This window comes from Myxine glutinosa, chromosome 5 (assembly GCF_964187855.1).
Source record: "Myxine glutinosa chromosome 5, kmMyxGlut1.1, whole genome shotgun sequence".
In the NCBI taxonomy this organism is placed as follows: Eukaryota; Metazoa; Chordata; class Myxini; order Myxiniformes; family Myxinidae; genus Myxine; species Myxine glutinosa.
Window position 1 is genome coordinate 76,750,228 of NC_136265.1, and position 72,089 is coordinate 76,822,316.

The 72,089-nt window shown below is 44.2% G+C and overlaps 1 long non-coding RNA gene across 1 annotated transcript; it reads left to right on the plus strand.

Moving 5' to 3' along the window:
* Window positions 1–5,085: 5,085 nt before the first annotated feature.
* Window positions 5,086–23,815, plus strand: LOC144892035 (uncharacterized). The gene is made up of 3 exons (XR_013623351.1): window positions 5,086–5,279; window positions 23,484–23,597; window positions 23,763–23,815. It is a non-coding gene; the product is annotated as an uncharacterized LOC144892035 (long non-coding RNA).
* The last annotated feature ends 48,274 nt before the right edge of the window (window positions 23,816–72,089 follow it).

The following is a 72,089-nucleotide window of genomic DNA, read 5'->3' on the forward strand; positions in this document are numbered from 1 at the left end:
TTTTGTCCAGGACTGAAGAGAGTGAGGAGGTTGCAAACTGCCGATCTGAGGGATGAGGTTTGGAGCGGCAGAGAGTGGAGTCATCAGCAAAGAGATATAAAGGATATTCCACAGAGTCGGAGAGATCATTGATGAAGACCAGAAAAAGCACAGGACCCAGAACACTGCCTTGGGGAACTCCAGCCTGAACAGGCAGGGGAAATGAAAGAAATCCATTCAGGGCCACACGTTGACTACGACCAGAGAGGAAGTCCGCAAGCCATGTGTGGAGATTTCCATGGATACCACAGGAGGAGAGTTTGGTGAGCAGAGCAGGGTGCCAGACCGTATCGAAGGCACGTGATTTGTCAAGGGAGACAGCTCTAATTTCCTGTTCGATAATTGAGGACCTCCATCCGTTGTTGAGACAGCAGAATCAGCATGTCCAGAGTAGAGTGACCTGGTCTGAATACAACTTGATGATCAGAGATCAAGCCATTGGAGAAGAGGAAGGATTTGATATCCGAAGCAATGATTGATTTCATGACTTTGCTCATAATTGGGAGCAGGCTGATTGGTCTGCAGTTGCAAGGGTCTGTTTTTGCACCTTTTTGTGTAAAGCGGTAATGTTGGCAGATTTCCAAGCTGATGGCAGATTAACTTGAGCAAAAGAGAGGATGAAGAGAACAGAGAGAGGGTGTGAAGGAGCGGCAGAGCAGGATTTTAGGACCCGTGGGCTGATGCCGTTTGGTCCAGTTGCAGAATCAGAGTCGAGGATTGACAGAAACTCTCCACCTTGTCAGGAGAGAAGGACACAGAGTCCAGGAGCAGCTGGGTACGACTGGGTACGGTGGGTACAGAGAGAGGCCGGTTTGGGATCCAAGATTCTGAGGCAAACACAGAGTTGAGGCATTCAGCTTTTTCACGTGCAGTGTCAGCTGTGTCGCCGTTTGAGGTAGAGTGGATGGAGGGGGGAACAAACACCAGAAACAGATTTGACAAGACACCACCAGGATTTGGAAGAGGGAGACAGGTTTGAGAGTTCACTCTTGAGAGTGGAGAGATATTGTTTCCTAGCACTCCTGAGGGTAGACACAAAATTTTTCCGAGCTTTGTGAAAGGAAATGAGATTGCCTTCCGTTGGATTTGCCTTCCAGGAGGCGAAGGCAAGTTGTTTCAGGGCAACTGCCTCACCACAAGATTCTGTGTACCATGGACGGAAAGAAGGGTTTGACAACTGAAGACGAGATGGGATAAATATGTTCATGAGAGAGAGCAATTTACTTTGGAAGAATTCCCAGGATGAGTTGATGTCAGAGGCAGTATAGATGGGAGACCAGTCCAGATGATTGATGGCTGCTTGAAGACCATGCCAGTTGGCTTGAGTGAAATGCCAGACTCGTCGGCACTGAGGAGGCTCTCTGAGAATGGCCAGAGAGATGTCCACTTTCACAAGCATATGGTCAGATGAACCGATTGGAGCAGAAGAAGAGCAGCAGAGACTTGCAGGGAAGTTTGTCATCACCAAGTCCAGAAGAGAAGATGCTCTATTGACTGATATCCGGGTCGGGAAATTGACAGATTGTGTCAGTCCCAGTGAGTCACAGAGGTCCTTTACTGAGGTGCCACGGCTGGTGAGAGAGGTACCCACACCCAGCCAGCTGGCATGCTGACAGTTTAAATCACCACATATGAGGAAGAGACAGCTGGGATAAGTCGATAGAAGTTGGTCCATGTTATCAGACAACGAGATGTAGATGGAGACATCACTGTTTGGTGGATGGTACAACACACATTTGAACAAAAGGTGGGAGCGAAGGGGATGCCGTAGCCAGATGTACTCCTGGGGGTGAGCTGGAGAGAGGGCAGTGCAGGGAGAGTGACAGTGCTCCAGCCCACCCCCAGGAGTACATCTGGCTACGGCATCCCCTTCGCTCCCACCTTTTCTTCAAATGTGTGTTGTACCATCCACCAAACAGTGATGTCTCCATCTACATCTCATTGTCTGATAACATGGACCAACTTCTATCTACTTATCCCAGCTGTCTCTTCCTCATATGTGGTGATTTAGACTGTCAGCATGCCAGCTGGAAGAGAGTTTTTGATAAAGATAGCAACCCCACCTCCAGGACGAGGTTCAGGTCTATCATACCGGAGGAGGGAGTAAGCAGGGAGAGATATTAAGGAATCAGAGACATTTTGAAGGAGGAAAGTTTCTGTCAAGCAGCTCAAGTCTGGTTTGTCAGAAGCAACCTGTATGGAGAGATCAAACAGGTTTGAGTGAAGGCCCCGGATGTTTTAGGTCCATACCGTTAAGGAAGAGGAAGGGGGAGCATCGGATACAGGACAGGGGAGGGGTAGGGTAAGATGAGGAAGAGAAGAAGGAGGTAGGGAGAGCTGTTGATAGTGTGTCAGAGATTTCAGAAGAGCTCGGAGAAAGGGAAGGATGAGGAGGACAATAGGTTTGATGGTGATTGTATGAGGCACAGTGAGGTGTTGTTTGAGGGGGGGGCAGAGTGAGGAAGACGATTGGAGGAGATGGAGGTAAGAGTTGGAAGGGAGAGGACGCGGGGAGGACGCTTTGTGGAGTAGGGGTGAGAGGGGTGAATTGGAGAAAAAAGGAGGGTGGGGAGATTTGAAGGGGAGCGAGAAAGGGGGAGTTTTGAAATGGATGGGTTAAGAGGGAGTTTGGGAGGAGTTTAGGAGGGGAGGTGCAAGGGGGTAGATTTCAAAGGGATGGGTGAGGGGGAGTTTAGGAGGGGAAGGATGGGTTTGGATTTTCGAAAGTGTTGGACGATTAATGGAAAACGAACATTTATTGCAAAATGAGTTTCTTGTGATTTTCAAGTCAGAGATCCGTTTGAAAACGTTGGATGAGCAGTGGAATGCAGGTGAGTTTTGTGAATGTCAGAAGGAAGAACTGTAATAGATTGAATTTTTATTTGAAATGAAGAGATTTGGTGAGCAAATCGAAAACAACCTTTTAAAGAAGAAGAAGAAAAGTGTGATATAAAATACAACAGAATATACCACTTCAGGGGAAAGTTTAAACATTTTAAAACTAAACAGTGAAAATTTTCGGGGAAATTCCCTAAATGAGGGCATGAAGGATTCCTCAGGGGGATGAAGGAAATCCAGCACAGGTTCAGAAGCAGGAACAGTAAAATAGAAGATTGACAGCCAGGAGAGCAGAGAGCGAAGGAACAGGCAGGTGTATAAGCAAATGTGTTAGTACGGGAGGAGAGGTCTACTTTTAAAATTCTTCGTTAATATGTTTTTTTGAAGGTTAGGTGAAAGTGGATCAGAGGAAGAAGGATAAAGTTGAAGAAGTATGGTGAGAACTGGAATTGGAAAGGTGTCGGCAGGAGAGGATTGAGTTATGAAGGAAGGAGAGAAAAAAAAAGTGTGGGGCGAAACACGTGGTCGAAGAATGAACGAACACTGAAGAAGGAAATTTGATTATTATTATTATTATTATTATTTAAATTAATACTTTAAACAAAGGGTAAGATGTATGGGATGAAAAAAAGATTGGAAAAAACAGTGAGGGAACGAAACTAAATGGACCACAAACGACCGCCGAGAGGAGACAACAAAGCCTCGAGGCCTGTAAAACCAGGCCTGAAAAATGCGGCGGGAACCAACCGACGATTATACACAGGTTTGCACGATTTACACCGATATCCAACAAGAAACACACAGTCGGCACTCACACCATAAAAGAAAAATACAGTTTTGACAAAAATACAAATGGCAAAAATTCTTAACTTTGGTAGCGTGGAGAACTTGGAAAAACATACGACCTCGCCGGCAAAACCGGAGGCGGAGGTCCCGATAGTTATATTAATGTAGTTATAGTTATAAGTTACAAGTAGTTATAAGTAGTTATAAGTTATATTAATATAACTATTGACATAATTTAAAGCAAATTGCACAAAAAGGGCAAATAAAATAGCACAACATTTTTCGCAGACGTGGCACTGCCCGCAGCTCCCAATGCATGCAGGTGGGAGGGCAGGCCTTCGTTCGTCAATTGATGTACTTTTTAAAGGAAGGAAACAAATAAAATATACTCAGGAGGAGGGCGCAGAGGGTGTTCCATCCCTAATAAAAAAGGCATTTGTAATTTTAATTTAAAAAAACACATCCGCTGTGATAAAAAGACAATTACACCACTTCTGACTGTATTGCCATAGTTTCCAAACATCGTGCTTGCTTTTCCGGCATTATTTCGCGAGTGTCTATATACGCCACACAGCCAGACATAACAGTGGTGAACAAATGAGCCTTTATGTGATATGTAATACCATATCGATTTCCCGCTCTCTTTTTTAAATACCAGAACCTTGAGAATGTACTTTAATTCGTCCATGAGAGGCAATTGTGGAAACTCGCATCATATAAAGCATCAAATCATTTGAAGCTCCTAATTTGAAAATGACAGCAGCTACAATAGTGATGTAAACAACGATTTGTAGGTATGAAGACCAGACATTCAATGATGTGTGAGGAGAGTGAAAACATAAATTTTGAGTGCTTAATTGTGCAGAAACTGTTGCGGCCTGTTCCAAGGAAAGGCGTTTTTAAGCATGCTGAAAAAGCACGAGACCCCTGCGAGGGATAGGGGACTGACCAAGGATAAAGTCTGTTTTTGTTTCAATAAAATAAGGTCGGTAATTGTCTTCAAAAATGGTGTTTTAACACACGCAAACATCCAGTTTTCATTCATGCACACCCTTGGAGTTCACGAAATGTGCATGCAGAGAATGGGGCTGTTAGGTTTCATGGTTTTGGAGTTATGGAGGAGAGAGAGAGACACACACACACACACACACACACACACGCACACACACACACAGAGACACACCACACTGCCTTTTATTATTATTATTATTATAGATAAACTCCTGATATTTATAGAGGATGTTTTTTTTTTCTCTCTTCCTGGAATTTTATTTTCCTGCGTGCCCTTCTCATTAAACTTTGAATTTTTATTTTAACATGTTTTATCATCAAAGGTTTCACCTTTTAAAAATATATATTGATTTCTGTTTATTCTCCAGCTTGACAACGTGCTTTGTGATAATCAGTGGTTGGTGAAGGTCATTGACTTTGGCTTGGCCAGAATTTGCAAGCCACATGAAAAGCTTAATACACACTGCGGCACATTTGCTTACATGGCACCCGAGATATTCAACAAGGAGATATATGAAGGTCCCCCAGCCGACGTGTGGGCACTCGGCATTCTGTCCACACAATTATTTGTTGGACGCATATCTGATGGACGTGATCTTTTTCAAGTGAGTATTGTTCATAATGGTGTGAAGATCATTGTCATATTGACATGTGACAATCATTATTACATGCAAAGTTACCTTTTGAACATAACTGCTCTAATTGTTGGTTTGAAAACATTTTTTGTTGTTGAAAGTGTTAGAGAACCTATTGGTTGAAAGAATGGAGGAAGTGCTGTGGTTAGCTTGAAATAACTTGGCAGGAGGTAACAGAATGTGAATATTGTAGTGTCGACCCTGCAGGGAAGACCTCAAGACGACGGATGACCAAACAAGCCTTAACTCCGAGGCGTATACCCAAAAATATGGCGGTGCTATCTCTTTGGCACGTGCGGGGGAGAGATAACGAGGTCCCCACCTGAACAGACGGATGTGACGGGGGTTTATCTGAAACCATGAACACAGAACATGACATACAACTGGAAATGCAACACAGATGAATTTAATGAAATAACACAAAGAATAAAAATGAACAGTGAGGTAAATTGAATATTTCCTAATGTGAGGCGTCTCCACTCAGACACGAAAACAGACAGGGGATGAATAGATAAAATAAAATAATATCCCCCCTTTTGGCTGTCACTCAGCTCTGGTCTCGAAGAGCACTTTGGTGGGGTCAGTTGACGAGAGGACTGCAAGTGGAAGTGCTCGAACAATGGCGCCGGTCAATCACGCGAGCACACCGAGCTGTGCAGCAGGCAGCTAAACGTCTCAGCGCTCAATCCTGGGCCAGCCAGCACAACATGGTCCCCAGCTCCCCCGAAGAGCACCAAGTCAAACAACCTCCCCTCCTCCAATGTGGCAAAGGCTCCCCAAAGCTCCGAAAATGTTCTCTTCACAAAAAGCGCACACGAGCCAGCCGCAGCCGAAAGCCAGAGACAACAGCGTCCACCTGCCATGATACTCCGGACGAGAGAGAGAGAACAATGGCGATCCTTTCGCTTTTCTTCCTCCTTTCTTGATCGTTCCCTCTGACGTCACACTCACTCCAATCACCAAGCGCGATTCAATCACCCCATCGTTCCTCAACCAGTCCTCATTCGGGGCCTGACCTCACGACCATTCTTGACTGCCCATCGAGAATGTTTGGGGGCAGGGCTCCCTGGCTGATCGGCCAATGTACTGGGTTTATGTCGGGCTTGTCGGTGTAGTTGTGGCAATGTGCCGAATGCATGGCTGGCCGAGTGAATTTTATAAGAAAAAAGGGAAAAATCACAGCGACAATTACACACTGGGGATTATTCTTAAGCCCTACCTAATAAGCATAGCTCCACCCCTCGTATGGAGACATATACGATCTTACCCGGACATTCGGCCTACTTAGCTACATGAAGGTTCTTCTTCTTCGTGACATTCAGGCATGCTAATCTATACAGTTCCATCTCGGCTAAGGTATTTTGTTACCTACCCCCACACATGTAAAAACATATACAGTCACGTGAAAAAGTAAGTACACCCCACGTAAAGTTTTGACGTTTTCAAGATATTTCAACATGCAGCTATTTGATCTTCATTTCAACAATATTGAGAGATAAAGGTGATATAATATAACAAATATCATGAAACATTTACATTTTGTAGTCCATTGTATAATTTAAATAAACATAAATGCAAATTTCGAATGTGGAAAAGTAAGTACACCCCTACATGTATCACTACTTCAAATACCTAAAATTAGAATCAGGTGCACCAGCTCAGGTGCAAATGATTAGAACATCATGAGAGAGGATCTTGGAGGAACCTGTCTTATTTAAACCTCAGACATTTAGTTTGGTTTGCTCTTTGTTGTTGAAATGTGCGGCATCACCATGCCTAGATCAAAAGAGCTTTCTGAGGCCTTCAGAAAGAAAGTTATAGATGCCTATGAGTCTGGGAAGGGATTAAAAAAGATCTCCAAACAATTTGAAATCAATCTTTCGACTGTCCGGAAGATCATCGACAAATGGAGAAGATTCCAAACAACTGCCAACTTGTTCAGACCAGGCCGCTCCAGCAAGTTCAGCCCCATAGCAGACCGCAAGAAGCTGAAAGAAGTCTCTAAGAACCCCAGAATGTCATCACCGGACCTACGGGTAGCTCTTGCCACTGTCGATGTCAAAGTGCACGAGTCTACCATTAGAAAGAGGCTGAACAAATTTGATCTGCATGGGAGGTGTGCCAGGATGAAACCTTTGCTGTCCAGAAAGAACATCAGGGCAAGACTAAAGTTTGCCAATGAACACCTCGGCAAAGACCAGCACTTCTGGAACAATGTGCTCTGGATAGATGAGTCAAAGGTAGAGGTATTTGGCCACAGTACCAGAAGACATGTTTGGCGAAAACCAAAGACAGAATTTGACCACAAGAACCTGATACCAACTGTAAAGCATGGTGGTGGAAATATTATGGTTTGGGGCAGCTTTGCTGCATCAGGGCCTGGGCAGCACACCATCGTAAAATCCACAATGAATTCTTCATTGTACCAGAGGGTGCTTGAGGATAATGTGAGGCCATCTGTCAGAAAGTTGAAGCTCATCCAAAGGTGGACCTTGCAACATGACAATCACCCTAATCATACCACTAAATCCACCAAGGAATGGCTGAAAAGAAAGAAAAGGAGGGTTCTGGAATGGCCAAGTCAAAGCCCGGATCTAAATCCCATCGAGATTTTGTGGGGGGATTTGAAACGAGCTGTGCATGCAAGAAACCCCTCAAACATCGCACAGCTGAAAGAATTCTGCATGGAGGAGAGGGCAAAAAGTTCTCCTAGTCGATGTCAGAGACTGGTAGACAGTTATAAGAAATGCCTAATTGAGGTTGTTTCTGCCAAAGGGGGCAATACCACCTATTGGAGCCAAGGGTGTACTTACTTTTTCCACATGCGAAATTTGCATTTATGTTCATTTAAATTACTAGGGCATGCCCGTACTATATATATGCCCGTACTATATATCTATCTAAAATTATATCCCCCCCCTCTATTTACATGAAATGGTTTGGTCCATTCGCAACGCCAAAGCGAACGGCGAACGGCTTGCGAGTACAGTGACAATCCCCCCCCTCTATTTACATGAATGGTTTGGTCCATTCGCAACGACCACAGAACCCCCCCCTCTATTTACATGAAATGGTTCGGTCCAAAGCGAACGGCTTCCGGAGTTTGGTAAAGAAATCGCCATCGCGTACACAAACGCGCAGGAAAGCGAATGAATCGCAAATTCGTTTTTATTAGTTGTAAAACATAATGCCCAATTATTCAATTAGCGCCAACGTATTTTGGCTGTTTGCAATTTAATCGCAAGGAAAAGTAGAAAGAGAAGAGGGGAAAAAAGAAAAGCCTTCCCTTGCTGCAAACAGCTGCTGCAAACAACAACAACATGGAAGGCTGCACTGTCCGGAAGTTGGCATATCGCAGTTACGATTATTTTAGTGTTAATGGCCAATTATTCAATTAGCGCCAACGTATTTTGGCTGTTTGCAATTTAATCGCAAGGAAAAGTAGAAAGAGAAGAGGGAAAAAAACGAAAAGCCTTGCATTAACGCATTAACGCTTGCATTGCATTAACGGTTCGGCACACGTGATAGCTCGCTGCTCTCTGATTGGTTGAAGCGTTTTTTGGACATATCTCGGTAAGTAATTGTCCGATTAATATGAAACCTTGAAAAGGCACATCCTCGGGTCCCCAGCAATATACCTGGCAAGTTTCAAGTATATCGGACCCGTGGTTGTCGAGAAACAGCGGTCACAGACAAACACACAGACAGACACACACACACACACACAGAGATTACTGGAATTATAGATAGATACAATGGACTACAAAATGTAAATGTTTCATGATATTTGTTATATTATTTCACCTTTGTCTATCAATATTGTTGAAATGAAGATCAAATAGCTGTATGTTGAAATATGTTGAAAAAGTCAAAACTTTACATGGGGTGTACTTACTTTTTCACGTGACTGTATGTATGGGCATGTAACCACATATATATATATATATATATCCAGATGGAATTAAAGGAAGATGGAAAAGATATATGGAAATGCTGTTGAATACAGAGAATGAATGGGATGGCAACATAGAGATTAACCCAGTTTTAGGACCGGCAGAGAAGATAACTGAGAAGGAAGTTGAGGAAGCGATAAAAGCAATGAAGAGTAGAAAAGCGGGAGGGCCGACGGGAGTTGTGAGAGATATGTTGAAGGCAGCAGGAAGTTGGGGTGTGAAGAGAATGACAGAGATCTGTAATCTGGTGGTGAAAGAAGGCTGCATTCCAGTGGCTTGGGAACTGAGTACCCTCGTCCCTCTATACAAGGGGAAAGGTGACCCTCTGGAGTGTGGCTCGTACCGAGCGATAAAGTTATTGGAAAGGGTGTTGGAAAGGAGCATAAGGAAGAAGGTGAAGATCGACGAAATGCAGTTTGGATTTATGCCAGGAAGTGGAACGACAGACGCGCTCTTTATTGTGAGGCAGTTGCAGGAGAAGTACATGGAGAAGAGGAAGAAGTTGTTTCTTGGGTTTGTTGATCTGGAGAAAGCATTCGATAGGGTTCCACCCGAAGTATTGACATGGGCATTGAGGAAGTTAGGAGTGGAGGAATGGTTGATCAGAGTAGTGAGGGCAATGTAAAAAGAGCGCGCACATCTGTAAGGACGAAGGACCGGAACAGTGGTGAGTTTGAGGTGAAGGTGGGAGTGCATCAGGGGTCGGTACTAAGTCCACTACTATTTGTAGCTGTGATGGAGGTGCTGCCTCAGAACGTAAAGGAGGGTTTACTGTGGGAGTTGTTGTATGCAGATGATCTGGTGTTGATTGCAGAAAGTATGGATGGACTGAAGGAAAAGACGAACAAGTGGAAGGAATGTATGGAGACAAAATGTCTGAAGGTGAATATAGGAAAGACGAAGGTGATGGCAAGTGGTAAAGCATGTGGTGAGGTGGAAAGAACTGGGAAGTGGCCATGTGCTGTGTGCAGGAAGGGTGTCGGAGTGAACTCCATTCATTGTACAATGTGCGCTGAGTGGGTTCATCAAAAATGTAGTGGTCTGAGAGGGTCGTTAACCAATGTGGAAGCTACACGAACTACGTGACCGATTGCATCATCATTAACATATTTTATTCCCCATGGAGAGTTCTTTACAATGAGCCATGTCTCAATTTTTTCTATTCAGCACTTTCGGAGATATAGTGGTGCAAATCTTTTCGGTTTTCCCAAGATGGCGGCCGAACCACGTTACTGATGACGTCATCATTAACATATTTTATTCCCCATGGAGAGTTCTTTACCATGAGCCATGTCTCAATTTTTTCTATTCAGAACTTTTGGAGATATAGAGCTGCAAAATTTTTCCAAGATGGCGGCCGAACCACGTGACCGATGACGTCATCAATGGGCACAGTCTCTTCCAGGGCAAGACAAATATGTGTGCAAAGTTTGGTGATTCTATGTGCAACGGTGTGGACGTAGTGCTGCAAACAGACAGACAAACAGACAAACAGATGAAAAATCGGTCAGAGACCGAGGACTTGCGAAATTTACTTTTTTATCGGCCTTTTAGAACAAATATGGCGGCCAAACCACGTGACCGATGATGTCATCATTAACATATTTTATTCCCCATGGAGAGGTCTTTACAATGAGCCACGTCTCAAAATTTTATATTCAGCACTTTCTGAGATATGGAGGTGCTAAGTTTTTCGGTTTTTCCAAGATGGCGGCCGAACCACGTGACCGATGACGACATCATTAACATATGTTATTCCCCATGGAGAGTTCTTTACAATGAGCCATGTCTCAATTTTTTCTATTCGGCACTTTCGGAGAGATGGAGGTGCAAAGTGTTTCGTTTTTCCAAGATGGCGGCCGAACCACGTGATCGATGACGTCATCATTAACATATTTTTTTCCCCATGGAGAGTTCTTTACAATGAGCCATGTCTCAATTTTTTCTATTCAGCACTTTCGGAGATATGGAGATGCAAAGTTTTTCGGTTTTTCCAAGATGGCCGCCGAACCACGTGCCTGATGACGTCATCATCAATAAAAGAAATGTTTTCTATTCACAATGCGCACCGATAGCGGCACCAATTAGGCGCGATAGCCGAGGGTTGAGTGTGTATATATATATATACAGTATATATATATATATATATATATATATATATATATATATATATATATATATATATATATACAGTCACGTGAAAAAGTAAGTACACCCCATGTAAAGTTTTGAGTTTTTCAACATATTTCAACATACAGCTATTTGATCTTCATTTCAACAATATTGGGAGATAAAGGTGATATAATATAACAAATATCATGAAACATTTACATTTTGTAGTCCATTGTATAATTTAAATAAACATAAATGCTAATTTCACATGTGGAAAAAGTAAGTACACCCCTACATTTATCTATTGTCAAATACCTAAAATTAGAATCAGGTGCACAAGCTCAGGTGCAAATGATTAGAACATCGTCAGAGAAGATCTTGGAGGAACCTGTCTTATTTAAACCTCAGACATTTAGTTTGGTTTGCTCTTTGTTGTTGAAGTGTGCGGCTTCACCATGCCTAGATCAAAAGAGCTCTCTGAGGCCTTCAGAAAGAAGGTTATAGATGCCTACTAGTCTGGGAAGGGATTTTAAAAGATCTCCAAACAATTTGAAATCAATCATTCGACTGTCCGGAAGATCATCTACAAGTGGAGAACATTCCAAACAACTGCCATCTTGTTCAGGCCAGGCCGACCCAGCAAGTTCAGCCCGAGAGCAGACCGCAAGATGCTGAAAGTAGTCTCTAAGAACCCCAGAATGTCATCACGGGACCTACAGGTAGCTCTTGCCACTGTTGATGTCAAAGTACACAAGTCGACCATTAGAAAGATTTGATCTACATCGGAGGTGTGCCAGGAGGAAACCTTTGCTGTCCAGAAAGAACATCAGGGCAAGACTAAAATTTGCCAATGAACACCTGGCAACGACCAGCACTTCTGGAACAATGTGCTCTGGACAGATGAGTCAAAGGTAGAGCTATTTGGCCACAGTACCAGAAGACATGTTTGGCGAAAACCAAAGACAGCATTTGACCACAAGAACCAGATACCAACTGCAAAGCATGGTGGTGGAAATAATATGGTTTGGGGCAGCTTTGCTGCATCAGGGCCTGGGCAGCTCACCGTCATGGAATCCACTATGAATTCTTCATTGTACCAGAGGGTGCTTGAGGATAATGTGAAGCCATATGTCGGAAAGTTGAAGCTCAACCGAAGGTCGACCTTGCAACATGACAATGACCCTAAACCAGTGGTGTAGTCTACATGATACGCAGGTATATGCCATATACCCACTAGGAAAGGTCCAGGATTTCCGTATACCCATTTAAAAATGCGCGAGGATACGTAACAACATAGTTTCGTGACAGAACTTTCACACTTTCATTCATAAAATGCGCTATATAAATAATTTTCATTCATAAAATGCACTATATGAATAAAATTTGATTTGATTTGATAAAATTCACCCCGTTTGTGTTAAGAAGCACTGACTAATGGCATTGGGGCTTCCGTGACCTGTGACCCGGATCTGACGTCACCTGTGTGGTGGTGCTTATGGGGTGTCGCTTCAGGACGGGTGTCGCTCCGGGGCGCGTCGCTCTGGGACGGGTGACTATTAGGCTGGAAGGGAAAATCACAGTATACCCACTACAAAAAACTAGACTACACCACTGCCCTAAACATACCAGTAAATCCACCAAGGAATGGCTGAAAAGAAAGAAATGGAGGGTTCTGGAATGGCCAAGTCAAACCCCGGATCTAAATCCCATCGAGATGTTGTGGGGGGATTTGAAACGAACTGTGCATGCAAGAAACCCCAAACATCGCACAGCTGAAAGAATTCTGCATGTAGGAGTGGGCAAAAATTTCTCCCAGTCGATGTCAGAGACTGGTAGACAGTTATAAGAAACTCCGACTTAAGGTTGTTTCTGCCAAAGGGGGCAATACCACCTATTAGAGCCAAGGGTGTACTTACTTTTCCACATGCGAAATTTGCATTTATGTTTATTTAAATTATACAATGGACTACAAAATCTAAATGTTTTATGATATTCCATTGTATAATTTAAATAAACATAAATGCAAATTTTGCATCTGGAAAAAGTAAGTACACCCCTACATTTATCACGAATTCAAATACCTAAAATTAGAATCAGGTGCACCAGCTCAGGTGCAAATGATAAGAACGTCATCAGAGAGGATCTTGGAGGAGCCTGTCGTATTTAAACCTCAGACATTTAGTTTGGTTTGCTCTTTGTTGTTGAAGTGTGCGGCGTCACCATGCCGAGATCAAAAGAGCTCTCTGAGGCCTTCAGAAAGAAGGTTATAGATGCCTACGAGTCTGGAAGGAATTTAAAAAGATCTCCAAACAATTTGAAATCAATCATTCAACTGTCCGGAAGATCATCGACAAATGGAGAAGATTCCAAACAACTGCCAACTTGTTCAGGCCAGGCCGACCCAGCAAGTTCAGCCCGAGAGCAGACCGCAAGATGCTGAAAGTAGTCTCTAAGAACCCCAGAATGTCATCACGGGACCTACAGGTAGCTCTTGCCACTGTTGATGTCAAAGTACACAAGTCGACCATTAGAAAGATTTGATCTACATCGGAGGTGTGCCAGGAGGAAACCTTTGCTGTCCAGAAAGAACATCAGGGCAAGACTAAAATTTGCCAATGAACACCTGGCAACGACCAGCACTTCTGGAACAATGTGCTCTGGACAGATGAGTCAAAGGTAGAGCTATTTGGCCACAGTACCAGAAGACATGTTTGGCGAAAACCAAAGACAGCATTTGACCACAAGAACCAGATACCAACTGCAAAGCATGGTGGTGGAAATATTATGGTTTGGGGCAGCTTTGCTGCATCAGGGCCTGGGCAGCTCACCGTCATGGAATCCACTATGAATTCTTCATTGTACCAGAGGGTGCTTGAGGATAATGTGAAGCCATATGTCGGAAAGTTGAAGCTCAACCGAAGGTCGACCTTGCAACATGACAATGACCCTAAACCAGTGGTGTAGTCTACATGATACGCAGGTATATGCCATATACCCACTAGGAAAGGTCCAGGATTTCCGTATACCCATTTAAAAATGCGCGAGGATACGTAACAACATAGTTTCGTGACAGAACTTTCACACTTTCATTCATAAAATGCGCTATATAAATAATTTTCATTCATAAAATGCACTATATGAATAAAATTTGATTTGATTTGATAAAATTCACCCCGTTTGTGTTAAGAAGCACTGACTAATGGCATTGGGGCTTCCGTGACCTGTGACCCGGATCTGACGTCACCTGTGTGGTGGTGCTTATGGGGTGTCGCTTCAGGACGGGTGTCGCTCCGGGGCGCGTCGCTCTGGGACGGGTGACTATTAGGCTGGAAGGGAAAATCACAGTATACCCACTACAAAAAACTAGACTACACCACTGCCCTAAACATACCAGTAAATCCACCAAGGAATGGCTGAAAAGAAAGAAATGGAGGGTTCTGGAATGGCCAAGTCAAACCCCGGATCTAAATCCCATCGAGATGTTGTGGGGGGATTTGAAACGAACTGTGCATGCAAGAAACCCCAAACATCGCACAGCTGAAAGAATTCTGCATGTAGGAGTGGGCAAAAATTTCTCCCAGTCGATGTCAGAGACTGGTAGACAGTTATAAGAAACTCCGACTTAAGGTTGTTTCTGCCAAAGGGGGCAATACCACCTATTAGAGCCAAGGGTGTACTTACTTTTCCACATGCGAAATTTGCATTTATGTTTATTTAAATTATACAATGGACTACAAAATCTAAATGTTTTATGATATTCCATTGTATAATTTAAATAAACATAAATGCAAATTTTGCATCTGGAAAAAGTAAGTACACCCCGACATTTATCACGAATTCAAATACCTAAAATTAGAATCAGGTGCACCAGCTCAGGTGCAAATGATAAGAACGTCATCAGAGAGGATCTTGGAGGAGCCTGTCGTATTTAAACCTCAGACATTTAGTTTGGTTTGCTCTTTGTTGTTGAAGTGTGCGGCGTCACCATGCCGAGATCAAAAGAGCTCTCTGAGGCCTTCAGAAAGAAGGTTATAGATGCCTACGAGTCTGGAAGGAATTTAAAAAGATCTCCAAACAATTTGAAATCAATCATTCAACTGTCCGGAAGATCATCGACAAATGGAGAAGATTCCAAACAACTGCCAACTTGTTCAGGCCAGGCCGACCCAGCAAGTTCAGCCCGAGAGCAGACCGCAAGATGCTGAAAGTAGTCTCTAAGAACCCCAGAATGTCATCACGGGACCTACAGGTAGCTCTTGCCACTGTTGATGTCAAAGTACACAAGTCGACCATTAGAAAGATTTGATCTACATCGGAGGTGTGCCAGGAGGAAACCTTTGCTGTCCAGAAAGAACATCAGGGCAAGACTAAAATTTGCCAATGAACACCTGGCAACGACCAGCACTTCTGGAACAATGTGCTCTGGACAGATGAGTCAAAGGTAGAGCTATTTGGCCACAGTACCAGAAGACATGTTTGGCGAAAACCAAAGACAGCATTTGACCACAAGAACCAGATACCAACTGCAAAGCATGGTGGTGGAAATATTATGGTTTGGGGCAGCTTTGCTGCATCAGGGCCTGGGCAGCTCACCGTCATGGAATCCACTATGAATTCTTCATTGTACCAGAGGGTGCTTGAGGATAATGTGAAGCCATATGTCGGAAAGTTGAAGCTCAACCGAAGGTCGACCTTGCAACATGACAATGACCCTAAACCAGTGGTGTAGTCTACATGATACGCAGGTATATGCCATATACCCACTAGGAAAGGTCCAGGATTTCCGTATACCCATTTAAAAATGCGCGAGGATACGTAACAACATAGTTTCGTGACAGAACTTTCACACTTTCATTCATAAAATGCGCTATATAAATAATTTTCATTCATAAAATGCACTATATGAATAAAATTTGATTTGATTTGATAAAATTCACCCCGTTTGTGTTAAGAAGCACTGACTAATGGCATTGGGGCTTCCGTGACCTGTGACCCGGATCTGACGTCACCTGTGTGGTGGTGCTTATGGGGTGTCGCTTCAGGACGGGTGTCGCTCCGGGGCGCGTCGCTCTGGGACGGGTGACTATTAGGCTGGAAGGGAAAATCACAGTATACCCACTACAAAAAACTAGACTACACCACTGCCCTAAACATACCAGTAAATCCACCAAGGAATGGCTGAAAAGAAAGAAATGGAGGGTTCTGGAATGGCCAAGTCAAACCCCGGATCTAAATCCCATCGAGATGTTGTGGGGGGATTTGAAACGAACTGTGCATGCAAGAAACCCCAAACATCGCACAGCTGAAAGAATTCTGCATGTAGGAGTGGGCAAAAATTTCTCCCAGTCGATGTCAGAGACTGGTAGACAGTTATAAGAAACTCCGACTTAAGGTTGTTTCTGCCAAAGGGGGCAATACCACCTATTAGAGCCAAGGGTGTACTTACTTTTCCACATGCGAAATTTGCATTTATGTTTATTTAAATTATACAATGGACTACAAAATCTAAATGTTTTATGATATTCCATTGTATAATTTAAATAAACATAAATGCAAATTTTGCATCTGGAAAAAGTAAGTACACCCCGACATTTATCACGAATTCAAATACCTAAAATTAGAATCAGGTGCACCAGCTCAGGTGCAAATGATAAGAACGTCATCAGAGAGGATCTTGGAGGAGCCTGTCGTATTTAAACCTCAGACATTTAGTTTGGTTTGCTCTTTGTTGTTGAAGTGTGCGGCGTCACCATGCCGAGATCAAAAGAGCTCTCTGAGGCCTTCAGAAAGAAGGTTATAGATGCCTACGAGTCTGGAAGGAATTTAAAAAGATCTCCAAACAATTTGAAATCAATCATTCAACTGTCCGGAAGATCATCGACAAATGGAGAAGATTCCAAACAACTGCCAACTTGTTCAGGCCAGGCCGCCCCAGCAAGTTCAGCCCGAGAGCAGACCGCAAGATGCTGAAAGAAGTCTCTAAGAACCCCAGAATGTCATCACGGGACCTCCAGGTAGCTCTTGCCACTGTTGATGTCAAAGTGCATGAGTCTACCATTAGAAAGAGGCTGCACAAATTTGATCTACATGCGAGGTTTGCCCGGAGGAATTTATTTTTATTTTTTTTGGATACTGAATCGAGGCTCGTGAAAAAGCTAACATTTACTTCACAAACAAATCAACCAGACAAACAAAATATATAAAAACAGGGAGCGGGAGACAAGATGGGGAGAGAAGGGGAAGCACACAAACACAACATTTGAGAGCAGGGGGGTGTGTGGAAGGGAGAGGGCTTGGGGGGAGGACGCGTGGGAAGGGGGGGTGGGGGGGGAGGGAGAAGTATAAAACACAAGGACACCAAGGACTTCCAGGACAGAAGTTGGTATTTCAAAAAAGTGGAATTGGGGTGAAATTAGCGGGGGTAGAAAAGATCAAGGTTTTGGATGGGGGAAGATAAGAGATGGTGGTGAACAGCTGTTTTAAAGACCTGGAGGGTGGAGTGGGATTGAAGAGAGTGAGGGAGTTTGTTCCAGAGGCGGGAGAAAAGAGGAATGAAGGAGTGAAGGTGAGCAGAGAGTCTTGATTTTGGCAGTTTAACCATAAGAGGGTTGCAGGCAGATCTTGTGCGACCTGAAAGAATATTTGCGGGACAGAGCCCAGAGAGAGCTGGGGGGGCAAGGCCAGAGAGGAGTCGGTAGAAGACGGAAAGACCACCAACCTGCCTGCAGTGAGTGAGAGGCCCTTGGAGATAGTTTCATCGCGGGAGATTCCAATGATTCTGAATGCTTTGGTTTCAACAGCGTGAAGACGAGCTAGGTGTGAGGAAGGAGCACCAGCCCAGAGGGGAGAGCAGTATTCCATTGAGCTGCGGATGAAAGCCTTGTATGTGGTGAGGAGCTCAGGTGTGCCAAGGAAGGACTTCACACGACGGAGGATGCCCAGTCGGCGACTGGCTTTGGAGGCCAGATTTGAAATGTGGTTTTCCCAGGAAAGATCATGGCAGATAGTGAGACCCAAAAGCTTCAGTGACAGAACTTCTTGGAGAGGCTTTGCTGTCCAGAAAGAACATCAGGGCAAGACTAAAGTTTCCAATGAACACCTCGGCAAAGACCAGCACTTCTGGAACAATGTGCTCTGGGCAGATGAGTCAAAGGTAGAGCTATTTGGCCACAGTACCAGAAGACATGTTTGGCGAAAACAAAGACAGCATTTGACCACAAGAACCTGATACCAACTGTAATGCATGGTGGTGGAAATATTATGGTTTGAGGCAGCTTTGCTGCATCAGGGCCTGGGAAGCGCACCATCATACAATCCACTATGAATTCTTCATTGTACCAGAGGGTGCTTAAGGATAATGTGAGGCCATCTGTCGGAAAATTGAAGCTCAACCGAAGGTGGACCTTGCAACATGACAATGACTCTAAACATACCAGTAAATCCACCAAGGAATGGCTGAAAATAAAGAAATGGAGGGTTCTGGAATGGCCAAGTCAAATCCCGGATGTAAATCCCATCGAGATGTTGTGGGGGGTTTTGAAACGGGTTGTGCATGCAAGAAACCCTCAAACATCGCACAGCTGAAAGAATTCTGCATGGAGGAGTGGGCAAAAATTTCACCCAGTCGATGTCAGAGACTGGTAGACAGTTATAAGAAACGCCGACTTGAGGTTGTTTCTGCCAAAGGGGGCAATACCACCTATTAGAGCCAAGGGTGTACTTACTTTTTCCACAGAAGGAAATGGCATCTCTGTTAATTTTTTGTTGAATAAATTATTGCAATGTCAATTTTTGCAATGTTTTTTGTTCAATTAGATCACCTTTATCTATAGATACTGTTTAAATGAAGATCAAATATTGATACGTCCACATATGTTTAAAAGATTTTTTTTTTTAAATTTCATTGGGTGAACTTACTTTTTCATGTGACTGTAGGTATTGAAACCATCTAGGCAGAACTCATAACATGTTTTTCCCAAATTTAGTGAGCCTCCAAGGTAGGCTCCACATTTAGAACCACAGAGGCAGAACTCATAATATGTTTTTCCCAAATTTAGTGAGCCTCCAAGGTAGGCTCCACATTTAGAACCACATAGGCAGAACTCATAATATGTTTTTCCCAAATTTAGTGAGCCTCCAAGGTAAGCTCCACATTTAGAACCACATAGGCAGAACTCATAACATGTTTTTCCCAAATTTAGTGAGCCTCCAAGGTAGGCTCCACATTTAGAACCACATAGGCAGAACTCATAATATGTTTTTCCCAAATTTAGTGAGCCTCCAAGGTAAGCTCCACATTTAGAACCACATAGGCAGAACTCATAACATGTTTTTCCCAAATTTAGTGAGCCTCCAAGGTAAGCTCCACATTTAGAACCACATAGGCAGAACTCATAATATGTTTTTTTCATCGACGCAGTTTGACTTACCTGTTTTTTGGGGGCAAGGGGTTAATGTTAATAATGGGTAGCTAGGTCTGACTTCGAAAATTAGTGTTTGTTCGTGTGGTTACAGTGTACGTGAAATCACAAATACAGTTTACGTTCATTAATTATCGTTACTCACGTTTAAATACGAGGTTTTTATCTTAATTGTAAACTACTGAAAAAATTAAGGTGGGGGCATTGCTCATTGCTTTTACCCCAAGTTGTGGTAAAAGCAGTATTTTCATTTTGTATCTCAGATACAATTTCCTGTGAGAGAAAATAACAATGTATTAATTTAATACAATATTATTATATGTATAAATCAAACTCTGTAAATATTATAAGAAACTCTTACCTCCATTGATAAGAGGTTTGAATCCAGTTCATCAATTTTAAGGTTTAGTTCCACACATGTAGTAGGAGTCCAAGTAACTCCAAAGTCATCCCACTCAAGCTCAGCACAGTTGTCCATTGCAATAAAAGAAAAAAATGTTTAAATTTAGCCTGTACTTCAATATAAGAATGGTGAGTGTGGTTTCCTTTGGAACTTTCCGGGCAAGCCTGGGCAAGCCTGAACTACAAATGATGTAATAGTGGGTGGGGTTTATAAAAGTGGGTGGGGCTTTGAAGAAGTGGGAGGGGCTTCTGAAAAGTGGGCGTTGCTTTGAAAAAATTTGATATGTGGCTCAGGAGGGACTCAGACGAGATCATTAAGAGAGGTTTATCATTTCATCTCTGCTCAACAAAGATACTTGTACCAAGAACCAAGTTCGAACATCTTGTTTGCCAATATTCTATATGGTGATGGGTGCGATAAGAAAATTAAGCCATTCCCCAAAATAAAACAGATATTCGTTGGTTCTCTATATGAGTATAATGTAGTTATTGTTCAGATGGGGGAGGGAGGAAAGGGGGAGAAAAGGGGCTCAATTTGTTGAGAGAGGGGGTGTGAGCCAAATAGTTTTTCCTTTTTTCCCATTGACTTCAATGTTAAATTTAAGGTGAGCGAGAATCTGCTTTTTCCTTCGACTGATCTGATGTCGAAAAAAATGCTGTGCATCTGTAAGTCATCATTCATTATCCGTGTGCCAAGGTTGAACAACATCGGTAAATGCATCTCCGAGAGAAGGTTGAGGACGTGTTCAACATCGGGATTTTTTACAACTAAAATGGCTGCCAGTCGGCCATCTCTGATTGCATCTCGAAACAAAATGATGTGCACATGTATTCCGTCAGGTATTGTCATTCTGCCAAGTATGAACAAAATCGGTCCATACATCTCCGACATATGGTTGCAGATTGACGGATGAGACGCAATCCCAAAGCCTCCCGTTTCAGACCAAGTCCAATGGGGGCTAGAAAAACGCTTCTGCACACTGGCCTTGAGGCTCGGTTTGCAAGCCACCATTTACAATTCCAATGGAGGAGACATAATTACTCTTTTATGGAAAATGTTTTTCGAGTTTGTTTTTATCCTCAAAAATAGACCTGAGTGAACACAACAAAAAATGAATGTATGAACGTTTTAAGGCCATTTTTCCCAGCTCGAGCAGGGTCCAGCCTTGCGGGCCCCATGACAATCATAGTTCCCTGTGTGAGGCAATGTTTTGATGGCCGGATGCCCTTCCTGACGCCAAACCTTAATCACCTCTTACAATGCAAAGGGATACGGTGTACCTCTTCGAAATCGGGGTACACACCAGGATCATTCATCTCAGCAAGCTGGTACTCAATTTGCCGACCTCAGAAGGATGACAGGCTGAGTCAACCCCCCTGGTGTTAATTCAGAGATCGACCAGGATTCAAACTCAGGATTCAAGGATCCCCAAGCCTGCACCCTAACCGCTAAGCCAACACCAGTGAACACACATTAGTGTTAAAGGATTGGCCTTTGAAACGTAACCTCATAAAGGCTTTCATCCGTAGCTCAATGGAATACTGCTCTCCTCTCTGGGCTGGTGCTCCTGCCTCACACCTAGCTCGGCTTCACGCTGTTGAAACCAAAGCGTTTAGAATCATTGGAATCTCCCGCGATGACGCTATCTCCGAGGGCCTTTCACTTACTCACCGCAGGCAGGTCGGTGGTCTTTCCGTCTTCTACCGACTCCTCTCCGGCCTTGCTCCCCCAGCTCTCTCTGGGCTCTGTCCCCCAAATATTCCTGCAGGTCGCACAAGATCTGCCTGCAACCCTCTTATGGTTAAACTACCAAAATCAAGACTCTCTGCTCACCTTCACTCCTTCATTCCTCTTTTCTCCTGCCTCTGGAACAAACTCCCTCACTCTCTTCAATCCCACCCCTCCCTCCAGGTCTTTAAAACGGCTGTTCACCACCATCTCTTATCTTCCCCAATCCAAAACCTTGATCTTTTCTACCCCCGCTAATTTCACCCCAAATCCACTTTTTTGAGGTGACTTTTGTCTTCTTTCCTGGAAGTCCTTGGTGTCCTTGCGTTTTATACCTATCCTGCCTCCCCCCAGGCACTCTGCCTCCCACACATCTCCCGATGTCCCTGCCCTCAAATGTTGTGTTTGTGTGCTTCCTCCCCTTCTCTCCCCATCTTGTCGACCGCTCCCCTTTTTATATACTTTGTTTGCTTGTTTGTTTGATTTGTTTGTTTGATAAATGTTAGCTCTTTCACGAGCCTCGACTCTGTATACAAAAAAAAAAAAAAGGACAGATAGCTGGACAAGGAAACACACAAACTTTGGTATGACCCGAACTGGTCCAAACCGGATGGGTGTTTTTTCGAATACACCATCACCTTATTGGATGGCCGTTGGCTCCTTAAAAGTGCTCATCTACCCTTTGTCAGGTGTTGTTTTTGGTCCTGCCAGGGCGTCACAGTTACCCTCCACACTAACAAAGCCAGTGAGGGGTGTCGGTTTCGTCGCCGACAACCTGACCATGCGGCAGGTGGCACTGAGTTACATGTTGCCTGCAGCAGTCCCAAAAGACTGACTTGATTTGAATTTGTAGATAACAGTGGATTAAGTTTGTGGAGAGAAACTGCACAGGAGATTGACAGTGCCGAGATTGCTAGGGTGTGCTAAGGGTGTGGTAAGTGAGGGAGGGGGGTCTGCCTGTGTGGTGTGAAGGTGCGGTGAGTGAAGAGAGTGCTGAGGGATATATTTTGTTTAAGTATTTCTGATGGTTTGGTGTGGGATGGTGTTGCTTGACTTGTTCAGCATATGCCATTTTGGACACATTACTCTTGGCGATGCTTTTGATGTAAAGATCTGTTCGTTTGATGAGTTGAGGTTCTGCTGTATATTCTGGTTTGGACACGTGATCTATTTCCTTCTCCACTGTGGAACGAAACAAGCGATTGTTTCATCATTCACGTGAACTCTCTTTTGTAATTACTGTTCATTACGTTTCATTTTGACTGCCAAATATTTGAGTTTTCACAAATTTATTAAATAAACCAATCGACTTCATATTCATTGTTGAGTGAAGAGGGTTTGTTTTTCGGTTAACAAAGAAAACTTTTGTATTTTTATGGCATATTTTATTTCATGAATCAAAATGTATTTTATTCATTCAGAATGAAGTCTTGGTTATTGCATCAGAGCTTGATTGTTTGGAAGATGCTTATGCTTATTATGTAAATGCGAGTACAGTATTTGAGTGTGATGATGCTTTGGATTCTGTCACGAATACATTTGTTTTGCTGCTTCACAGGTAGATGTCAGCAATAACTTTGTGTACAGGCCGCCACTACGTGCAGATAAACGATTGACTGCCCTTCTCACCGGGATGCTTCGTGAGAATCCCCAAAAAAGACTCACGATGAAGGTGAGGGTTTCATACCGTTTTAGACAATTTGATTTGCCTGAACAAGTATGTTCACACATGCTGGGGTTGCTGACCTCCTGTTGCTGTGGAGCACAATACTGTTGTTCACTTGTGAAGGTGTTTCCTGGTCGTATTTATATTTGATTCCAACACATTGTTTTGCAGAAGATTTCAAAGCACCCGTGGTTGAAACAAAAAATCCCTCTTCACGACTTGTAAGGTAAGCAGCCGCCCTTTTGCACTCTTTTATTATTTTCTGTTCGTATTGTTTCTCCGCAAGATGGAAGAGCAAATGATGTATAATGGAAGAGCATGTAAGAGCAAATGATAGAGAGCATGAACTGACAATAGGGCAGCAGGGCAAGTAATGGACAAAATAAACATAAACTTCCAGTTCTGGGTCTGAGTGCGCTAGACTTTGATCCTCTTTCCAGTTTTTCAAAGATAAGTTTTCAAACCAGATCCATTGTGCCCTCGACAGCGCCTTCACAAAGTATTCATACCCCTTTACTTTTTTCACATTTCGTTGCATTATAGCCTGAAGTTGAGATTTTTTTCTCATTGATCCACACATAATACCCCATAATGTCAAACTGGAATTTCTTTTTCGAAATTTTTACATATTAATTTAAAATGAAAAGCTGAAATGTCTTGAGTAAATAAGTATTCAACCCCTTTAAGTATTCACCGATGCTCTCATCCAACTTGAAAGACCTTGAGCAAATCTGCAAGGAAGAATGGGAGTAACTCCCAAAATCCAGATGTGAAAAGCTGTTACAGACATACCCAAGAAGACTCGCGGTTGGATCCCGACATTCGCGGTTGATAAAATGCGACCCGCTTCTACATTTGCGGCCCTGTGTCCCGCATATTCGCGGTTTTTGGCGGATGCAGAAATTTTTTCCGCCCACCCATGGACTGACTTGGTACTAAGTTGATTATCCCTTTTCACCAACGGGTAGGAATCCCAAGTTAATATTATAAGTATTTTCTGTTTCAGGAAAAGCCTGGTTCACAGAGATGATTGCAAATTCTCTGCATGGGTAGGAGTGGGAGGAGGGAAGAAGGTTAAAAATGCGATATGACGTGGAGAGTAGGGTTGCTTGGTTTGTTACATAATTATTTTGTTATTTATTTTTGATCGGGAACCGTGAGTGATTATTTAATTGCCTATCTATTGTTTCGTTTGAAGTGTCCTGATTCCTTTAGTCCGCACAACATTAATGTGTAATATATGGGGTGTAGGTCTTGCGCCGATCAGCGAGACTGGTTCATAAAACATAAGTGAAAATGAACTTTTATTTTGAATCTAAAATAAAATGAAATTCTAACACAAGGCTGTGATACCGGTACATTTGAAATGATGCAATTTAAACTCAACATTTATCTTCGTAAGTTAATACAGAATACCGTATCATCCTTCAAGCTTGTACAGTTAAAACGGCAACTATTGCCGGGGTCATGACGGGCTTTGGGAATCAAGCAAGCTCGAAGCACAAACTGTTCGTTTTCGATAAAGTAACATGACACTCGCAGCAAAAGAGGAAGCTAAACTTTTGGAATTGTATTTGTAAGAATTTAATGAAAACTATAATCATGTGCATTCGTGTTTGTAAAAACGTTGACATTTTCTCTGATGAAAAACATTTCCCACCAGCTGCGCGCACATCACTTCTGAAATCAACTTCCACGTGCCACGCGTAAAACAACGTCCAGCCACTCTTAAACCATTTCCCACCAGCTGTGCATGTCGAGGCTCTACCCTTTTGCCCCATTTCCCCCCGGGTCGGAATGAGCCCTTTCTTGAGTCGGACCAAGATATACAAGACATTTATTCAGATACAAGACTATATACATGGCACCATGGTTCGCATTGGTTTCAGCTCCATACAGCCGAACACCAATGACGACCCTGAATTTTAATTTGCATTCACTTTTATACAATTTCAGAGAACAGGGAGACCTTTATAATATTCATGGAATCAAAAACATCCTTTGTTTACTGCTTTGTAGGCGGAGAGACTGAGCAAGGTCGAATAAGCTTGGTCAACAATTGAGCAAATTCCGACATTTAGACGCGAGTTAAATGGGACACAGTTGTCTTGTGATTCCGGTGAACTCTTCCACCTGCACATAACGGTTCTAAAAGCATCTTCCACTTGTCACGCATGAAACAGTTGTATGTGCGCATAAACCATCCCCCACCATGCCAATCGACATTTGCGTTTTTTCACGAAACAAGTTTTCAATTCCATTCGCGGTTTGCTTCGACATTCCTGGCTTTTGAGGGCATATTCGAGATTTTTTATTTTCCCCGATGAATCACGAACAGTCGGGAACCTGTCCCCCTTTTTCCAACAATTTTAAATTCAGGCTGTAATGCAACAAAAAGTGAAAAAGTCAAGGGGTGAATACTTTCTGAAGGCACTGTATCTTTTCATCTCGGTTGTGTTTTTATCTAATTTTTACTGTTTTTAACCTTAAGTTATTGTGGTATTTGGTCCCTGGTGTTTGACTAGCTAACTCACCTTGGATGGCCTGAGATGATGCTGAGCAGCCACCCTCCAGAGGTGTGAAAAGACCAGGAGGACCTAAAAGACCCCAGGGACACAGAAGACCCCGAGGACCCAGAAGACTGTAAAGACTCTGTTCGGGAATAGTTATGTGCCTCAGGAGGATACAAAATAACTAAACAGGGCTTTTACAAAGCAACGCTTTATTTGCTAATAATTCACTTGTTTCTTTATAATAAAGAACTACAATACTATAACGAATTCAGTAATTCAAGTCATTGGTTCTTCTTCGTTCGGTCTTCTGCGCTGTTCTCGTTCCGTACTCGATCGTTCCATTTGGGCAGAGGTTCTCGTGGCAAGTGCTGCTGACTCAAAGTTTGCCCTGGTTTATATGGGCAAATTGGAGTTAATCCTCCGTGCGCTGAATGTTAACCCTCCGTGCGCTGAAGCTCCTTGGTCATCCACAACCGCCTCCCTGCTGGGGAGTTTCTTCACCCTCTTTGCATCCCGATGCCCAGAACAAATAGTGCCGGCTTGGGAGGGAATGTGTGTTAGCCCGGGGTCATAATGCAGGTGGACAAAAGGACTCCCAGCTTCGACAGAGCGAGATACATTCTTGACATTCTTACGACCACCTGCTAGTCCCTGCTTCCAACTAATGATTTATACTGAGTTACACTTCCACAATTCCCTCATCTTTTTGTTTTTGTTTATATTAACCATTAATCTAAACATCAATATAAGTAAACAATCAATCACTACAAGTAAGCATCAATACTACAAGTAAACAATCAATCACTACAAGTAAACATCAACACAAGTATAAGTAAACAATCAATCACTACAAGTAAACATCAATACAAGTATAACTAAACAATCAATCACTACAAGTAAACATCAATACAAGTATAAGTAAACAATCAATCACTACAAGTAAACATCAATACAAGTATTCAAACCATAACTTTGGTTAATCCAATTCCCTTAGGCATACCCAGTCATCCTGCAAGAATCACAAAACATTTCGTTGGTCATTGACTCCTTCCATATTGTTCAATCTATTGCATTTGCATCACAAGTATCTTTTCAAAACAACACTTCACCCTCACCAAGATACAACAATTTCACTTCACCATTTTCACGTTTTTTAAGGCATCTGAAACATCTGGCAAAAACTTTTGCCTCCAAACAAATGTTGATTCTTTGTTTGAAAGGAAGGGCTGATCACTTGTGTTTGAATTCAGGTATGACACATTTTCTCCTAATGTCTTCATAGCACCTGCACTACTTCGTGTAGGGTCTTGCTGTTGTAATAACTGCATGGAGTCAGAGACTGACCCTGCTCTCCATGTTACATTCTTGCCACTCTTGCTGTAAACCATAGTAATTCCTGAACAAGGCCTTCGCCCAGTTGTAGTCGACTTGCCTCCTCCCTCATTATGAGTGGGCAGCAAGTATTGGTGTGACGTTGATTGGCCAGCAAGATGTGGAACAGAGATGCCGGATGCATCCACAATGATGTTGGGACCATGGTGTTCAGGTCATCCATGGTCCATACCAGGAGTGGCCCGCAGAATCGTGCACAGCTGTTGTGAAAAGGCACAGCCATTGGTTTGCAGCTCCATGCTGGCTCCCCGGAAGTTGGTGAAGTAATAACATATGTCCCTGCATTTCGCAGAGGTTGCAGGTAAAATGTCGTTGTCCTGCAACTTCTGATGTGATGAATGTTCGAAGCCTTCAAACAAGAGTAAGTGATCACCTTTCCTTCATATGTTGCAGTGTGATCCAGGCAAATGGTCACATAAATTTCCTTGGTGAAGGTAAGCATCCATCTCCAAGTTATACAGGAGAATGTCTTCATCATTCTTTCAGAAAGAGGGTGTATGCCACGATTAACTTCCTTTTTAGCCACAAATTTTCTTTCTCGAACTTCTTCCCAATTCCGTTAGCACCCCCTTCAAATGTGATCTCGTCTTATCCTTATGCTCAGTCACATCTGAATCTGCTTTCCACACACACTGAATCAGATAGGGTACATCTTACCATGAAATCAGCATAATCATGTAGGTCTTCCGACAGTTTCACATTCAACAATTTGTTGTTTTTCCTTAAAACATTCCAAAGTTATATTCATTTATATGCATCACACAAATAATATTCAATCAGGTATGTATTTTCTACTAAACTAAGAATAGCATCCACAATTGCTTTCAGGTTAATATAGTTCAAAAATTAACTCGTGCAGGTATTTTAGCACTACTCAAAGAAAATAAATTGTATATGATTACAATCACAAACAGGAATATCTAATTCCCAACAAAAATTTTCCCAAACCAACAAATTAAGCATAATGTATTCTTATCATAATTTCTCCCCACTTCTTTTTTTTTTTTTTTTTTTTTTTACTAACAGTGTGTCACTCGTGGTGATATGAGTTCACTGATCTTGTAATTGACACAACTCATAACATTGTCGTTATGTCATTATCTTAATTCTACTGTATTCATTTGCAACCTCACTTGATTTAATCTTTTAATCTCAGTATTTATGTCGCCATAAAAGTCTTCCTCTTGTGGTTCCACATTTCTTTCCTCTGGTGTTACTTCATGCATTATCATAGTGTTGTTGGTTACCTTATTCAAACACACCGTCACTAAGGCTTTCAAGCAAGCCACCACTAAAACAATTGCCAATATAACTACTAAACCCACAAACAAGTCTGCTACTCCTTGTATATGTTCATACCTATGACATAATTATATGTCGATGACATTCAACTTTATATACCAAACTAACAAGCTTCCTAAAAGGTAAATAAAGAAAATCCCTTAATATGTAACATAAATCAGATTATTTGTCTTACCCTGATACCCCTGTCTCCCGGGGTTGAACTAAATCCCCTGATCATGAGTGTAGTTGTGATACATTATCACTCATGTTGTATTAATATCAGTAGGTAATTGTATGTCATGTAGACAAATAAATGTCACTATCCCAAGTAGGAATATCACATGTTGAAAATGTAATGTTTATCAATGCAAGGGGTGTTAAAATGTAATTCAAATGACTGTAAATCACGACTATCATTTATCTGCCACTGAATGTTCTGCTGGGCTGCTAAGTACAGCCTCATTTTCTGTGGGACCGTCCTCCCTTGCCCCCTGTGCTCGTTTGCAATGAGAGGCATGAATCCACCTTTCTACTTTGGGTCCATTTTTTTTTTGTTTCATTCTTATCAATCTCCTATGGTTTATCAGTTCGTTCCAAAATACCGCAACCAAAGGTTTTAACCAAAGGTTTCTACCAAACTATTTCCAATGTGAACTCAAAATGCCAGTGTAACAATGATTCGAAGAGTTAACTTCAAGGGGTCAATAAATTTTTTCTCTATAACCAGATCTAATTTTCCCATCCAATAGTTTGCCTTGCCGAGTGTCATATTTTAGCACTTTAATAAAACTTCGAAAAATGTCTCCTCTCATCTCAATAAATTCCCTTTTTCTTCCCAAATACTCATCTGTAAATTACATATTCAATTACAGTTTCTCCCAATTTGTTCGGTCCAAATGGCCGCAAAAGTGGCTGCCAGCATGCAGTACCGTTTTTTATCTACCAAGTAAGTGCTCGTCCACACAAGACCTCTACCAAAATGTTGTTTGTAAAAACAAATCTGGGATTTCTGATTACATGGATGCACTCTCAGGACATTTTCAGGCTGCTGTTAACAATCCACTATGATAAATTAATTCCTTTACCCACAATCAAATAATTAGTACAAATTGAGGATATTATCCCTATCATATTCATTTCTAGATTCATTATGTTGGATCTAATTTATTTATTTTTTCCCAATAATTTTCCACTGCTGTAAGGAAGAACAATCGCTCTCATAAGTCTGAGTAATATCGTACTTAATTTACCCAGCATCAAAGAATTTATTTACTATCCTTTCTCATCTGTTAACCAGTGACTTTGTTTGAACTCCAGAACTCAAAACTCACAATAGTTCAAACCAGCAAAATTTTCTTTATTATTTTCCCATATCATCTATGCCTAATACACATCCATACATACAGCCCAATTTATATTCTGATAAAATTCAAGTTTATATATATATGTATAAAATCCATGAGCAGAGTACTCTGGGAAGTCAGTGTAAGACCTCTCCAAAATTTGGCTAATTTTGTACTCCCACATTTTTTTTATGAAGCTCATATCCATAAATAGCTTTGATTCTCATATAAATTCTATCAAAATGGAATCCCAAGATTACTCCCAATTTTACTATCAATGAATGGCTGCTCATAACTCAGCAAATCAAATCTTTATTCTCCATCTCCCTTGACAAAAGTGATAATTTTCATAATCAAATTATATTTCTATTTTTATTTTATTTTACGAATTCTCTCGATATGCGATCCCATCCACATGGAACTATCTATTTTCAGACAAGGCACACTGTCGGTGTCAACAATCTTGTAAGATTGATACACAAAACAACAACAACAACAAACACAAACATTGATACACAAAACACACACACGCATGCATTATGCATATTTGTTTGCTTTGGAACCATTATTTACAGATCAGGCTGGGTGTCAGTTTTTTATTTCAATTTTCATAAAATTTGTCCTTCAATTTTATAAATGCTAATACACAAATGGAACAAAAAGTTTATTCTTAGAAAACCCCTATGATGTCACATTGAAATTACCCTTTCAGTTCCCACAATAATAAGCGTTCAGAATCATAGGAATCTCCCGTGATGACGTTATCTCCGAGGGCCTTTCACTTACTCACCGCAGGCAGGTTGGTGGTCTTTCCATCTTCTACCGACTCCTCTCCGGCCTTGCTCCCCCAGCTCTCTCCGGGCTCTGTCCCCCAAATATTCCTGCAGGTCGCACAAGATCTGCCTGCAACCCTCTTATGGTTAAACTGCCAAAATCAAGACTCTCTGCTCACCTTCACTCCTTCATTCCTCTTTTCTCCCGCCTCTGGAACAACTCCCTCACTCTCTTCAATCCCACTCCTCCCTCCAGGTCTTTAAAACGGCTGTTCACCACCATCTCTTATCTTCCCCAATCCAAAACCTTGATATTTTCTACCCCCGCTAATTTCACCCCAAATCCACTTTTTTGAGGTGACTTTTGTCTTCTTTCCTGGAAGTCCTTGGTGTCCATGCGTTTTATACCTATCCTGCCTCCCCCCAGGCCCTCTGCCTCCCACACATCTCCCGATGTCCCTGCCCTCAAATGTTGTGTTTGTGTGCTTCCTCCCCTTCTCTCCCCATCTTGTCGACCGCTCCCCTTTTTATATACTTTGTTTGCTTGTTTGTTTGATTTGTTTGTTTGATAAATGTTAGCTCTTTCACGAGCCTCGACTCTGTATACAAAAAAAAAAAAAAAAAAAATATCCATAAATAGCTTTTATTCTCATATAAATTCTATCAAAAATGGAATCCCAAAACTAATCACAATTTTACTATTAATAATGGCTGCTCATAACCCAGCACATCAAATCTTTCTTCCATCTCACTTGACAAAAGAGATAATGTTCATAATCAAATTATATTTCTATTTTATTTTACGAATTCTCTGGATATTTGATCCCATCCACATGAAACTATCTATGTCCAGACGAACACATTGTCGGTTTCAACAATCTTGGAAGTTTGACACACAAAAAAACAAAACACAAACATTGACACACAAACATACACAAACCTAAGCATTATGTATATTTGTTTGCGTTGGAACCATTGTTAACAGATCAAGATGGGTGTCAATTTTATTTCAATTTCGTAAAATTTGTCCTTTAAATTTAGAAACGCTAATTACACAAACTAGGGCATTGCCCGTACTATATCTATATCTAAAATTATATCCCCCCCCTCTATTTACATGAAATGGTTTGGTCCAAAGCGAACGGCTTCCGGAGTTTGGTAAAGAAATCGCCATCGCGTGCACAAACGCGCAGGAAAGCGAATGAATCGCAAATTCGTTTTTATTAGTTTTAAAACATAGTTTAACGCCAACATAGTTTGCAAACGTGAAATAAATGAATACGCTCTCAAATGTGCCATCCGAGGCAGAGTGTGTCCGCCACGTTCGGCACACGCGATAGTTCGCTGCTCTCTGATTGGTTGAATCGTTTTTTGGACATAGCTCGGTAAGTAATTGTCCGATTAATATGAAACCTTGAAAAGGCACATCCTCGGGTCCCCAGCAATATACCTGGCAAGTTAAAAGTATATCGGACCCGTGGTTGTCGAGAAACAGCGGTCACAGACAAACGTACAAACGTACAAACGTACAAACAGAGATTACTGGAATTATAGATAGATAGACAAAAGTTTATTTTCAGAAAACCCCTATAACGTCACATTGAAATTACCCCTTCGGTTCCCACAATAATTTATCCAAATTTAACAATACATCCATTTACATGTCAGTCGACCACTGACCTATCAATCATACAAAAGAATAGTCCAAAATGCCCACCTGATGATCATGTGACGCTTGTCACTTGGTTTCCAAAAAATTTGCAAAGCAATGTTCCACACTTTTATGAAAAAAAATTAAAAAACTGTTTTGCCCAAAATGCTCCCTAAAGCCACATTTATAATTGGCAAATATGAAGCTTCCAGAATGAACTCTAATTCTGGATCTTTTAATTCACGTTCCAAAAATATCCAATTTTGGCATTTGATCAATTAATTATTAATTCGCTAACAAGCAAAAAGTAAAATCATTCTTGCTCCGATAACTTTTCAGACACAAGAAGCATCAACAGTTATTCATGTTGGGCTGATGATTTAATCTGTTGAGGCCAAGCGACATTTGGGATCTACAGCAATGAAGGCCTAATCGTTATCTGAGGTACCGGTAAGCACTGGTACCCTTGAACTTGGTTTGTCCTTGCGAAATTGTCTTTTATTGACATATGGACATCTTCTTTTCCACTGTCCCATTTCTCCACAATTGAAACACCGGTTTCTGTCATTGCCTGGTCTGTCCACCTGTTCACTTGTATTGCTGGGCTGCATCTCTGGATCCCTGGGTCGTCACTGCGATCTCTGGTTATCTCCTGAACCATAAAAAAATTCTCTGTACTGTTCTTTTTGGGGAGACAAATGGGAATCAGATGGAACAACTGTCACTTTTATTCCTATTTTCGAGGGCAGTTGTGCATTTATCTCCTGAAATCTCTTTGTCTGGTGCTTCTGTCTGGCAACAGAAGATCTCTTTGTCTGGTGCTTCTAACAAATTGGAAGATTGTCTCAAACTGTTTCATGTAGTTGAGGATGAAGTGCTGGATCTTGTTTGTATTGCCTTCAAATTGTTCAAGTATTTTGAATGTATCTCTAGATTCGAACATTGCCATCGCTTTTGTGACAGCACTGTTCAAATCTTTCCCTCTTCCTGTGCTCATGCTGACGTCACTCTGATTTGCCTCTCCCAGATGTGTAGACGATTCGTTCAGGAATGCCTTTTCTTCGGGTTCTGTTGTCAGGAAGTTTTGAAAGTACAGACTGTATAGGGCAATCAAAGTGACTATGTGTGCTTCCAGTGATCGATACAAATGTTTCCCATTGAGAATTTGGGTCACAGTTGCAGGTGAGTAGAGCCCAGCTTCTGCCCAAGCCTAATCAATTCTACTCCCCTCCACATATTTTCCCAATGCAGGCAATGCCCAGAACACAACATGCAGTTCACCGGGACGAAATATATATATATATTGTTGCGGACGCGGTTAAAGATGTTATTTTACCGAGCGGTTGGTATTACTGCGACCGAACAGTTATTCCCCGATTAGAACCCGATTCCACCCAAACGTTGGCCGGATCGCACCGCGGCTGCTCAATGAGCGAAAAGACTAAAACGACGAATGCAAAGAGGAAGACGAAGGCAAAGAAAGGTTTGGAAATACTACTCAATTTATTTACTATTTACACACATAAGCAAAAAGAAAGCAGTCACGTTTATTTACAGCACATAAGACGCAGGTGACACAGTGAAAATACTAGCTTACCTACAGTCTTAATTAACCCAGGACAGAACAAACAAAAGACAGACTCACGCGGGGAATGATGACAGGAATCGCAGGAGGTGGATGGCTGGAGGTGAACGCTTGGTGGAGCCAATGCGGAGCTTGGTGGAGCTTTGGTGGAGGTGAACGCCCAGTGGAGCCAACGCGGAGCTTGGTGGAGCCTTGGTGGAGGTGAACGCTTGGTGGAGCCAACGCGGCTGGTGGAGGGTTGGTGTGACGGGTTCTCTCTCCTTCCCTTACAAGCTTCAGGACTCTTTCTCTCTCTTTCTTAGTCCCACCCAGTCCAACAACTTCCTCTCTTGCTTAGTCCACCTCAAGGCCTTTCTGTCTTCTGATCTCCTCCCTCCTCGACTCTCTCCGGGGGCCTCTGCCTCGGGTTATATAAGCCCCACCCTTGACCCTTTTGCGAACCTCCCCAAAACGTTCTCTCTCCGCCCTCTAAAGCCAACCCCTCGTTCTGGGTTGGTCGGCAAGGGCTGGTTCACTCCTCCCCTCTATGACGAGGTGGGGACCCGCCTTTCTTCCCCAACCCTGCCTCGTGGTCAATGGCGGATGAAGGGAAAACCGCCCAAAATGCAGTTGGCAATTGACGAAAAGGTGGAATGGAGGTTTTGGGAATGGGAATGAAGGGAATCTATCTCTTTCACTTGGTGCAATGGAGTACTTCTATTAATGGGAGACACAGCCTTACCCTAAAACACAGAATAAGATATAACTATCGAACAGGGGTATTCTATGATTGGCTGACGTGTATGCTTGTGGACTAATTATGGGACGCCCTTTTGACCTTTACACAGCTCCGGAGGCAGGAGGCGCAGAATAACCAATAATAATAATAATAATAATAAAGCACACAATCAAAAAAAACAGTCCTCATATCCGCAACAATATATTTTGTTTTTTTTGTACACAGAATCGAGGCTCGTGAAAGAGTTAACATTTATTTCACAAACAAATCAAACAAACAAAATATATAAAAAGAGGGAGCGGAAGACAAGATGGGGAGAGAAGGGGAAGCACACAAACACAACATTTGAGAGCAGGGAGATGTGTGGGAGGGAGAGGGCTTGGGGGGAGAAGGCATGGGAAGGGGGGGGGGGGTGGGAGAAATATAAAACACAAGGACACCAAGGACTTCCAGGACAGAAGTTGGTATTTCAAAAAAGTGGATTTGGGGTGAAATTAGCAGGGGTAGAAAAGATCAAGGTTTTGGATGGGGGAAGATAAGAGATGGTGGTGAACAGCTGTTTTATAGACCTGGAGGGTGAAGTGAGATTGAAGAGAGTGAGGGAGTTTGTTCCAGAGGTGGGAGAAAAGAGGAATGAAGAAGTGAAGGTGAGCACAGAGTCTTGATTTTGGCAGTTTAACCATAAGAGGGTTGCAGGAAGAACTTGTGCGACCTGTAGGAATATTTGGGGGACAGAGACCCGAGAGAGCTGGGGGGGGCAAGGCCAGAGAGGAGTCGGTAGAAGACGGAAAGACCACCAACCTGCCTGCGGTGAGTGAGTGAAAGGCCCTTGGAGTAAGCTTCATCGCGGGAGATTCCAATGAGTCTGAACGCTTTGGTTTAAACAGTGTGAAGACGAACTAGGGGTGAGGCAGGAGCACCAGCCCAGAGGGGAGAGCAGTATTCCATTGAGCTGCGGATGAAAGCCTTGTATGTGGTGAGGAGCTCAGGTGTGCTAAGGAAGGACTTCGCACGACGGAGGATGCCCAGTCGGCGACTGGCTTTGGAGGCCAGATTTGAAATGTGGTTTTCCCAGGAAAGATCATGGCAGATAGTGAGACCCAAAAGCTTGAGTGACAGAACTTCTTGGAGAGGATTATTCAGAAAGTGGATGGGAGGGTTGTCCAGTCGGTCTTTTCAGAGAGACATCGTAAGAGTGTGAGATTTGTCAGGATTGAAAGACATGTTCCACTTGTTTGCCCAGTCTGTGATTTTGTCCAGGTCTGCAGAGAGTGAGGAGGCTGCAGACTGCCGATCTGAGGGATGAGGAATGGAGCGACAGAGAGTAGAGTCATCAGCAAAGAGACAGAGAGGATTTTCAAGAGAGTCAGAGAGATCAATGATGAAGACCAGAAAAAGCACAGGGCCCCGAACACTGCCTTGGGGAACTCCAGCCTGAACAGGAGGAGGAGATGAGAGAAACCCATTCAGGGCCACACGGTGACTATGACTAGAGAGGAAGTCCGCCAGCCATGCTTGGAGATTTCCAGGGATACCAAAGGAGGAGAGTTTGGTGAGCAGAGCGGGGTGCCAGACCGTATCCAAGGCACGTGATATGTCAAGGGAGACAGCTCTAATTTCCTGTTTGGCATTGAGGACCTCCATCCATTGTTGAGAAAGCAGAAGCAGCATGTCCAGAGTAGAGTGACCAGGTCTGAAACCAAATTGATGATCAGAGATCAAGCCATTGGAGAAGAGGAAAGATTTCATATCCGAAGCAATGATGGATTCAATGACTTTGCTGATAATTGGGAGAAGGCTGATTGGTCTGTAGTTGCTCGGATCTGTTTTTGCACCTTTTTTGTGCAAAGCGGTGATGTTGGCTGATTTCCAAGCAGATGGCAGAATATAAACTGCTTCCTGATGTCATCTCTCTCTACCCACAGCTTCATTGCCATATCGTGCAACTGAAGATCAAGGGTCATCACGGTGATCGATTCACTTCCCATTACACCAGTCGTGACACCATGTGCCCTCATGAGACCGGTGAAGGCCGACAGAGTGCCGTAATCTGTAGGAGGTGATCTTATCAAAGGTGGAGGTGGTAGGAGTGCAACATTGGTCTGGAAGTTGGTGGAAGACAACAAGGAATTAAAGGCTCCCCATGTTCCCGGAGCAATGGATTTAACTTTATGGTGGTTGCCATCTTGGTTTTGGTGGCCATCTTGGATTTGGAAAAAATGCCACCCTCCTTTTTTTAGACCTCAATAATACCTTAATACAGAATCAAGTGATAATTTGCTTCAAACAAACAATAGACACGAAAGTTATTTTAATGACATAACAGCCTACACTATCAAGGAAGGTGTTGCATTTGAGTCAATTTGTGACTTGGAAAAAAAAAAACATTTTGACAACGATGTTGATCACTCCAGTTTGTGTGTTTGTTTGTCTGTTCGCTCACTTATACTTGTCTGCAGGGCACAATTTTAAACCAATTTTCACGAAACTTCACCAAATGGTAGAGTTTGTGGTTCCACAAAATACTATATATTTTTGAGGTCAAAAGGTCAACATAGGCCAAAGGTCAACCACTTTTTTCAAATTTTTTAAATCCACAATTTTCATCCGAGTGACTAGAAAATTGAATGGGATTTATATATCAGCGAAGTGAATGAAATGAACAGCTATTTTGAGGTCAACATAGGTCAAAAGGTCAACATAGGCCAAAGGTCAACAACTTTTTTTAAATTTCTAAAATCCTCAATTTTCATCCGATTGACTTGAAAATTGAATGGGAATTACATATCATCTCACAGAATTCAACCACAAACTATTTTTTTGATCAACATAGGCCAAAGGTCAACAACTTTTTTCAAATTTCTAAAATCCTCAATTTTCATCCGATTGACTTGAAAATAGAATGGGATTTACATATCAGCGAACAGAATTCAACCATCAACTATATTTTTGATCAACGTCGGTCAAACCGTCAACATAGGCCAAAGGTTAACAACTTTTTTCAAATTTCTAAAATCCTCAATTTTCATCCGAATGACTTGAAATCTGAATAGGATTTTCATATCCGCCAACTGAAACCAACCACCAACTATTTTTTTTATCAACATAGGCCAAAAGGTTAACATAGGCCAAAATGTCAACATCCGCCAAAATGTCAACATCCGCCAAAATGTCAACATCGGTCAAATTTGTAAAACTAGCAACGGCACCCACCCTATGGGCAGGGGCTTCAAATGGGAGGCCCAAATGGAAAGGTAAATTCTTAATGTAATTCACCAAATGTCCGTCCGTCTGTGTGACAGTTCCACGTCTGTCTGTCGTCTGTCTAAATGTCTGTCCGTCGTCTGTCTGTCCGTTCGAAGGTACCGTAAAAACTGCTGAACCGATCCCAACGATATTTTGGGTGGATAATGCTGGGATCTCCAGGAGTAAAATAGGCTATTTCGTTTTCCCAATTTCAGACATTTCAGTCAATTTTCAACCGACTAACTTAATTTGAAGAAGATTTGCATATCAGATCACATAATTCAACCACTAAATATTTGTGAAGTCAAAAGGATGCTTTTCCGAGCGCCATTCTACTTTGTTCTCCTTTACCAAGTGTCGCTCTTTGAGTGATTTTTCATTTGTCTGTCTGTTTGTTTGTTTACTTCCGACACCGAAGGTGGATTCTTCACCATTGAGAGATCGGGTGAAAACAGATATCTTACTATATTTCACGAAATGTCTGTCTGTCTGTTCGACGGTACCATAAAAACTGCTGAAACGATCGCAAAGATATTTTGGGTGTGTCGTCCTGGGATTCCCAGGAGTAAAATAGGCTATTTAGTTTTCCCAATTTGAGCTTTAGTCTCCAGCATTCTCAGGTTTGGACTCCCGCATAACATTCGCGTTTGCATGACGTTCATTGCGACGTCTTCTTCCGTCGAGCAACGGTACCCGCCCTATGGGCGGGGCTTCAATTGGGAGGCCCAAATGAAAAGGCTAAATATCGGAAATTGAAGCCTTTTTTTCTTTTAAATGATTTTTATAAACATCCGCCATGCGGAAACGTCATGCGGGAGCAAGTATCAGCAGGATGTGGCAGTGTGGGAGTCCACGTTTGCACCGATCGCTGCACCATGTGCCGCACAAACGGCTGCACTGATAGCTGCACCGTGTTCCGCACAAACGACTGCACCGATCGCTGCACTGTGTGCCACACAAACGACTGCACCGATCACTGCACTGTGTGCCACGCAAACGGCTGCACCAATCGCTGCACCGTGTGCTGCACAAACGGCTGCACCGATTGCTGCAAGGTGTGCCGCACAAACGACTGCACCGATCACTGCACTGTGTGCCACACAAACGGCTGCACCGATCGCTGCACCATGTGCCGCACAAAGGACTGCACCGATCGCTGCACTGTGTGCCACACAAACGGCTGCACCGATCGCTGCACCGTGTGCCGCACAAACGACTGCACCGATCGCTGCACTGTGTGCCACACAAACGACTGCACCGATCACTGCACTGTGTGCCACACAAACGGCTGCACCGATCGCTGCACTGTGTGCCGCACAAACGGCTGCACCGATCGCTGCAAGGTGTGCCGCACAAACGACTGCACCGATCGCTGCAAGGTGTGCCACACAAACGACTGCACCGATCACTGCACTGTGTGCCACACAAACGGCTGCAGCGACCGCTGCACCGTGTGCCGCACAAACGACTGCACCGATCGCTGCACTGTGTGCCGCACAAACGGCTGCACCGATCGCTGCAAGGTGTGCCGCACAAACGACTGCACCGATCGCTGCAAGGTGTGCCACACAAACGGCTGCACCGATCGCTGCACCGTGTGCCGCACAAACTTATGCATTGATCGGATGTGGCGCGACGGATTATCTGCACTTCGGCATGAAGGAGGATCAGATCTAACAGATCGCTGTCTCCATCGATCTTGCCAAGGCCGGAACACCTGTCGGCTCAAAATCCTTTTCACTGTTGATTTGGTACAGGTACACGTATCGGGAATCTGGTACACGTATCGGGAGTACATACGACATGGCGAATGTGAACACTATTATCGATCACGATTCACGATCACGATCATTGTGTATCGATTACAATTTGAAACACGATGGAATAATATTTACCGATATGAACAGTGATGTGGCTTTTATTGAAATTCTCAAGCTACTGTTTAGATTTTGCTGATTCGCGGGTGATATGATTCAACGAATGTTTATATGAATCGTTTAAAATAAAAAAAGACTTCAATTTCTGATATTTTCCCATCGCCATATCCAGATTCGCCACGGACCCACGATCGATGTTTCTCTACGTGAACGTGGCCGTTTGTTTGCGAACAGGTACGTTTTTCATGGAAGTCCTTCACGAACTTGCTGTCCATGTCTGACGTGCGAATGAAGGTGCCACAGGAATGTGGAATTTCATGCTTTAGCATTCACCGTATCTGCATCGCCTGTTTGCTTCTGGCCTCCCACCTGTGCGTAGCAGGGGTATTTCTCTAGTATAACATGATATCAAAAGAAGTTATGGACGAGTTATGAATAAACTTGGTGGACGTGTTGGTTCGGTGACAAGAACAATAGATTTTGGTTCATGTCCGAATCCAGATCCGGCCTATCAGTGGATACAAAACGTAAACTGTTCACCTGTGGAGGTATGCCCTCCACCGAGTGCCTTGCTTTTCTCTGCAACCGTTGGTCTGATTGACAGGAAGTTTTCAGCACAGGTGCGCCCCTTTTTATAGAATTATGATGTGAAAGGGAAGAGACAATTATGTTGCGAATACAGTAAATTATGTTGTGGTTTTTACTTTAACAACGTTATTGTTGATGTACTGTACGATGGAGTCTTCCTTGACGACAATGCACCACGTGGTAACAACGGAGATGTGACGACACAATAATCAGGTTTGGTTCAACAAAAATCTGGTAACCTAGCAATAATCCCACGTGATGTGTGACGTCACAATAATCGGCTTCAATGCAACAAACAGCTGGTTACGTTACTCGTTCTTTGAACGTGAGCAGGTATTGGACGGTTTTCCTGAAGCACCTGTTATTTTTCGATTACGAAAGAGAATGCAACGAAGGTAACGCGCCTCACACGGTTTTGTTTCTCATCATCAAATGAATTTAATCTTTTAATGTCGAGTTTAACCATAACTCAGGTGGGAGAGGTGTAAAACACATGGACACTGCCAGAACTTCCAGGAAAGAAGTCGGTATTTCAAAAAGTGGATCTGGGGTGAATTAACGGGGGTAGAAAAGATCACGGTTTTGGATGGGGGAAGATAAGAGATGGGGATGAACAGGTGTTTCAAAGACCTGGAGGGAGGAGTGGGATTGAAGAGAGTGAGGGAGTTAGAACAAGTCAGACGAAACATGGTGGACAGGTTGGTGCTGTGAAGGACGAATTGATTATATTCTGGTGAAGGTCCGAATCCGGATCTGCGAATTTTTTCGTTCTCTCTGCAATTCTTCACCAATGAGTGATTGGGCCAAAAACTATATGTAGCCTGGTATTTCAAAAAGTCGTGGACGAGTTATGACAAAACTTGGTGTACGAGTTAGGTAAGTGACAAGAACAAGCCGATTACATTTTTGTTCAGGTCCGAATCCAGATCCGGCCTATCAGTGGATACAAAACGTAAACTGTTCACCTGTGGAGGTAGGGTTCCACGCAAAGTATTGACATGGGCATTGAGGAAGTTAGGAGTGGAGGAATGGTTGATCAGAGTAGTGATGGCAATGTACAAAAGAGCGCGCACAGCTGCAAGGACAAATGACGGTAACAGTGGTGAGTTTGAGGTGAAGGTGGGAGTGCATCAGGGGTCGGGACTAAGTCCACTACTATTTGTAGCTGTGATGGAGGTGCTGGCTCAGACCGTAAAGGAGGGTTTACCGTGGGAGTTTTTGTATGCAGATGATCTGGTGTTGATTGCGGAAAGTATGGATGGACTGAAGGAAAAGATGAACAAGTGGAAGGAATGTATGGAGACAAAAGGTCTGAAGGTGAATATCGGAAAGACAAAGGTGATGGCAAGTGGTAAAGCATGTGGTGAGGTGGAAAGAACTGGGAAGTGGCCGTGTGCTGTGTGCAGGAAGGGTGTCGGAGTGAACTCCATTCAATGTACAATGTGTGCTGAGTGGGTTCATCAAAAATGTAGTGGTCTGAGAGGGTCATTAACCAGTGTGGCAGCTACATTCAAATGTAAGGTGTGCACAGAGGGAGCTGCAGATGGAGGAAATGTTGAGTTGGATCTTGGAGACGGCGTGAAGCTGGAAGGTGTGAAAACATTTTGCTACCTCGGAGACATGCTGAATGGAGAAGGTGGATCAGACTCGGCAACGGTTGCTCGAGTGAGATGTGCATGGAAGAAGTTTCGGGAACTCAGTGGCGTGCTGATGAGGAGGAGAGTGTCGCTGAAGCTGAAGGGAAAGGTGTATGCTGCATGTGTGAGAAGTGTTATGATTTATGGGAGCGAGACATGGGTAATGAACGTAGAGCAGCAACGAAGGCTGGAAAGGGTGGAAATGCGAATGGTTCGATGGATGTGCGGAGTATCGTTGAGAGAGAGGAAGACAAATGATGAATTGCGAAAGATGATGGGAATATTGCCTGTGATTGATGCTGTGAAGAGGAACAGGTTGAGATGGTTTGGTCATGTATTGAGGAAGGATGAAAGTGACTGGTTGAGAAGAGTGATGGAAGTTAATGTAGAAGGAAGTAGAGGACGGGGAAGACCGAGAAAGACTTGGCTAAAGATGGTGGAAGAAGAAATGCGGGCAAGGGGGTTAACAAGGAGAGATGCAGAAAATAGGGCAAAATGGAGAAGATTGTCATGGGGACCGCAAGGCTAACCCCCGCTCTAGCAGGGACCATGGCCTTAAAATGCATGTTGTTGTTGTTGTTGTGGAGGTATGCCCTCCACCGAGTGCCTTGCTTTTCTCTGCAACCGTTGGTCTGATTGACAGGAAGTTTTCAGCACAGGTGCGCCCCTTTTTTATGATAATTATGATGTGAAAGGGAAGAGACAATTATGTTGCGAATACAGTAAATTATGTTGTGGTTTTTACTTTAACAACGTTATTGTTGATGTACTGTACGATGGAGTCTTCCTTGACGACAATGCACCACGTGGTAACAACGGAGATGTGACGACACAATAATCAGGTTTGGTTCAACAAAAATCTGGTAACCTAGCAATAATCCCACGATGTATGACGTCACAATAATCGGCTTTAATGCAACAAACAGCTGGTTACGTTACTCGTTCTTTGAACGTGAGCAGGTATTGGACGGTTTTCCTGAAGCACCTGTTATTTTTCGATTACGAAAGAGAATGCAACGAAGGTAACGTGCCTCACACGGTTTTCTTTCTCATCATCAAATGAATTTAATCTTTTAATGTCGAGTTTAACCATAACTCAGGTGGGAGAGGTGTAAAACACCTGGACACTGCTAGAACTTCCAGGAAAGAAGTCGGTATTTCAAAAAGTGGATCTGGGGTGAATTAACGGGGGTAGAAAAGATCAAGATTTTGGATTTGGGGAAGATAAGAGATGGGGATGAACAGGTGTTTCAAAGACCTGGAGGGAGGAGTGGGATTGAAGAGAGTGAGGGAGTTAGAACAAGGCAGACGAAACATGGTGGACAGGTTGGTGCTGTGAAGGACGAATTGATTCTATTTTGGTGAAGGTCCGAATCCGGATATGGAGGTATGCGCTCTACCGAGTGCCGCTCTAGTTTTATTTTACCTGGTTTTATGTGTCATTGTGGTGTCTAAATGAAAGAAAAGATTTGTTCAAATGGAGAATGTGTTCATGTTTTCCGGTCGAGCACACCTGTATGAAGCTGTGGATGAAAGAAAATGTTCTTTTTCAGGGAATCAGAGATGTTTCCATCATCGTCAATCGAAGACGTTGATCTGAACTCCTCACCTCCACATGATTCACCAAAGAAGGAGAAAAACACCCTTTGGAAGCGTGTGAAGTAAATAATTGCATTCACCCCCCTCTGCACTTTTGAAAACTTGATTTTTGATATATCTACCTCAGGGAATGTACAATAAATTGACTTTTCAATCTCTTTCAACTTAGACACATCTTCGGAAGAGACAACAACAAGGAGCGTTGTGCGGACGTTTCACATTCCGTGTAAGTAAGAGAATCACCTTTCAGGACGTCATGACATTCATTGTGCTCGCAATAGAAATGGTATTCCTTTGAGGAAATTAATGTGAATCTTGTCGTGTTTCGATCACATTTTGATCCATAATTATTTTCTATATTATAGATTGGAGGTTTCACCGCTGTGGGATTTCTTTGACGTGCCTCCATCGAGTTGTTTACCTGGGGTGGGAATCTTGATCCAGATATAAAGGATCATGCGGGTGTTTTGTATGAAGAGCGAGTTTATCATATGTATATATATATACAGTCACATGAAAAAGTAAGTACACCCCATGTAAAGTTTTGACTTTTACAACATATTTCAACATACGGCTATTTGATCTTCATTTCAACAATATTGATAAATAAAGGTGATATAATATAACAAATATCATGAAACATTTACATTTTGTAGTCCATTGTATAATTTAAATAAACATAAATGCTAATTTCGCATGTGGAAAAAGTAAGTACACCCCTACATTTATCACTACTTCAAATACCTAAAATTAGAACCAGGTGCACCAGCTCAGGTGCAAATGATAAGAACATCGTTGGAAAGGATCTTGGAGGAACCTGTCTTATTTAAACCTCAGTCATTTACTTTGGTTTGCTCTTTGTTGTTGAAGTGTGCGGCGTCACCATGCTCAGATCAAAAGAGCTCTCTGAGGCCTTCAGAAAGAAGGTTATAGATGCCTACCAGTCTGGGAAGGGATTTTAAAAGATCTCCAAATAATTTGAAATCAATCAATCGACTGTCCGGAAGATCATCTTCAAGTGTAGAAGATCCAAACAACTGCCAACTTGATCAGGCCGGACCGCCCGAGCAAGTTCAGCCCGAGAGCAGACCGCAAGACGCTGAAAGAAGTCTCCAAGAACCCCAGAATGTCATCACGGGACCTACAGGTAGCGTTTGCCACGGTTGATGTCAAAGTGTACGAGTCTACCATTAGAAAGAGGCTGCACAAATTTGATCTACATGGGAGGTGTGCCAGGAGGAAACCTTTGCTGTCCAGAAAGAACATCAAGGCAAGACTAAAGTTTGCCAATGAACACCTCGGCAAAGACCAGCACTTCTGGAACAATGTGCTCTGGACAGATGAGTCAAAGGTGGAGCTATTTGGCCACAGTACCAGAAGACATGTTTGGCGAAAACCAAAGACAGCATTTGACCACAAGAACCTGATACCAACTGTAAAGCATGGTGGTGGAAATATAATGGTTTGGGGCAGCTTTGCTGCATCAGGGCCTGGGCAGCTCTCCATCATAGAATCCACTATGAATTCTTCATTGTACCAGAGGGTGCTTGAGGATAATGTGAGGCCATCTGTCGGAAAGTTGAAGCTCAACCGAAGGTGGACCTTGCAACATGACAATGACCCTAAACATACCAGTAAATACACCAAGGAATGGCTGAAAAGAAAGAAATGGAGGGTTCTGGAATGGTCAAGTCAAAGCCCGGATCTAAATCCCATTGAGATGTTGTGGGGGGATTTGAAACGAGCTGTGCATGCAAGAAACCCCTCAAACATTGCACAGCTGAAAGAATTCTGCATGGAGGAGAGGGCAAAAAGTTCTCCTAGTCGATGTCAGAGACTGGTAGACAGTTATAAGAAACGCCTAATTGAGGTTGTTTCTGCCAAAGGGGGCAATACCACCTATTAGAGCCAAGGGTGTACTTACTTTTTCCACATGCGAAATTTGCATTTATGTTTATTTAAATTATACAATGGACTACAAAATGTAAATGTTTCATGATATTTGTTATATTATATCACCTTTATCTCTCAATATTGTTGAAATGAAGATCAAATAGCTGTATGTTGAAATATGTTGAAAAAGTCAAAACTTTACATGGGGTGTACTTACTTTTTCACGTGACTGTATATAGGGTAGGTGGGGGTAATATGGACCCCCTAAGCCAAAGTCCCGATAGAGACTATACAAATAGATAAGGAATATTTCCAAATAATGGTTTATTTAGACAACCAGACAGACTACATCCCCGTGCAGTTTGGGTTGAATAAAATCAAAGACATATGATTGAGGGGACAAATAAAAATATGCCATCAGTGTCCATATTCCAAACAACGTGGGGAATATGGACGCCCCCTATGGGGTAATATGGACCTCGGGTCCATATTACCTCAATGTGGTAAGTCTAGTTTATTTTAGACAAATGTTCCCTGGGACAAATGTGACTTTCGGAATTTTCAGTGAACAACAACCTTAGCGACACTCGTCACAGACGAAAGCACCTATACCCTCATAGTCAGTTTCGGTTTCGTGGGCCCATTGCTTGCATTCACTGCATTGGATCCAAGAAAATTCAGGTGGATCAACAAATAACTCATAGCAATATATGCAGGAGACATTACTCATGCAGTTTTCAGGTCCTTTTCTGTGTTGCTTGGCAGACTTGGTAACCTGCTTTCGAACTGGAGGACCGCACTTTGTTCGTGGTCTGTTGCCTTTTTTCGCTTTCAAATTAGTTGGGGATATAGGATTCTGCTTCTCGCGTGTTGGCCCTTTCTTCAATGCCCTTCTCTCTTGTTCTTGATGTTCCACGATCAAACGTCTTTTAGAAGGAGATGATGTGATGATTATGCTTTTTCGGGGCGAGTTAAATCTCCGACAGTGCATAGTCACTGTCGGATTTTTATACAGAATCAAGTGTACATGTTATCGGCTGTTAACAAACAGCCGATACTTGACGGCTACTTGGACCATGCCTAGTTTTGCTTAGTCACATATTTCGGTGCAGAAAAATTTATTTGATTCAAATTTTGACAGTGAACATGCTGTTTTGTGGACTTATTCGATAAGCTTCCTGTGTGGGGAATATGGACATTGACCGTGGGGAATATGGACATGGGTCCATATTAGACACTACCAAAGGGTCCATATTCCCCACACCATGCCTCTCGATCATGTCAGCATGCCCAGTACATATGGGCTGGGATGGAGTTTTCTACACACAGTGGTGCTGTAGACAGCTCTCACGTGTACTCAGCCAGGGACACCACTCATCAAACAAGCTAGTGACTACATGTACATACACAGTACTGCATGCTTATGAATTGTAAAATTTGAGATGAAAACTTTTGGAAGTTTGCACTTACCATCATTAAAGAGTTTGAATCAACTGCAGTTGGTCACTTGCTGGTCGGCCATACTTGTTTATCCCGTGATATGGTGACGAGGCTTGATGCAGTGCATCATGGGAAATTCAGCCCCGGGGTCCATATTACCGCCACCCACTGTATGTACATCAGGAAGAAGATAATTGTTTTTTGGTCATTTATTGTTACATATCTTTTCTACCTGTCCCTGCTTGTATAATAATCATAAAAGTAGGACCGTGGGTCCTGAAGCTCACCTGGATCACGAGCTACAATCACTCAAACCCCCCACAGACCCACTCAGACAATGATGTTTTTAATGTCGTGAACAAACTTTCGTACATCGTTGAAGGTTGTGATCAAGTTTCATTGAAATCGTGTGTGTAGTTTCAGAGAAGAGAGCAAACACCAATTTGGGTGGGTCAAAAATCCCCCGTGGACCCCCACAATGAGCGCAGATTTTGATGTGGTCAATTCACCTTTGTTAGGTATCAGATACGAAGCTTGTCGCCAGGTTTCAGTCACATTCTGTGTGTAGTTTTGCAGAAGAGACAAATACTTATTTACCCCCCCCCCCCCCCGGGGTCAAAACTCCCCCCCCCCCCTGAAGACTCATTTAATGAGCGCAGATTTTGATGTGGTCATACACCTTCGTTGGGCATCAGATATGAATCTTATGACCAAGTTTAATCGAAATCGTGTTTTTTTTTTGTTTTTGTTTTTTGTATACTGAATCGAGGCTCGTAAAAGAGCTAACATTTACTTCACAAACAAATCGACCAGACAAACAAAATACACAAAAAGAGGGAGCGGAAGACAAGATGGGGAGAAAAGGGGAAGCACACAAACACAACATCCGAGAGCAGGGAGATGTGTGGAAGGGAGAGGGCCCTGGGGGAGGAGGCATGGGCAGGGGGTGGGGGGGGGGGAGGGAGAAGTATAAAGCACAAGGACACCAAGGACTTCCAGGACAGAAGTTGGTATTTCAAAAAGGGGAATTGGGGTGACATTAGCGGGGGTAGAAAAGATCAAGGTTTTGGATGGGGGAAGATAAGAGATGGTGGTGAACAGCTGTTTTAAAGACTTGGAGGGTGGAGTGGGATTGAAGAGAGTGAGGGAGTTTGTTCCAGAGGCGGGAGAAAAGAGGAATGAAGGAGTTAAGGTGAGCAGAGAGTCTTGATTTTGGCAGTTTAACCAAAAGAGGGTTGCAGGCAGATCTTGTGCGACCTGTAGGAATATTTGCGGGACAGAGCCCAGAGAGAGCTGGGGGGGGGGGGGCAAGGCCAGAGAGGAGTCGGTAGAAGACGGAAAGACCACCAACCTGCCTGCGGTGAGTGAGTGAGAGGCCCTTGGAGTTAGCTTCATCGCGGGAGATTCCAATGATTCTGAATGCTTTGGTTTCAACAGCGCGAAGGCGAGCTAGGTGTGAGGCAGGAGCACCAGCCCAGAGGGGAGAGCAGTATTCCATTGAGCTGCGGATGAAAGCCTTGTATGTGGTGAGGAGCTCAGGTGTGCCAAGGAAGGACTTCGCACGACGGAGGATGCCCAGTCGGCGACTGGCTTTGGAGGCCAGATTTGAAATGTGGTTTTTCCAGGAAAGATCATGGCAGATAGTGAGACCCAAAAGCTTGAGTGACAGAACTTCTTGGAGAGGATTATTCAGAAAGTGGATGGGAGGGTTGTCCAGTCGGTCTTTTCGGAGAGACATCGTAAGAGTGTGAGATTTGTCAGGATTGAAAGACATGTTCCACTTGTTTGCCCAGTCTGTGATTTTGTCAAGGTCTGCAGAGAGTGAGGAGGCTGCAGACTGCCGATCTGAGGGATGAAGAATGGAGCGACAGAGAGTAGAGTCGTCAGCAAAGAGATAGAGAGGATTTTCAAGAGAGTCAGAGAGATCATTGATGAAGACCAGAAAAAGCACAGGGCCCAGAACACTGCCTTGGGGAACTCCAGCCTGAACAGGAAGAGGAGATGAGAGAAACCCATTCAGGGCCACACGTTGACTATGACTAGAGAGGAAGTCCGCCAGCCATGCGTGGAGATTTCCATGGATACCAAAAGAGGAGAGTTTGGTGAGCAGAGCGGGGTGCCAGACTGTATCGAAGGCACGTGATATGTCAAGGGAGACTGCTCTAATTTCCTGTTTGGCATTGAGGACCTCCATCCATTGTTGAGAAAGCAGAAGCAGCATGTCCAGAGTGGAGTGTCCAGGTCTGAAACCAAATTGATGATCAGAGATCAAGCCATTGGAGAAGAGGAAAGATTTCATATCTGAAGCAATGATGGATTCCATGACCTTGCTGTTAATTGGGAGAAGGCTGATTGGTCTGTAGTTGCTGGGATCTGTTTTTGCACCTTTTTTGTGCAAAGCGGTGATGTTGGCAGATTTCCAAGCAGATGGAAGATGACCTTGAGCAAAAGAGAGGGTGAAGAGAACAGAGAGAGGGAGTGAAAGAGCGGAAGAACATGATTTTAGGACCCGTGGGCTGATGCCGTCAGGTCCAGTTGCAGAATCAGAGTCGAGGGTTGACAGACACTTTTCCACCTTGTCAGGAGGAAAGGACACAGAGTCCAGGAGCAGCTGGGTACGACTGGGTACGGTGGGTACAGAGAGGGATGGGTTTGGGAGACATGATTTAGAGGCAAACACAGAGTTGAGACATTCGGCTTTTTCACGTGCGGAGTCAGCCGTGTGGCCATTTAAGGTGAGGGAGGGGATGGAGGGGGAACAAACACCAGAAACAGATTTTACCAGACACCACCAGGATTTGGCAAACACTGATAATCTGATAAAGTGATAAAGTGAAATGAAGTGTGAAGTGATAATGTGAAAACTGATAAAGTGATAATCACTGAAGTGTTTACAGACTCATTCACTCACTCAATGACTGGCTGACTTACCTGCGGACCAGACTGAAGTCCAGGTGAGCTAATAATACACTTGCTTGTGACCATTAAAAGGATCATCAAATATCCAAAGATTGGGGCTGATATGTATCCCAAGCCATATGAAGATCACGGTCCGCATCAGCCTCAGCGAACCAGGCAGGGCTCTGTCGTCTATACACTGCCCAAATAACTGGCATTCCCTCAAGCAGGGCTTTTACCGTGGACCTTATGTGGGTGAATACTATTATTTCCGACAATTTTGTCTAAAAAAAACTCGAACAAGGACCAAAAAACCCAACTCCATGGGGTTTCCGAGTATCTCGTGGGATTATCAGTTGGACAGTTGACTGTGGTGGCCCATGACATGTAAGAGCTGTTTTTTGAACATGATTTATGTGAAATCCATGGCAGCATGATAGAGGAAGGGAAAAGCGTTAAATATTCTGCTCTTTCGAGGAGGTTATGAAGAAATGTGTTATAATCGAAGTGTGGAATGCCCTTTTGCTTTTATGAGCGTGAGGAGGGGAGGACCGAGTTGTGGCCATGAAGGAGGAGGAGGTACAGGTACATCCCCGACATCGAAAGCGCATTCACTCGTCCACTCGTCTCGACCAAATTACTTTTGTACATTTTACACCTTTTCGTGAAAATGTTTTATATTCTGTGGCATGTTGTGTCGGGGACATTGCAGCGTCAGTTGTGAAAAGAAAAGATTTGTTGAAATTGAGAATGTATTTATGTTATTTGGTATAACACACTTGCAACAACTTGTGGATGTTATTTTACCAGGAAAACAAACAAGAACAAGTCTCCGGGTTCTCAAGCGAAGTGCGCGAACCCGTCACGTGGACGAAGTCATGAAAACGCGGTGTTCATGGAGGGTCCACCACACGATTCCCCACAGAGGAAGAAGAAAACCACGCCATGGAAGCGTGTGAAGTAAATAAATTCATTCACCCCCCATCTGCACTTTTTAAAACTTGATTTTGGATATATCTACCTCAGGGAATGTACAATAAATTGACTTTTCAATCTTTTTCAACTTAGGCGCATCCTCGGAGGAACTGGGAAGAAGAAGAAGCGACGTTACATGTTTACATGTGGCGACATTCCACATATGTAAGTAAAAGAAGAATCCCTTTTCAGGATGTCATGACAAGATTTGTGGTGACGATACAAATGGCAATCCTCAAAGGAAATGGAAGCTGATCTTGTCATATCTTATGTCATCTTCCATCTTCTTCAAAGTCAGCTTCTATCACCTTTGTCAGACAATCTTGCTGCTTATATTTGGAGCTTTCAAAAATCTCTTTTCCTTCCCTGCAAAGCTGTGTTTGGTGCTTTGGGATGAACCTCTGCTTAAAATAAATGAACTTAAACATTTTCTTCCTCAGATTTACTCGAACTCAGAAATTGTTTAAACTTTTTAAAATAAGAAAACGATGATTTCCAATACCGGATACCACCTTGTGGTGCTGGTTTCGATCACACATCCGGTTAGTTCTTCGGCTTCTGAAAGTTTGGATACACAACTTCCACTGCGCTTCCCTCATCCACGCATTCTTTAACTTTCAAACTCAGTGTACACAGACGTGGCGGATTCCTGAAAGTGAGGATTTGAATTTCCCATTTTGATGACATGTTGGGCTGTTTCCACTCCCTATTTTACCGCTTTTCCTCTTGAGGCTCACCATCATCATTTCATGGGAGCTGCTGCTTTCCATCATTGCTGGAAGCGTGGATGTACCGCTGGTGCAATGTCCTCTGCTGGTCAGGGTAGGAATTTGTTCAGGGAGTCTGCGATAGCTCACCTACTTTTCTCAAAGGAGCAAACTGCCATCTGAAGGAGAGCACACACATTGATGAATTGCCCTACCTGTGAAACACCAGGATGACATTTTATAACTGGGTCGGGATTCAAACCCTGGCTAGACTGATTGGAGGCGAGTGTGGAAGATTGGGAAACCAAGGGGAAACAAAATTGTGGTTTTTGTGAACTTCACACCCTCTTCACCATGTCACATTTCTTGTCTTCATTGCCAACTGTGTGTGAAGGTACTTAGAAGGGAGCAGTCCAGTCTTGTTTGCTCTCTCAATGCAGAAAATAAATAAAAAAACTGATGCAGTCCGCCCCACAGCATTTTTATTCTTACATTGTTTCATTTTGTAACTTTTTAAAACTTCAGCTTCACAAAATCTTTCCCATTTTTACAGGAATGATGTGTCTGAAATGTCAATACAACCGGTTGAGAAACAGCAGCGATCTGGTGAGTGTTGAAAATAAATATTTCCTTCTAATAAATTAGTTATCTCGGTTGCAAGTGTTTTGCATGGATTTGGATGTTTAAGCACCTTTAGGAGAGACATGGAAATGGTTGCTGTTACCTCCGCCACCGAAGGTAGATGGAGTCGGGAGAAGACAGAAAGACCACCAACCTGCCTGCGGTGAGACAGAGAAAGGCCCTCAGAATCAGCTTCATCATGGGAGATTCCAATGATGCTGAAAGCTTTGGTTTCAACAGCGTGAAGCCGAGCTAGGTGTGAGGCAGGAGCACCAGCCCAGAGGGGAGAGCAGTTTTCCATTGAGCTGGGGATGAAAGCTTTGTATGTGGTGAGGAGCTCAGTGTGCCAAGAAAAGACTGCACAACGGAGGATGCCCGCGACTGGCTTTGGAGGCCAGCTTAGAAATGTGGTTTTGGCAGAGGTCCTTGATCAAAAGAGAAGCTGACGATAACAGAGACAGGGTGAGGTAGAGCTTCCAAAACTCTATATAGAGAAAGCGGAGCAGGATTTTAGGTCCCGTGGGCCGATGCCGCCTGGTCCAGTTACAGAACCAGAGTCGAGGTTTGGCAGAAACTTCTTCACCTTGTCAGGAGAGAAGGACACAGAGTCCAGGAGCAGCTGGGTTCGACTGGATAAGTAGGTACAGAGAGCGATGGGTTTGACCAGACACCACCAGGATTTGGAGGAGGGAGACAGGTTTGAGAGTTCAGTCTTGAGAGTAGAGAGATATTGTTTCCTCGCTCTCCTGAGGGTAGACACACACTTGATCTGAGCTTTGTGGAAGGAATGGAGATTGCCTTCCGTTGGATTTTCCTTCCATGAGGAGAAGGCAAGTTGTTTCTGGACAACTGCCTCACCACAAGTTTCAGTGTACCATGGACGGGAGGAAGGGTACGACAATTGAAGACGAGACGAGATGAATCTGTGCATGAGAGAGAGCAAATTTCTTTTAAAGAATTCCCAGAATGAGTTGATGTCAGAGACAGCAGAGATGGGAGAACAGTTCAGAGGTTTGATGGCTGCTTGAAGAATCCATGTTCCATAAAATCAAATTGGTGCTTCGCAGGTCGGGCGTTTGGTCACAGGTGTGCAGTCCATAAAATGAACCTTTTGCTGGATTTCCCGTCTGATGGCATTAATTTTGGAGATATTAGACATCCCTCGGTGTCTTTCATGAAGAGTTGGCAAATTATCACCGACACCCGAAACAAATTACAAATTCCTGTCTTTACCAACTTCAATCATGTCAGGTCTAGCCAACTGGTTCCTGAAAGACTCGAGCCAATATTGCATGTGCTGAGCACTAGACCTCTGACTCAGGGACATGGTATATGAACAGCCAGCTGGCCAAGAAGAAGAAGATGATTAAATCATGAAAATGACGTCGAATTTCCACAATACACACACACACACACACACACACACACACACACACACACACACACACACACGCACATGCACACATCTGAACATGGTGATATTCTCTCCATTTATGTTCTGTGTTGTGTTGATTTTTCCTTCATTTTTGAAGGTGATTCGAGTGATTCGGGTGATTCCTCCAAGCGGAAAATGAAGAATAAGGAAATTGAGGATCATGACCTGGTAAGCAAGATAATGGATCTCCTACAATGTTGTGCAAAAGCATAAGTCCACTTAAAACGATGCCAAACTTTCTCCAATCACAAATGCAAACACTAATTTGTCATATTATATGAGATATGCAGGGGTGAATCCAGTCGGGTGGAACACACCTGGGCCGCCTCCCCAACAAATACCTCAACTCCAACAAAAAACGATCATTTTTCTCCCCCAAAAGCGATCTCCCCCAACAAAAAGGGATCACCCGATATTCCTCAAACCACAGCTGATGTTGACCATAGCATTCAACATATGTGTTTACTACGTTCAACATTGTAACAGTTCAACATGTAACCGCAAAACCATAATTCTGATGGAAGGTCACTTCCACCATGTCAAATCATGTTCAATATGTCAGACATTGATTTGTTTTGATCATTATGTCACTTGTTTAATTGCATTCAATGTCTGCTGTTCATTCATATTCATTCATTCATTCATATTGCAACGTCTGCTATTCATTCAATTGGATTTTTATAACGAGACAAAAATTTGAATAAATGTTGAGATTTAAGGAAACGTTTTTTTCATTGGATTACTTTTTTTTAGAGTACTTAGTGTACTTCATTACAGTACTTAGAAGCAAGCTTTGTGGGATATCCCACCATTCAAACTGTAAACATAGCTTTGCAGGATGTTCCACCATTCACACTGTAAACATTGCTTCATGGGAATATCCCACCAGCTGCTCAACACACAATCCCCCACGAGTTACTGTACATAATTAAAACATTCCACCACCTGTATTAGTGCAGCTGTGAGAGGTGGGGGAGAGAGACGGAGGTGTAGGAGAGAGAGATAGAGATAGAGAAAGAGATAGAGATAGAGATAGAGATAGAGAGAGAGAGAGAGGAGGGAGAAAAGAGGAGGGGAGAGCGAAGATGTCGCTATACTGTAATCAAAACTGAACCAATTCTCACCAAATTTGCTTTACCGGGGTCTTTATCGACCTCAGCGACGAGGAAAACAGAAATCAAATCTGAGTTGAAATGAGTCTGTGAGGTCCTGGAGAACAATTAGAGCCATCACGATATTGATGACAAAAAGAGAGAATAATGCGGCTTCTGAATGTCTTACATTAAGCCATTAAAGGTTGTATATTTGTCAAACTTCATCAGACTAGCAACTGCACACGCCCTATAGGCGGAGCTTCAATTGGGAGGCCCAAACGAAAAGGTAAAATATCAGAAATTGAAGGCTTTTTTTATTTTAAACGATTTTTTTTTTTTTTTTTTTTTTTTTTTTTTTTGTATACAAGATCGAGGCTCGTGAAAGAGCGAACATTAATTACACAGAAAGACAAACCGACACATAAAACATATAACATCGGGAGCGGTAGACAAGATGGGGAGAGAGGGGGAAGGACACAAACACAACATTTGAGAGCAGGGACCGAGAGACATGGAGACATCGAGAGATCTGAGGGCGAGGGCTTTGGGGGGGGGGGGGCATGGGAAGGGGGCGGTGGGAGAGGTATAAAACATATGGACACTGCCAGGACTTCCAGGAAAGAAGTTGGAATTTCAAACAAGGTGGATCTGGGGTGAATTAGCGGGGGTAGAAAAGATCAAGGTTTTGGATGGGGGAAGATAAGAGATGGTGGTGAACAGCTGTTTTAAAGACCTGGAGGGAGGAGTGGGATTGAAGGGAGTGAGGGAGTTTGTTCCAGAGGCGGGAGAAAAGAGGAATGAAAGAGTGAAGGTGAGCAGAGAGCCGAGATTTCGGCAGTTTAACCATCAGAGGGTTGCTGGCAGATCTTGTGCGACCTGTAGGAATATTTGGGGGACAGAGCACAGAGAGAGCTAGGGGTGCAAGGCCGGAAAGGAGTCGGTAGAAGACAGAAAGACCACCTACCTGCCTGCGGTGAGTGAGTGAAAGGCCCTCAGGGATAGCTTCATCGCGGGAGATTCCAATAATTCTGAAAGCTTTGGTTTCAACAGCGTGAAGCCGAGCTAGGTGTGAGGCAGGAGCACCGGCCCATAGGGGAGAACAGTATTCCATTGAGCTGCGGATGAAAGCCTTGTATGTGGTGAGGAGCTCAGGTGTGCCGAGGAAGGACTTCACACGACGGAGGATGCCCAGTCGGCGACTGGCTTTGGAGGCCAGCTTGGAAATGTGGTTTTCCCAAGAAAGATCATGGCAGATAGTGAGACCCAAAATCTTGAGCGACAGAACTTCTTGGAGAGGATTGTTGAGAAAGTAGATGGGAGGGTTGTCCAGTCGATCTTTTCGGAGAGACATAGTAAGAGTGTGAGATTTGTCAGGATTGAAAGACATGTTCCACTTGTTTGACCAGTCTGTGATTTTGTCCAGGTCTTCAGAGAGTGAGGAGGCAGCAGACTGCCGATCTGAGGGAAGAGGAATGGAGCGGCAGAGAGTGGAGTCATCAGCAAAGAGATAGAGAGGATTTTCGAGAGAGTCAGAGAGATCATTGATGAAGACCAGAAAAAGCACGGGGCCCAGAACACTGCCTTGGGGAACTCCAGCCTGAACAGGAAGAGCAGATGAGAGAAACCCATTCAGGGCCACACGTTGACGACGACTAGAGAGGAAGTCCGCCAGCCATGCGTGGAGATTTCCATGGATACCAAAGGAGGAGAGTTTGGTGAGCAGAGCGGGGTGCCAGACCGTGTCGAAGGCACGTGATATGTCGAGGGAGACAGCTCTAATTTCCTGTTTGGCATTGAGGACCTCCATCCATTGTTGAGACAGCAGAAGCAGCATGTCCAGAGTAGAGTGACCTGGTCTGAAACCAAATTGATGATCAGAGATCAAGCCATTGGAGAAGAGGAAAGATTTCATATCCGAAGCAATGATGGATTCCATGACTTTGCTGATAATTGGGAGAAGGCTGATTGGTCTGTAGTTGCTAGGATCTGTTTTTGCACCTTTTTTGTGCAAAGCGGTGATGTTGGCTGATTTCCAAGCAGATGGCAGTTGACCTTGAGCAAAAGAGAGGGTGAAGAGAACAGAGAGAGGGTGAGATAGAGCGGCAGAGCAGGATTTTAGGACCCGTGGGCTGATGCCGTCGGGTCCAGTTGCAGAATCAGAGTCGAGGGTTGACAGAAACTTTTCCACCTTGTCAGGAGGAAAGGACACGGAGTCCAGGAGCAGCAGGGTACGACTGGGTATGGTGGGTACAGAGAGGGATGGGTTTGGGACACAAGATTTAGAGGCAAACACAGAGTTGAGGCATTCAGCTTTTTCACGTGCGGAGTCAGCTGTGTAGCCGTTTGAGGTAAGGGAGGGGATGGAGGGGGAACAAACACCAGAAACGGATTTGACCAGACGCCACCAGGATTTGGAAGAGGGAGACAGATAAGAGAGTTCGGTCTTGAGAACGGAGAGATATTGTTTCCTGGCTCTCCTGAGGGTGGACACACACTTGTTTCGGGCTTTGTGAAAGGAAATGAGATTTCCTTCCGTTGGATTTGCTTTCCAGGAGACGAAGGCAAGTTGTTTCTGGGCAACAGCCTCACCACAAGATTCCGTGTACCATGGACGGGAGGAAGGGTATGACAACTGAAGACGAGATGGGATAAATCTGTGCATGAGAGAGAGCAATTTACTTTGGAAGAATTCCCAGGATGAGTTGATGTCAGAGGTGGTAGAGATGGGAGACCAGTCCAGATGATTGATGGCTGCTTGAAGACCGTGCCAGTTGGCCTGAGTGAAATGCCAGACTCGTCGACGCTGAGCAGGCTCCCTGAGGATGGTCAGAGAGATGTCCACTTTAACAAGGACATGATCAGATGATCCGATCAGAGCAGAAGAAGAGCAGCAGACATTTTCAGGGAAGTTAGTCATAACCAAGTCCAGAAGAGAAGATGTTCCGTTGACTGAGATCCGGGTCGGGAAATTGACAGATTGTGTCAGTCCCAGTGAGTCGCAGAAGTCCTTTGCTGAAGAGCCATGGCTGGTGAGAGAGGTACCCACACCCAGCCAACTGGCATGGTGACAATTGAAATCACCACATATGAGGAAGAGAGAGTTGGGATGAGTAGATAGAAGTTGGTCCATATCATCAGACAGCGAGCTGTAGATGGAGTCTTCACTGTTTGGTGGACGGTACAACACACATATGAACAAGAGGTGGGAGCGAAGGGGAAGCCGTAGCCAGAGGTATTCCTGGGGGTGAGGTGGAGAGAGTGCAGTGCAGGGCGAGTGAGGAAGAGAGTTTTTGATAAAGATAGCAACCCCGCCTCCAGGACGAGGCTCAGGTCTATCATACCGGAGGAGGGAGTAGCCCGGGAGAGCTACTATGGAATCAGAGACATCATAAAGGAGGAAAGTTTCTGTTAAGCAGATCACGTCTGGTTTGACAGAAGCAACCTGTATGGAGAGATCAGTTAAGTTTGAACGAAGGCCCCGGATGTTTGAGGTCCATACCGTTAATGAAGAGGAAGGGGGAGCATCAGATACAGAACAGGGGGGAGGAGGGGTAGGGTAAGATGTGGAAGAGGTGGAAGAGATAGGAAGAGCTGTTGAAGGTGTGTCAGAGATTTCAGAATAGCTCGGAGAAAGGGAAGGATGGGGCGGACAAAAGGTTTGATGGTGATTGGGTGAGCCACAATGAGGTGTTATTTGAGGAGGGGGAAGAGCGAGGCAGAAGGTTGGGGGAGATGGAGGTGAGAGTTTGAAGGGGGAAGAAGCAGGGAGGACGCTTTGAGGAGGGGGAGTGAGAGGGGGGAAATTGAGAAGCAATGAGGGTGGGGAGATTTGAAGGGGAGGGGTGAGGGGGGAGTTTGGGAGGGAAGGGACAAGGGGAGGGATTTGAAAGGGATGGGATATGGGGGAGATTTGGAGGGGAGGGGTGAGGCAGGAGTCTAGGAGGGGAGGGGCGAGGGGGCGTCTTGGCGGGGAGGGGTGAGGGGGTAGTTTAGGAGGGAGGGGGCAAGGGGGAGATTTGAAAGGGATGGGTGATGGGGAAGATTTGGAGGGGAGGGGTGATGGGGAAGATTTGGAGGGGAGGGGTTATGGGGAAGATTTGGAGGGGAGGGGTGAGATTGGATTTTTGAAAGTGTACGATTTATGGGAAACGAACATTTATTGCAAAATGAGTTTCTTGTGACCTTCGAGTTAAAAATACGTTTAAGGACGCTGGATGGAGGATGGAGTGCAGGAGAGTTTAGGGAATGTAGAAAAAAGGCACTATAGGAGATGGATATTTTTTTGGGGATGAATTGATTTGGTGAGCAAGTCGAAAGCAGCCTTTTAAAGAAGAAGAAGAAAAAGGTGTTATAAAATATGACGGAATACATAACTTGAGGGGAAAGTGTAAACATTGAAGGTTAATGAGTGAAAACTATCTGGGGAAATGGGGGAGAAACACGTGGTCGAAGAACGAACGAACGAATAAGAATGAATAAACGAATGAGAACAGAGAAGGAAATGTTTTTTGTTTTTTGTTTTTTGTTTTTTTTTTAGTTGAGATTTACACAAGGAAGTAGGCTATGGGTGAAAAGCCTGGGAATACAGAGAACGAAAGTTATTGGATCACAAACGACGGACCGCTGAGAGAAAAACAAAGCCTCAAGGTTGTACAGTGCACACTGTACAAGGCCTCAAGACACGACACGGCAAACAGACGATCAATTTATGAAAGATAAACACCGAGAAACAACCAAAGTGACACAATAACTTCACACACCGAAAGATAAATACAGTTTCGACAAAATACAATTGTGAACAGACTTAACTTCGAAAAACGTGGAGACCGTGTGGAGCTTCGAAAATCCCTCCCACCGTCTCCGAGATCTCCGAGACCGTCTCCGAGATCTCCGAGATCTTCGAAATCCCTCCCACGATTCATATAAACATCCGTTAAATCATATCACACGCAAATAATCAAAATCGAAACAGTATCTTACTATAATTCACCAAATGTCCCAACGTGATCGATACACTATGATCGTGGTGATCGTGAATCGTGATCGATAATCGTGTTCACAATCGCTATGTCGTAAGTACTCCCGATACGTGTTTCCTTCAGCTGAAATGGGTTAGAATTCTCTCAAGCAGGGATTCAACCCGTGTCCTTGTAAAAGGTCTTTGTCCGAGGTCACTGAGTCCGATCGGTGCAGCTGTGCAGCGATCGATGCAGCCGTTTGTGCGGCACCCGGGAAAACAACTTTGTCACAATGAAAACATCGTCACAATGAACGTTATGCGAACACGAATGTTATGTGGGAGTCCAAACCTGAGAATGCTGGAGACGAAAGCTGAAATTGGGAAAACTAAATAGCCTATTTTACTCCTGGAGATCATAGGATTACCCACCCAAAATATCGTTGCGATCGGTTCAGCAGTTTTTACGGTACCTTTGAATGGACGGACAGACAGACGGACATTTGGTGAATTATCGTAAGATTTTCATCAAATTTGTTGTAGTTGAGTATGCAACCGCTCCCGCGACCACCAAAAAGGAAAACATAAATCAAATCAAATTTAAAATAATCCCGTGAGGCCGTTCAAAGCATTGAAGGAAAAAGCGCAAAGATCGTCATAATTTCCCACGTTAAATGCTTGAGGGATCATACTTCGGGCTAGTGTAGAAATTAACAGAAGGGAGGGTTAAACGGTGGGAGTAACCATTTTCCTTGTGGTGGGATTGACTCTCTTGCACTCCACCCGTCCTCCCCTTCCTCCCTCCCCTCTGTCCCTTTCCCACCCCTCCCCTGAACTATGTTGGAGGTCGAGATGCACGTTTTCAAAGTTTGGGGCCGCTCGGTTTTATGGTTTTGGAGTTATGAAGGACACAAACACACGCACGTACACACACACACACACACACACACACACACACACACACACACACACACACACACACACACACACACACACACACACACACACACACACACACACACACGTGCACACACACGCACACGTGCACACACACACACACACACACACTTTTATTATTATAACAGAAGCATTGTTGTGAAGTTTTGTTTGTGCCTTTATCAGATTGGGGACTGGGAGGTCATCTCCAAAATTGGACAAGGCTGCCGTGGAAATGTTTATGAAGCAAAGGACATCAAGTCTGCATTACAGGTACAAACTTGTGGGATACTTTCTGTCTTCCTTTTACTTCATGGGAGCTGGAACAGCTCGTGGGAGAGCTAGATGGAACACGGTGGAGGGACACGACGGAAGGTAAACGGAAGAAGGGAATGGGGAGATTCTCCTGCATCTGAATTTGTCCCCTTCATTTCTGTTTCGATGAAAGATGCTTTTTCCTTCGACTTGCAGCTCCACATCATTCCTGTGGAAGATTCCATCAAAGATGTAATTACAATGAACAAATCAGAACGGCACTCGACAGAGCGCCCACCTTCACCAGGCCCATTGATCGGCCGGATCGGACCTGAACCAAAATATAATTTGCTTGTGTTTGTCAACAAACCAACTCATCCACCAGGTGTTTGAAATATCGTTCTCCACATCGTTTTTGGCCCCATCTCTCAGTGGTGATGAATCGCTTAAAATCTGGTATCCATATCTGGATTCGGATCTTCACTTAAATTGAATCAATTAGTCCTTGGCACACACCCAACTTGTCCACAAGGTTTCGTCTCAATACAGCCATAACTTTTTAGAGATATCCTGCTTGCAGACAAACAAACAAGATGTCATGGACAGCACAATACTTGCAAAATCCATGAAACAAATTTCTCCTCAAAAATATTGTTACAGACACGACTTTGATGTTATGGTGGGCCGAGCGGAATGGCCGCCGTGTCCGCACAAATTACCCGATTATACTCGAACGTTGCCAAGTCGCGCTACGCTAAATCAATGAAGGAAAAGGACACAACGGCTGGGATTAAAATGACACGACACCAAGGGTTCAGTTCTCAAGACCTCCGGAGGAGGTTATATTAGGGCGGAAGGTCAGATTACAACGACAAGAGGGACAGCATAGAAAGGCAGGCACTTAGTTACACTCTTATATTAGCCCCGACAGACGACAGATAAACGGGACAAAAACTGACTCACACGGGGATTGATGGCAAGGAAAGGCGGGTTGGTCGATGGCCAGCACAAGGTGCACCTTGTGCTCAGGGACAGGATAGCGCGGCCCAAAAGATGCAGGAGGTCTCTCAGCGCTCGGAGGTAGTGACTTCTCTTTCCAAGCTGGGGGCGCATCTGACGTCACATCCGGTAAGTCGCTGCGTATATCCGGCGGGGAGTGACACGCCCTCGGCTCGTTAGCTCCGCCCCAGATGGAATCGGTCCGCCCTTCTTATTGGGTGCGGGGGGGTTACCAGGCTCCGCCCTTGACGAGGAGCTGACAGCCAGCCCCTTCGTGGTAACCCCGTGGAGCGCATGGGTAATGGCGGCTAACCGAGCCGGAGTGAGGACGCACACTCCCCGCGCGCGCCGTTGTTGTAGTTGTTGTAGTTGTTGTTGTAGTTGTTGTTTGGGGAAGAAGATGGGAGGAGGTATGGGAAGGTCCTAAACTCACTACTGGTGCCATATAATCACATTCTGGTGCAACGAAGAGTCAGAATTAATGGAAACGAGTCCTTAACTGACATAGACTAAGAATAACTAGCAAGATGTCCGAAAGTTGTCTACGTGAGATGCGGTGGACCTGGGCACGACATTTAATGGGGGAAAAAGGGGAAGGTCGGTTCTACAGAGTGTTATTTACAGGCAATGGGACTAGGGAATGGGGGATTGGGGATAGTTGGGGAGTATTGGGGAAATAGGGGAATATTTACAAGCGGATCTGGAGGCCAAATGCCATATCCGCAACATTGCACCCTTCTCTACCCTCGGGGCGTCCCGACCCGATAAATTTTTACCTATTTTAGTGTGGCACTCAGATGTAGTTCCCTCTATTATTAACTCTACCCTGAGTGCGACAGTTTTACAGATATTCACAAATGAGTAAATATGTCCCCCTGCGACGTTGCACCCTTCTCCTCACAGAAACACACCCACAGGATAACCGAATCCGGAAAGAATTCGCAAACTAAACATACAGCCGGTAGGGAGCATTATTTACAAGACTACGCTGATATTTACACTACGATCCAGGACCTGTTTTTGGAGGAACACATGCAGATGTTATGCATAGAGAGAGCACGCATGCCAGCATCGATACACCAACCCACGAGTGCTCTGTGGCCTACGGCCTTTAATAATGTGCAGAGCACCCCTTCCCAGCACCAAAAGCACCACCCCATCACACAGTCAGCACCATCCGGTGCACCAATAAAGTGTTTATAAATCACCGGTGGTGTCGCAGCCGGCCGATGTTCTGCCGCTGGTCTTGCCTTCGTGTGGTGCACTTGGTGTTCTTGCCTCTTTCAAAAAAATAAAGAAAGGCGCCAACCGCGTCCATTTCTCTATTGTGGCCGTCAGGGGGCCAACTGTTAGTGGTTCACCTTGTATGGCATAGGTGCCACGTTGACCCATAGGTCCATCCATGGGTGGTGCTTGGCCGCAAAAGAACTGCGGTCCATGGTGGGTGGCCACAAACATTGCGGTCCATATGGTGTATCGATCCAGGCAGCAAGCAGCGAAAGTGCAGGCCCACAACTGCGTAGCCAGCACCTCTCTCTCCTCTCTCTCTGCCCCAAAGCCAGATCCTCGGAGGTGGGAGACAAAAGAAGCAGACAAGTGAGTAAGGTGGTAAGGGCGCAAAAGTGCACGCAACACAAGGTAATGCACACTAGGGGCACATGGGAACCAGGTGAGACAGGTACGTTCCTACCGTACGCTCCCCCCCCCCCCCCACCAGGTAACCTACATGGCCCCTCCCTTACCCCTTACTGTATCCACAAAACACAACACTACCCATAAACATCTATTTTACTAATCAACAAACGTCCCGACTGTCTTCCCCGTTCCTCCCATAAACCAAATTCGTCTTCTCTCCCTCCTAACCAATCAAATTTGCCATTTTCAACTTCCATCAAAATTTGCCATCTCCAACTCAACATCATAATTTGCTATCACCAATTCATCATCAGTCAACTTCCATCATCAGAGATGGAATCACCCCAATGTCTCATCCACGTCGTGATGCGTCTCACAAATCCTCACAGCAATTCTCATTTCTGCAACACAACCAAGAAAACACAGGTGTGGAGTCATCATCACCACAGGTAAGTGGCTGCGTATGGTGCGACAGGTTCATCAATCCTAACTATTTCCTAAATGACTTTAACCATTTTACACTACCCGGGGTCTTTCTCCTGCCAAACCATTGGCCCTCTTACACTATGGGTTCTAAAAACCAATTCCCATTGACCAAACTGTGGTGCTTTTCAATTTGGGGTCTCACTCCCCCGATTCATCTCCCGGTGCCCTCGCACAATTTCTGGGCTGTGGCGTGTACCTCTCCCAGCGGGTCTACCCACCTGCACACCTCCACCACTGCAGTTGCCTCCGAGCTTACCTGCTCCTTACTCTAACCTAACTACCTGGGGAAGGCCCTCTGGCGCTCTCCCCACTCGGTACCCTCTCTGGCACTGGGCTACCCGATCCACACCCGGGATCCTCAGGCACCCACTCACAACTACCGGCTCCCAGAGCCCACCTGCGGCCTCACCTGGCCGACATCCTCACAGTGGTGGAGTGCCCAACCAACTACACACACTAACAGGCTACACGCCCAGCCATTTCCACAACACTAATGCACCCATCCGCAATACCATTCTGCAACCGCACCACAAATGCCAATATCCAACCACAATTTACCTGTACCCTCTACCTAACACTTACACTACCCGCCCCGGGTATCCGTGATGGGGGTCCACTCTTCCCCCATCCACACCTTCGCACCATGCACACCACTCCGTACCACTTACTCCAACTCTCTCCACACACCTGTACTTGCACACCTGTGCTCTCACACCTGGTGCCACCTGCACCCTTCTCTCCCCAAGCGCATTCGCGCTGATCCACAACACTCACTACTCACACACTGCTCCACACACCTGTCCAGTTGCACACCTGTGCAATCACACCTGTTCAATTCTCACACACACAGCATCATCTCAGCTAACTACTCCCTTCTGAAACTTGCGCTTCCCAGTCGTCCCTTTAAACTATTGCGCTCCCTCGTCATTATCATCCACACTAATCTACCTGCGTCCCCACTACAGGTATCAGTCACTAACTAAACTTAACGTTACCTAATGTCATCTTCGCTAGATCCCTATCAATATAACCTAACCCACCCGGGCTAGTTTTCACTGCCATACACCCCATAAGCTATTGCTCCTTTGCCCCCACTTGGGAAGGGTGGCAGGGATGCCACCCTTACCCACTGGGCCCATCGCTCACTACCAATTTTGCACATCAAATTTCCACAAATCAAAAATTTGCCAATCATCTGCCAATCCCTGTACCAATCATCACTGCCACTCCTTTGCCAATCATCAAATTTTGTTTTTCTCTAATTTTGGGGCCAAAACACTATCCTCATCACCCAGTCTACTCACTAATGCCTCTCGGTGCGCCAATTCCTGTCCAAAGCCCGGCTTCGTAAAGCCAAGCCATGAATGCGGGTTGTTTGGTGCCAGCGGCTGGATACGTCCCGCATTCGGTGCAGGGAAGGAGGTTTACCCGGGCCGAGATCCCACGCACCATCTCGGCGTGGAGCCATCCAATGTCCCGATCTCGACCTGCCGGCACGTCTCAACAAAAAGTGGTCGCCATGACGACCCTTTCTATCGGGCTGCCCGCTCCGCCTAGTGGAGCACGGACGCGGCCGTTCAAAGCGAGGCCCGGCACGCACCGAGGGCCCGCTTCGGCTAAAAGTCGACCTAACCTCTAACCTGGTTACCGTCGATGCTTCACCTGGATTCTTACACCCTGCAGCCCGTTCCTTGCTCACACATCCAGCCGTCTCCATGCTCCTCGTACCTTTCCTTACACACCTCGGTACACTCATTCCACTCACAGCCTTGGTCACACACCTGACCACCGAACACCTTGGCACACATTCGTCACTCGCACACCTCACCAATACACCTCTTCGCGCCCCCTCCTCGGTCACCTCCTCTGTGACAATCACAGGTGTGCCCTCACTCGCACATCCTACCACGTGCCTCACCACCAACTCCAGCGTGCATTCCCACTCACGCTCTACCATTCCAGGTGTGCATCCTTCCATCCCAGGTGTACATCCTCGCTCACCTGTCACAACCAACTCACTCTCCTTGTCACTCTCCCTACTCTCACCTCCATTCTTGACAGCGCACTCACCCTTACTCTTGACAGCGCACTCTTTCCTCATGCACCTGTCCGTCACACACCTTTCTCGCGCACACTCTTGCGCACACTCTCCCGTCACACCCTCTGTAACACTCACCACAGGCGTGCATTCTTCCTTGCCTTTGACAGCGCACTCTTTCCCCATGCACCTGTCCGTCACACACCTTTCTTGCGCACACTCTCCCGTCACACCCTCTGTAACACTTACCACACCGCGCTTCCATGTGCTCCCTCGCACACGCGCTACGACCGACTCACTCTCGCCAGCACCCTCACTCCTTGGCACGCACTTTTTCCTCACACACCCCAGAGTCGGACTTTCTCGCACACCAGACCTGTCGCACACCTCACCAACGGCCTCTCACGAACACCCGGGTCCATCTCGACCCCCAAGCTTCTTAAATCCCCTGGCGCATCATACGCACGACCATATTGGTCACCACTTACACCGGGTCCTCTTCCTCTTCGCTTCTCCTCCATCACCTGCGAATCCCTCATCCGGTTAATGAGCACATCATCACGATCCAAACACAGACTTTGGACCAATTCTTTTACTTCCTCCTTTATCTCTTTCTTATCCTCTCTCCGTCGCTTCTTAATTTCGCTCACCCCTTCTTCCACTTCTTCTAATTTCTGCTTCACCTCCTTCATCTCTTCGTGCGCCCCTTTAAGCTCTTCCTCTAACTCCACTTTATTTTTTTCTATGTGCTCCCGCACCTCCCGCTCTTTAACCTCCATCACCTCTACCACCTTGTCCATTTTCCTCGTCAGGTCCTCATGTACCGTCTGACACTCTTTTTTAATTACCCCTACGTCCTTTTTCATCTCCTTCTGTGTCGATTTTAAACCCTCTATTACCGCTGTGTTCTTCTTTACCTGGTCCCCCAACTCCTTTTGTCCCACTGTCAGTTGTTCTACTCCCAGCGTCAACTCCTCTATACCACTTTGCAATTTTACAGTCCCCTTTCTCACCTCCTTCTCCATGTGCTCCTTACAGTGCCTCACCTCCTCGCGCACTCCTCCGACCTCCTCACTCACACCTCTTCTGATCTCCTCTCCCATCACTTGCATCTCCTGCCCAGATGCCACCCTCATCTGCTCCATTTCCTCCCTGTGAGCATCCAGTTTGGTTTCTACCCCCATTCTGACCCCCTCTATCTGCTGCCCCATTTGTTTAACTTCCCTTTCCGCTTGGTCCCTCATGTCCCTCAATTTGCCTTCCATACTGTTTTCTAACCCCTCTAACCCCTCTTGCATCCCTTCCATTTGATTCTCTTGAGCGGCCATTCTGTTTTCTACCCCCATTAACCCCTCCTGTATTTCCCCTAATCTATCGTCTAATTTCCCAAATTTCTTGTCTAATCCCTTAAAATTATTGTCTAATCCCTTAAAATTATTGTCTAATCCCTCACCAGTACCCCTCGCTTCGTCCCTCATTACCCCCATTTGGTTTCCCATTACCCCCAATTGCTCACTCTGAGCATCCATCCGGTTCCCCAACCGCTCACTATCAGCCCTCATTTCCTCCCTCATTTGCTCGCTATTCTGGGCCATAAGGGCCTTCATTTGTATGAAAAAAAGGTCCAAATTTACCAGCGGCGCTACTACGGTCGCGGGCGTGGGCGCCGTGGCCATGTGCGAGACGCTATTTCGCGCGTCTGCTACCCTCGCTGCTTCGCTCTCCTCGCGTCCCTCAATTTGGTCCTGGACCGACCCTGCCTCACTCTCCTCGACCGGAACCCAGCTGTCTTGATCCGCCATAGCGCGACTTTCAAAATTCGGGTTTTTATTTTCGTAAAACAAATTCAAATTTCGCCGTTATAATTTCGAGCGCGGAAAAAACGCGCTCCGGATCGAATTTTTCTTCCCAACACCAAAATGTTACCCTAATGGTACACTTGGTGTTCCAAAATTTGGGCTAAATGAATTTAGTCCCAGGTTCGAATCCGACACTCCTGACACCACTTGTTACAGACACGACTTTGATGTTATGGTGGGCCGAGCGGAATGGCCGCCGTGTCCGCACAAATTACCCGATTATACTCGAACGTTGCCGAGTCGCGCTACGCTAAATCAATGAAGGAAAAGGACACAACGGCTGGGATTAAAATGACACGACACCAAGGGTTCAGTTCTCAAGACCTCCGGAGGAGGTTATATTAGGGCGGAAGGTCAGATTACAACGACAAGAGGGACAGCATAGAAAGGCAGGCACTTAGTTACACTCTTATATTAGCCCCGACAGACGACAGATAAACGGGACAAAAACTGACTCACACGGGGATTGATGGCAAGGAAAGGCGGGTTGGTCGATGGCCAGCACAAGGTGCACCTTGTGCTCAGGGACAGGATAGCGCGGCCCAAAAGATGCAGGAGGTCTCTCAGCGCTCGGAGGTAGTGACTTCTCTTTCCAAGCTGGGGGCGCATCTGACGTCACATCCGGTAAGTCGCTGCGTATATCCGGCGGGGAGTGACACGCCCTCGGCTCGTTAGCTCCGCCCCAGATGGAATCGGTCCGCCCTTCTTATTGGGTGCGGGGGGGTTACCAGGCTCCGCCCTTGACGAGGAGCTGACAGCCAGCCCCTTCGTGGTAACCCCGTGGAGCGCATGGGTAATGGCGGCTAACCGAGCCGGAGTGAGGACGCACACTCCCCGCGCGCGCCGTTGTTGTAGTTGTTGTAGTTGTTGTTGTAGTTGTTGTTTGGGGAAGAAGATGGGAGGAGGTATGGGAAGGTCCTAAACTCACTACTGGTGCCATATAATCACATTCTGGTGCAACGAAGAGTCAGAATTAATGGAAACGAGTCCTTAACTGACATAGACTAAGAATAACTAGCAAGATGTCCGAAAGTTGTCTACGTGAGATGCGGTGGACCTGGGCACGACATTTAATGGGGGAAAAAGGGGAAGGTCGGTTCTACAGAGTGTTATTTACAGGCAATGGGACTAGGGAATGGGGGATTGGGGATAGTTGGGGAGTATTGGGGAAATAGGGGAATATTTACAAGCGGATCTGGAGGCCAAATGCCATATCCGCAACAATATTTTGGTTGTTGAATTAATTGACTTGATATTCAAGTCCTCTTCAAATTTCAAGACAATCAGATGCAAATTGAGGATCTCAGAAATTCCACGTGAGTTGATCTTTGGCCTATGTTGACCTTTGTCTGTGTTGAGACCTCAAAAATAATTGGTTGTTGAATTCAATGATCAAATAATCACATCAGATGAAAATTGATGATTTTAGAAATGCGGTGTATGTTGACCTTTTGGCCGATGTTGACCTCATAAAGAATTGGTGGTTTAGTTCAGTGACCGATTATGAAATCAAATTCAGTGACAAATCCTCTTGAAATTCAAAATCAATCAGATGAAAATTGAAGATTTTTCAAAATTGGACATAAGTTGTTGATCTTTGGCATATTTTGACCTCAAAAACAATAGGCTTATTGCTTCGGACGAACCCGTACCATGCGTGAAGTTTTGTGAAGATCGGCTTAAAATTGTGACCTGCAGATGATTGATAGACAGGCAGACAGACAGAAAGAATAAGGTACGTGACCAGCCAATGTACAGTGCTGTACTTGAAAAATCTTCGATTTTCACAAGTAACAAACAAGAAAGATGTAAAGACAGTGAAGGTAGGCCGGCGTTACACACGTCATCAGAACCTTCCCTTTCACTCTTCTTAAAATATTCCTGTCTGCCATTCCACGCTCCACCCTCCTCCATGCATTCGTACCCACCTGAATCCTCTTCCGCACCTCTGCCTCTGACTTACCATCCCCGCTCACTGTTCCTCCCAGATACTCAAACCTATTTCCTGGTCTGATCTCTTTCTCTTCCAACCTGATATTCAATTATCTTCTCTGCTGCCCATCCCACATCACCTCCATCTTCTCGTGGAGATGATGCAAATCCTCAATGTAAATGTGTGTCATGTAGCGCCACCTTCAGGTGGGAGAGGGTATTACAAGTCCCACTCTTTGCAGTACAGTATAGTACAGTTGGGTTCCTGTCCCCACCTTTTCCAGTACATTGAGGTGTTTTGGTATTTTCGAGAGGTATTTTGAATTACACATTTGATTAAGTATAATAACATAAACTCCTTGGCTGCTGCACAAATATCATATATTGTAATCGTTTTTCCACATTGTAGATATGTCGAAGGTGTTATCATGTGGACCTTTTGTTTTCTCTTTCAGGTTGCTTTGAAGAAAGCAATTCATGTGGAGGAGAACGACGACGTAAGTTTGTGTGACTGTGGAGATAACTGTGTTTTAACTGCTGAACCAACAGTTCAATGTACCTCGCAACTGTCTTGATATAACTTTTGATGTGCTGGATCCTTGTCGATTGGCCCATGATGATGTGAGTCCCTGTGTGAGTTACAGCTTTGTGGGTGCAGCTACGGGGTAAGTTTACCTTTTATACAGGTTTTCTTTTCTTCTTTTGTAGCTGTTGGAAGAAGCTGACATGTTGCGGCGACTTGACCATCCACACATTGGTAAGTTTGGATTTCACTCAAACTTATTGCAGTATGCACCATGACGGCACTCGAGTGAATGCATACCTCCGCCAGGTTGAACCTTTTACATTTTCTATTCCATTGATAGGCCCGATCTGGATCCAGACCTCCAAAATCGAATGAGCTTGTTCTTGTGACCAACCCAACTCATCCACCAAGTTTTGTCCAAATCTGTCCGTGGATTGAAGCATCGACCAAATGTCGATTGAATAAAGATTGCTAGAACGGACGGAGTGGGAATTGTTGGAACGAACCGAATGGGAATTGAAAGAAACAGATAGTTTGAATTGGGGAGACACCACACTGGGAATACATCGACAAACTAACTTCAACGCATGTACCCATTCCTGAACCCCTTAGACAATGGGCAAAGGTCTACCTTTACCTGGACTAAGAAATAACTATCTTGGGATTCCTATAGTCCACATGGGTACGCTCCCTCATCGATACATTTTCCAAATCCACAGCAATATCCGGTATATAGTTTTTGGCCCTTTCTATCAATGATGAAGAATCGCTTTAGAAATTAAACTTTCTCGTATCTGGATCCGGATCTTCACTAAAAAGAATCAAAACAAGTACAGATACATTCAAGGTACACCGCCCCCATGTCAAATAATTAAATATCCTCCAGTGCGGCATTGCCGGGGCGGCCCTGGCGCCCGGCAATACCGCCGTGCAGCTCATAGAGACTGTATTTGGAGGGAGAGGTGCACAATATTTGATTGATTAATTGCACAATTAAAATCAATAAAGCATTGTCATAAAATATTTTCTTAATCAATTGGCTAATAGCACAACTAAACCACTCGTGCTTCACCCAAAGATGTAACTTTTAGAAAATTAACGAAATGTCATTAATAAAAATAATTAAATAATTAATTTATTAATCAATAAATAATTAATCGATTAATCAATAAATCAAAAATACCCTTCACAGACAAATCACTTTATCACTGTCGTGTCCAAATATCAGCTTCCGAACGCAAAAAGTGCCTGAGATATTGGCCAGATGAGAAAGAAAATAAATAAATGATTAATAATGAAAATATATAAATAATACTCATAAAAAGAATTAATTAATCAATTGGCTAATATAACACATAAACCACCACCATTTCATCCGAATCTGTAACTTAAAAAAAAATTTTTTTTGTCATTAATCGAATAATTAAATAATTAATCAATTCGCTAATAGAACACATAAACCACCACCATTTCATCCGAATCTGTAACTTAAAAAAAAAAATTTTTGTCATTAATCGAATAATTAAATAATTAATCAATTCGCTAATAGAACACATAAACCACCACCATTTCATCCGAATGTGTAACTTTAAAAAAAATTTTTTTG